General features: G+C 42.0%; 2 protein-coding genes across 2 annotated transcripts; both read left to right on the top strand.

The window, feature by feature from the left end:
- The first annotated feature begins 11,753 nt into the window (after positions 1-11,753).
- On the top strand, positions 11,754-52,064 carry OBI1 (ORC ubiquitin ligase 1). Its single transcript, XM_065902173.1, has 6 exons — positions 11,754-11,881; positions 24,134-24,269; positions 26,360-26,451; positions 28,934-29,182; positions 32,441-32,529; positions 49,315-52,064. The coding sequence occupies exons 1-6, from the start codon at positions 11,810-11,812 to the stop codon at positions 50,828-50,830; spliced, it is 2,154 nt and encodes a 717-aa protein (XP_065758245.1). The 5' UTR covers positions 11,754-11,809; the 3' UTR covers positions 50,831-52,064.
- Positions 52,065-61,545: 9,481 nt separating this feature from the next.
- POU4F1 (POU class 4 homeobox 1) lies at positions 61,546-63,501 on the top strand. The gene is made up of 2 exons (XM_065902288.1): positions 61,546-61,668; positions 62,359-63,501. Exons 1-2 carry the CDS (start codon positions 61,546-61,548, stop codon positions 63,499-63,501), a joined length of 1,266 nt encoding a protein of 421 aa, XP_065758360.1.
- Positions 63,502-72,089: the final 8,588 nt, after the last annotated feature.

The following is a 72,089-nucleotide window of genomic DNA, read 5'->3' as shown; positions in this document are numbered from 1 at the left end:
CTTCCTGCCTTGCTTTCTTCTTCTAGAACACTGCCTCCACATTCCCCTAAAAAGCATGGAATAGTCTAATAAGACATTTTCACCAGCTTAAAAAAAGGCTTTAGGCAATAATTTAAAAATTTTCCACTTAGCACGTGCTTGGACTCCCAAAGACTTGTGCTTTTGTACTTTAAAGAGTACAATGGTATTTCACCTCTTGCACCTCTATCCAAATAATGGTAGAACTGCCAAAATAATGACATATCCCTTGAAACTTGGATAAATTTAAATTTTATTTTTAACAGTATCCTGTTATCATTCAAAAAGACTGGATCTTCTGGTAAAGACTTGTCCACTCTCCACTCTCCACTGAATGCATTGGTCTCCCATATCTATATAAACTTTCTAAAACTGAACTGTCCTAGTTCACTAATCTGTTTTTTAATCCTTTATGTATAGATTTGAAACAAAGAGATAAGAGTCATTCATGGAGAGGTTTGCATATAAAAGTGTCCCAAGTTATACTCTGCTTTTCTAAAATAAATTCCTGCAACAATTTTTTTTAAAAACCTGATTTTCATTACATCAACTTTGCTCACAACTTATTTATTTATGACAACATTAGTGGTAAAGAACTTGCCTGCCAAAGCAGGAGATGTAAGAGATGTAGGTTGGATCCCTGGATTGGGAAGATCTTCTGGAGGAGGAAATAGCAACCTGCTCCAGTATTCTTGCCTGGAGAATCTCATGGACAGAAGAGCTTGGCAGGCTACAGTCCATGGGGTCACTAAGAGTCGGACATGACTGAAGTGACTTACTTAGCCTGCACACAAACCTAGTAGTTTGGAAAGTGTTCATTCTTCCAGGCAGAGAGTACCGAGGACCACAGTGCTGAAAATTGAGTAAATTATAAAATTCAGTCATAGCGCATATTCCACTCCTTACCTTTGTCGTGCAAGCTAGAAATTCTGGTACAATCCTTGTTACTGAAGACAAGTTCCTGAGCCTGATGAACAGTGAAGTCAAACAAACCGAGATGTTGGAGTTTGGAACAGAGAAAAGTTTATCACAGGACCATCTGAAAAGAACGCGGGATTTATGCTCAAAAAACCCCCAAGGGTTTCAGGAAAGCATTTTCAAAGGCCAAATAAGGAGGGGGTGGTGTGGGGTATGTGATCAGCTCCTGGTCAATTCTCTGATTGGTTGATGGTGAGGCCACAGGCTTCCCAGGTGGCTCAGGGGTAAAGAATCAGCCAGCCAATGCAGGAGATACCGGTTGGATCCCTGGGTTGGGAAGATCCCCTGAAGGAGAAAATGGCAACCCATTCCAGTATTCTTGGCTGGGAAATCCCATGCACAGAGAAGCCTGGCAGACTACAGTCCCTGGGGTTGCAAAGAATGGGACACGACTGACCATGCAAGCATGCATGAGGTCACAGGGTACTGTCACAGAGGTCAATAGTAATGGTAACAATGGGAAGTGCCAGAAGGTCTGAGGGCTATGTGCTCCTGATGGTCCTCCACTTGGCAGTTGTTTTTTAGCATCTGAAAAACTCACGAAATATGCATGAGATACTTTTATCTGGGTACTTCAGAGAGGAGCTACAGCAGAGGATGTGGACAGGGAAGGCCCCCTTGGGTTCTGATAGGTTACACCCTGCTGCCCTTTTCCCCACATCCTGTTAACAAGAAGGTTCTCTCTTACCGAGAATTCCTCTGCACTCATAGTTCCCATTGTTCTGAGGGGCCTTGCTGTTCCCTACGACTGCTAGATATTCTAACTGTCCTTTCCTGGGGATGGAGAAACTTCCCTAATCCCTACGCTGAAAAGACTTTCTCCTCAAGGTCCCCACAAGGGTGTGACCTCCCACTGGACTCAGAATAAGTGCGCCATTATTCTGGTTATTACGGCTGTCTTATCAAACTACATTTGATCAAGTTTTAAATGTATCTTTAACCCCAGGGTGATTCAAGCTCCTAGAGGGTAGATCCCATGTCTCATTCAATTTAATATCCTCCAAGTATAAGACATGTTTTCTGGAACACTGGACATCCTTGACGAATGGTCGTTAAATGAACAGCCGCTGAAATATGAGACAAAAACTATTTACAGCATTTAACAGCTGTGTAGTTTTGCTACCTTTCTGAACCTTGATTTTCTAGCTATAAAATAGGAAGAATGGAGGGCTGTCTATCACGGTTGTAAGGAACACATCGGACACTTTCCAGAAATGTTTGTTGGGCTGGACCACCATTCTCATTGGATTACCCTTTGCAGCTCTGTCAGAGTTACATGTCTGTGAAGGAAATGATGGTGAAAGTCAAACCTTTTCCTTTTGCTTCTCCTCAGTTTCTGCAAAGTTAAAGCAATGCAATTGAGATGATTTCTTATTTATTTAGAGATTACTAAATTTGGAGGAGGGGTAAGAGGAGGCGGGGATGGGAACAGGAAAAGAAAGTTTCCATCAAAGCCCCTTTGGGTTGCAAACGACCTTCTTGCTTAGCAGGGCAAGGATGAGAAGATTCATTTATCAGATGACTCAAATTTTGACTTGCAGTGTTATCTCAGAATCTAAAGACTTCATCCTACACACACTGATGATGTTAAAAAGAAACATCCATCATTCAGCCTAAATTTGTATATCAAGACAATAGTTCACTCTCTTAACATTTTTAGTATAAACTACAGTTAGAACTATCTACTTTGCACCACAACCCAGCACAAAATAATACCATTACCACAGGAAAAGCTTTGTGTATTTATATTCTGTTCTCCTCTATTGAAAGTTTCTTGATGTGTTGGCTGCAACTAAGACAGATGGAGTTGAAGGTGACAGAATGGGAAAAGGGAAGAAAATCAGTATAAATTACCAAGGGCTTGCGGTCTAGAAATGGGACAAACACAAATTCCAGGTAAAAAATTTCAGCCAATTCATCCTGGTTTGGGGGGTAAGAAGGTAAAGGAGATTTTTATACCTTGGTTTCCCTGCTTTTCACTTACTGATTGATTTCATGGCCCACTAATGGGGATGCGACCCATGGATTGAAGACAGAAACAAACCAAACTTTTACAAGTTAACACTGCCTTTAACGCCAAGAATTAAGATTACAGGATGAATCTTCTAGTTATTTTGGTCAATGTGAAAGTAATTATACTGTATTTTATTTTGCCATGAAGGATTTAGTATATTTCATTCTTAAGGATGAACAATTGATGCCAGAGGATGAACAAATGATGCTTTCAAACTGTGGTGCTGGAGAAGACTTTTGAGAGCCCTTTGGACTGCAAGGAGATCAAACCAGTCAATCCGAAAGGAAATAAACCCTGAATATTCATTGGAAGGAGTGGTGCTAAAGCTGAAGCTCCAATATTTTGGCTACCTGATATGAAGAGCCGACTCACTGGAAAAGACCCTGATGTTGGGAAAGACTGAGGGCAAGAGGAGAATGGTTGACAGAGGATGTGATGGTTGGATGGCATCACTGACTCAATGGACATGAGTTAGGAGATGGTGAAGGACAGGGAAGCCTGGAATGCTGCAGTCCATGGGGTTGCAAAGAGTTGGCCACAACTTAGCAACTGAAAAACAACAATGCTAAAGGAAGTAATTTGTTAAATGTCAATATTCAAAATACATGACAGCATTTGTGATAACTATTTTGGAGTTTTTTTTTTCCCATTTTTTAATATACTGAGGAATCTTAAATAAAAGACAAAAAGTTCAGTGGTCCAGCCTCTTGACCCCTAAAAGGTACTTCTTACACCTGTGGGTGATAAGTTATCTGTCCCAAAGAGCAGGACACCCTCTGAAAGTTCAATGTGCACCTCTGGCATATCCATTTTCAGAAGGCAGAGGGCCTCAGAGGTGACTAGAAGCAGAGATCCGCTGCAGCTAATCAGTAGAAATGGCACATCAACAGGACAAATAAATCACTAAAGAGGGACAGCAGTGCCAAGACTCCAAGGCACAGAGACTCATCAGCAGTGTCTGTGTATCCTACCTGGTCCAGTAAAGACAGCCTCTGATTCCAAAGATCAGAGAAACTTTTTCAGGAGGAGATATATAAATGTATAATTATGGCTGATTCAAGTTGTTATAGAGCAGAAACCAATACAACATTGTAAAGCAATTCTCCTCCAATTATTTATTTTTTTTTAAGATAGTTTTCTGGTGACTATCTCGCCAGGATTCCATAGCTGGGAACAAGGTCCCTCCAGACTCTTCATCCTCCTGAAGCAACAATCACTACATGAAAGCTACAAGTAATCGGAAAGAGCTTTGTCTCTTTGTAGTTTCATGACTGCATTCTTCTTGTTTCAGTGTCCATGAATTTGATTAAGGTGAGTCTGGTAAGTACTGACTGAACAGATACGTGAAAAATGACAATTTCAAAATTGTTTTGTGAATGTGATAGTTCTAAAGGGATCATAAAATTTCATGCTTTCTTTGAATGGTCATCAAACTAGCTACTAGGAAGGAGCCTACTGTCCCTCTGGAGGCCATGTCAAACTTCTGGAAGTAGAAGACAGCACTCTCTAAGGGAGGGTAACAACCATGGAAGCAGTTGGTGGGGTAAGAGTGAAAGAAAGGCACTTTTATGCCATGATCCCCCGGCTGTTTGTGAGAAAATATCATCTATGACCTATTCTGTGATGTGCATGCGTGCTCAGTCACTTCAATCATGTCCGACTCTTTGTGACACTGTTGACCGAAGCCCTCCAGATTCTTCTGTCCGTGGGATTCTCCAGGCAAGAACACTGAAGTGGGTTGCCATTTCCTCCTCCAGGGGATTGAACTCACAGCTGTTTGCGTCTCCCACATTGTCAGCAATTCTTCACCCACTGAACCACCTGGGAAGCCCATTCTGTGATGTGGCTGCACCTTTTCCTCTAAATTGAATTTACATGTTGGGTAGCAGAAGAGGCCATTTGCACTAGTTTACTGCACAGCTATCCTGCCCAGTGACTTGCCCTTCCAGACAGATCCCGCTGTTTCATTTGTATGACGATTTGAAAACACCCTTCTTGGGTAAGAATACATACATACACAAACACACATACAATTATCCTTTCTAATCCTTAGAACAACAGCTCAAATAAATTAATACACATTTTAAAAATGGTGCTATATAAATATATAGAGAGACACAGAGCATAAAGGGGGATAGACAACCAATCAGTAAACCATTATCTGCTGAGACCCACTGTGTGCTGTGTCACATATGGATAATGCAGGTTTCCTCATGCTCAGGTGTCTCCAGTTTAGTTAGGAAGAGATTTTTCCAAACATGTAGAGTCCCACAGAGGTTTATATGCCTCTGCACATGGCTCAGCTGGGTGCTCTCCCTCTCAACTCCTGTAGGAATTAACTCAGTGTATAATTGACAACTTCCTGCATTAGAAAGTAACTTTCACCAGGATGGGGCTGCTCTTGTCTTTCAGCTTCTTAGCTTTAGCATCTGTCTTGATTCACTGTGCCGTGTGCTTAGTCGCTCAGTCATGTCCAACGCTTTGCAACCCAATGGGCAGTAGCCCAGCAGGCTCTTCTGTTCATGGGGATTCTCCAGGCAAGAATACTGGAGTGGGTTGCCATGCCCCCCTCCAAGTGATCCACTATAGGTGTGAAATAATAGTTGGCAGAATAAATGCATGAGGTACAAAAACTGGTGGATATAGATCATAAGTGATCAAGCATCTGAAAGGCAAGAGGATTATAAGGAGGCTGAAACAGACAGAAGCAGCATCATGAAAGAGGTGAGACTTACGATTTGGTCATAGAGTTGGTCAGCTCCATGAATGGAGTGAGGGGGAAAAGAATAAGAAGTCATAAATCAAAGAGTTGAGGCTGGTGATGTGGGGAAATGAAGCTATATTTTAAATAACATTTGTAATAAATGATTCAACTGCTAAAACAATGACTGGGAATGTTGTGTAAAGAGGGTGTTGATGCTTTACCTAAAAGAGGTAAAGCCACCCGGCAAGACACCAGCCAGCTACTGAGGACTCTATGGCCAAGTGCAGGATGTCTTTGTTAGAGAGGTACTCAGAGATGGAATGCAGTTAATTGTAGGGCTTCAGTGAATAGGATGAACAGCGTCCTAGCTTTGAGTTCCATAGGAATTTTGAGTTCCTATGAGTTCTAAGAATCTCACCTTGGAAAGACTGCTCACATCTAAACTAAGGGCAAGAAGAATAGGATTGTTATCTGTCAGGCATCTTTTTTTTTAACAATTTTTTAAAAAGTATTTTTTTAAATTTCTCTTTAAAAAGTATTTATTTTTCGGCTATGCCATATGGCGTGTGGGATCTTAGTTCCCTGACCAGGGATGGAATCCGTGCCCCTTGCAGTGCAAGTAAAACAGAGCAGGACCCTATAGTCCTTGCCCCACACCCAGCTCCACCCCACCATATCCTTTGCCTGCCTTTTATCTGTGGAAAACTTTATTCAAAGAATAAATTTAATCAGAGGAATGAGAAATGCAGAAACAAAAGAAAACAGTCAAAGGAGACCAAATAATGATAATGTGGTCATTAAGCATAGTCAAGGACCTTTACGTTCCTTCTCAAGGGCTATAGATAATATTCTTAGCCATATACTACGAACTATCTTATAGCTACTGAAATGCCAGGTGGAAGAAGTTAACTACATGATGACCAAACTATACCCATGACATAAGCTGCCACAATTCTGAGAACTGGCCTCAAAGAAATGGAAATAAACTGACCCTGGAACTGAAGATTAACTGTACCTAAAACAATCAAGATGATGCTGGTCAGACCAGTGATGATCAATCTGAAGCTGTCAGAGGGGATTACACTGTTTCTGCATGTAGCCCCCTCCTTCCATCTATAAAAGCTCTTCCCATCTAACTGTCAGTGGGGGGAGTCAGCCTCTGGACAGGCGTTCATCATCCCCCAACACCAGTTGCCAGCATCTGAAATAGAGTAAACTTTCCTTTCCACCAACCTGGACTGTTTATCGGCTTTTGAGTGGCAAGCAGTTGGACTCCACATTCTTTTGGTAACAGAAGCATGGAATCTTAACCATTGGACTGCCAGGGGAGGCCCTGTGGGGCACCCTAAAGACAAACCAGCCAGGGTCTTGGAGCTGGGGTCCCTATTCTGCTACTCTGGCAAGTTCTACAACCTCTCTGTCCTGTGATTCCTGTTATGCTATTCCTGGAGGTAATACTTCTTACATTTATTCTTCAGTATTCAACAAACATTTGTGAAGTACCTCTTAGCCTTAGGTGGAACTAAAATATTCTTTTAAAAATTACCTGGTTTAAAACAACCACCCAATTTGCAACATTTAAAAGCATTAAAAATTATAACTTGCTATATCATAATGCCAGGGGCTAACCAACCATGAGAACACCCAGAAGAGAAATCACTGTTGAAACAGATATTTTTATGTTAGAAGACTTGGACTCGGTACTCCCATTTATAAAGTGACTCATTAATAGTATAGGGGCTGGCATATCACTGATAATCAATAATTTGTTGAATGAATAAATACAGGCAGGGACACTGTCTGATTTACAGCTGTCTACCCAGCTCTTACTTCAGTGCCTGGCACATAAAAAGTATTTAAATGTTGGTGGAATAACAACTAATTACATTTGTTTACTTATTCTGTGATCATTTATCTTGTGATTACATACAAATTTGATGAGCAAATTCAGTATTAAAACCTCAAATGCTACTCAAGAGGCCAGGATTTGGTTCTAAGCCAATGCAGTGTAACTGCAACTTTTCTACTAGAATGTAAGTTCCATAAGATGAACTTTGAGTTAGTCTTCTGTAATGTTTTAAATAAAAATACATTAGATGAATGAATGCTAACTTCCAACATCTATTCTAAAAAGAAAAATGGCAAGAAGACAGCAACAAAAAAACCACTGTGGAAGAAAAACCTAAGTTCCTCTGTCTGCTGTAGTAACAAGCATCTTTCATGACACCATCTTGAGACATTTTAGCTCAGAATTTCCAGTCCATGAGAAGATGGCACCATGCTTGACATCCACACAATTGGACCAGCACCTCTGATTAATTTTTAATCCAACTTTTATGAGTTTTCTCAGTGTTAACCACAATCCAAGTGGGGGTGTATAAATTTAAAACCAAGGGGGAAAAAAAGATCTTCTTCAGGAATGAAAAATAAATGTAATCTGAAATCAATATTTATGAAGTTGTGATTAATTGACTGATGACTAAATGATTACAAAACGTCTGTCTGAAATATCTACTCAAATTTATTAGCTTTGACCAAAAAAATTAAAAAACAATCTGAACTGGGTCAATGAAAGAATAATGCATTCCTAATCAATTTTTAATAGCACTTAAGATTTTATTTTTTTTTAACTTGCTTTTAAATAATTTATCATAAAAATGAATCTGATTTAAACAAGGGGTAAAAGGTGTTCCATGGCTATTTGATGGTTTTCTTAGCAAAGAAATTCTATTATGACTGACTTTTTATTACTGAACTACTTTATTAATAATAATACATCTTGCACTTACACTAAGGCATTTAGCCAACGATCTCAAAGAGTCTAAGTGCAATCTAGGACTTAGTTTTTCTTCCACTGTTACCTGTAATTTATTTTATCTAGGCCTTGATTTCCCCATTTGTAAAAGGCCTGCATTTAAACCCCTAAAGATTCTTCCAAGTTCTAAAAATTTATAATTCTAATGATCTGGGGGGCTTTAGCTCATTCCAGGTATTGTATCTGATCAAACTTCTCAGGTCACAGGATGCTTCATGGGGCCATAAAGAAGTTGAGAAAGAAATTGAGCAGAAAGTTAATGAGCCATGTACTCTTGCCTATTAACATAATAGCAACACTATTTAATGATTTGGGCCATACAATATCTGTTTAGAATATGATTTGTCAAAAAAGAGAAATGCCTTTCATGGGGCAGAGGGAAGAATGAGTTCCTGGCTTTAAAGCATTTGCATTATTTAAAGCAAAGCCTGGGGATTGACCTGGAATCAATCTGGACCTAGAGAAAGTCCTAATCAGCCTATATTGCCAACAGTATTACTCAGATATGTGTGTGTGTGTGTGTGTATGCGTTACTTATCTACAAAGCATTAGTGAGCAGAGCAGGTATGTTATGGTATGATCCTATCTGTGCTTATACACACAGTAATATATGAAAGAAAATGTAAAGATATATTACAGAATGTTAATAGTGATTACCACACAGGATCAAGAGATGAAGCATAAGGCTAGGGGAACTTTTGCTCATTATTTTATATATTTACAAATGGCATCATTTTCAAGATGATTCTTATTATGCTTATAATTAGCACAATGTAAAACAGTTTTCCATTTTGAAGTGAAAAACAGGTAAACACAATACTTAAGGTAGCTGGGTCCCTCATAAAGTTAGTTTGTGGCTAATGAAAATATTATGGTTTGTGGACTAGTCACTCAGTACTAGATATGAGGTAAATTGAATACAATCCCAGACTTCAAGAAACTGTTGTGGAGGCAAGCGCATAAACAACTATAATAAAATGCAATAGTTAGCACGAAAACAGCTACATGGTCAGGGCACTAGAAGAGCATTCAGAAGCTATGATGATGATGGCTAACGTGGGAAGGGCTGCTGGAAATGGGCTAGGTTGAAACATTCTGGGGCTTGCCTGGTGGCTCACGTGGTAAAGAATCTGCCTGCAATGTGGGAGACCCAAGTTCAGTCCCTGGATCAGGAAGATCCCCTGGAGAAGGGAATGGCTACCCACTCCAGTGTTCTTGCCTGGAGAATTCCATGGACAGAGAAGCCTGTTGGGCTACAGTCCACGTGGTTGCAAAGAGTCAGACACGACTGAGTGACGAACATTTTCACTTTAATCATTCTACTTAAAAGGCATTCTACTAAATATATTTTTGTGACAGTATTAACACCAATCGTCAGGATGATTAATAAGAAGTGAACTTTCCCTAGTAGCTTTGGGGAAAAAAAAAATTTTTTTTTTAGATTATCTTCAACGTATCTTCCTACTGCATAGTCTCCAGGGATCAGTGGGAAAGACAGAATAATCTCAGCCCTTTATCCCACTCAAGATTGTGGGAATGATAGGTACTAAAACACCATGATAGGTTTAAGCAAGGTGACAACAGGACACATAACATGGGGAAAAGGCAAACCTTGAATGACAATAGGTAATGACCTGGATCTTTCTCTTTCTTAAGCCTTAACCTACAGCCAGGAATATGAAAGATGCATTAGCAAAACATGTGAAGCCTAGACCCCATTGAATGTGACTTCAAACAGCCAGAAAATAGCCAAACCAGATGACTTTTAGCGCAGGCTTTCTGGAAAAGGGGCCAGTTAAACAGACAAACAATGTGACTATTTTGCCCAGATCGCCAATTCCAAGCACACGGAATGGTCTCCAATTCTTTGAAAATTAAGTTACTGAGCTGTTTGGAAGAATTCTGTCACTTGTAAGTGATTTTGAACTGGAACTGCCTGCTCCAATCTCATTATGGTCTGTTCTTTTTATAGAGGTGATAGTAAACATATTGACCTCATTCATCACACACACACACACACACACACACACACACACACACACACACACACACACACACACACACACACACACACACGCTTTACCAATGAGGAAGCTAAGAAGCAGAGGGGTTAAACACTAGTTAAACAAATAAAATCCCGCAGAGCCAGGAATTTGTTCAGGCTGGGATTTCTACCTTGCAGTCCAGCTGCAGAATCCCTTTCTTTTAACCATGAGATTGCTTCTTGTAATTATATTGCTCTCCCTTGCAAAAAGAGTACTAAAAATAGTTACACTGTTTTGTTTCTAAATCTCCTTGTTCACAGGTTGCATTTGTTTACATAAATTGATCACATTGGCTCTTCCTTACTTATATTGCAGTTAAACTCCAAATCTGTTATTTATACTCAAGATTGACTTAGGAACTTTTAGAGTTTTGTTTTGTCTTTCATTGGTAGGAAGTGCTAACTTGTAGCCTCACATTCTTCTTCAGAGCTTAACAGCCTAGTGGTACATTTCATTCCCAGCCAGGCGCCTGAAATGAAGAATTAAACGCTTGTGGGACTGCTGTAGGGGAGTGTGGATGGTTCACACTATTAGCAGCTTTCTCACATGTGGGTGTAAATCACAGTCCACGGCTCTGATCGTTAAATCTCTTTCAGATAGAAACTACAGGAGAACCAACAGTGAAAGCATGTCTTCACGGAGAGCAGCGATTGATGTACCCAAAACATTTCTGAAACAAATGAGATAATCACCCTGTGTCGTTTTTAAGGTGACATTACATCATTAAAAAATGTAAAGAGAGCTGAGCGCACGAAGTTGTTTGGAAAAATTTAAACGTAGAGACAAAGTCGTTCCTCTTCCGTTTTTGACTGCGCCGCGTTTGCAGACTGTCAGGTTTAATCTTTAGGCGGAAAACTCTTCCCCCAACTCCCCATCTTCCGGGAAAGATTCTGGGATTTCAAATCGCCTTTCCGCATCCTTCCTCTTCTCTCGCTACCATTCAAACTTTCATTTAAACTTTCAAGATCCTCGACGCCCGTAGTAACCAGCTTTCCTTCCCGTTCTCAGGAATCCTTGCAGCTCCCCAACCGAGGAAAGTTTTCGAACTAAAAAAGGAAGGAAAGGAGGAAGGGACCAGACGCCGGCGGCCGCCCGTTGGGAAAGCGCGTTTTCGTTTCCGCGGCCGGCGCGTCGTGGCCCTGCCCGGCCGCCGTAGCCGGCCTCGCGCGGCCTCAGTCGCTGGGAGAAGCCGCGGTCGGCGGGACTTCCGTGTTGGCGGGATTCTGAACGCTGCCATGGCTCAGACCGTGCAGAACGTTACATTGTCGCTCACTCTGCCCATCACATGTCACATCTGCTTGGGGAAGGTAATGGGTAATGCCTGACACGGCTCCTAATCGGGGTTGGGTGTGCAGGGGCCCTCCGGAGCCCAGGGCTGACTGGGTGTGCGGCGGAAACGCGGCGCGAGGCGCCGGGCTGGGTGAGGACGCCGACCCCGCGTTCTCCTCAGGCCAGGGAGGCCGCGTCCCACGCGTCGGGACTCACGGGGTCATCTGTGCGCCTTTCAGAGGAGGATGACAGCGGCCTGGGTTAGGGAAGAAGGATGGCCTCAGCCGGGTGACTCTCGGCGTCGAAGGAGGCCTGGTCAGAAATGAATCCCCGCAATTCACGCCCCCCCGGTGCCACCCCATCGCGGCTGAAATCACGTTTTCTGGGAACCTCGTGACGGTTCCTTCGTCCCTTGCACGAACTAGAGTGTTTTGTTCCTGGTCCTTCGCTGCTAGCTGGGAAGGCTTTTCCTTTTTCAAGATAATTTTCTTTACTTCACTCGGCCTTGAGAGTGGCCTTTGCTCTGGGTTCAAAATTTGTAAAAGTAAATAGTAAGTACCCCCGAATGACGTTTAGAATGGGAGATGTGGTCTTTAATTCCAAGAACGAATCAGCCACGAGGTAGAATATCCTCTCTCTTGTGATGTAAGAGGTGTCTACCGTGTTTGTGAAACCAGGTGGAGAAAGTTATGAGTTCTGAATTAGAAACGGAGTTTTGAAGGTTCTCATTCGTTTGTCTCCTTTCATTTCCATTTGTGCCTCCCGTTCGGTTTTTAAAAGAATATGTTGTTTTACTATGTAGGTCCACAAGAAACTTACCCCACCCCCCACCCCCGCGCCACGGTGAATTGTTTATACATTTGTGGGATATGTGTGAATGTGATGTGTTTACGCCCCACACTGAAACTGCAACCACAGGCATAGCGTTAAGAAATGCAGCTTTAATGGAGCAAGCATTTGAGTGCCAGTCAGTATGATCATCTAATCGTCTGCTTTAAGTCTATGTGAATTTTCTGAGTTCAGGAAGTAGTAGGAAGTCAGGCTTGGGAGAAGCTGATAGCTCTTGATAGCCATCAGAATGAAATGCCAAGGAAATAGCAAAGATGCTGTGAGAGGATATAGAGATCCTTTGATCAGTTCTGACTGGAGAGCTTAAGAATGGCCTTTGGAGGGTTATTTGAGCTGGCACTTTCCACGACTGCCTACCTTGGTAGCTGGGAGGAGAAAATGTTTCTGTTTGTTGCAGTCTACATTTGGCTCCTGACCTGAAGTTCCACAAGTTAACTTCTGAGTGAATTTACTCGCAACAGTAGCCTGTTAAAAGGCTGATAAAATATCCTTGGGAAATAATTTTCACTTGGTTGTAGTTGTGTACTTTATATCTAGTTTCCATTAATTAATAGGTAGTGTTGAAGATGTCTTCTGCCTGGTTGATTTTCCACTCCTATGCTTTCTGTGTTTTAACAAAAATGATAACTAATAGAATGTAGTGATTTTTGCAGATTACAGAATGCTTTTGTATGCGTTTTATTGTTCCATTTACCACTGTCACCAGTGCTATGAGAAAGGTAGGGCTGGTTTCCCCATTTTTCAGGTAAGGAAACTTAAGGCATAGCGTCTCCAGCATTTGAACTTCTGTTAGCATTTGTGTCTTCAGAAGTTACATCCAAAAACTCAGTTGAACTCATGCATAACAGCAGACACTTTTGGTGAATTTTTCCCTGCTATACTGGTTAGCTGTATTCTAGAATTAAATCTAATAACAAAAGGTTAATGATTTGTAAATAGACATTTTCTTACGTCTACTATGGAGACAAAAAGGTGCAGTTGGTTGATGCCCTGAGTACTGTATTCAGACTAAGTTCTAATCCAGGTCTTCCACTTAACTGATTCTATACAAGTTACTTAACTTATATAAGTTACTTAACGTCCCGAAGGGCAGTTTCCTTATCTGTACAGTGAGAATAATAATAGTATTAGGGCTTCCCTGGTGGCTCAGACAGTAAAGAATCCACCTGCAATGCGGAAGACCTGGGTTCAGTCCCTGGGTTGAAAAGATCTGCTGGAGGAGGGCATAACAACCAGTACTCTTGCCTGTAGAATCTCCATGGACAGAGGAGCCTGGCAGGCTGCAGTCCATGGGGTCGCAAAGAGTCGGACATGGCTGAGTGACTAAACACATACATTACATAGTGTGAATCTTGACACTTATCATTTAAGAAATGTTAACCTTTGTTATGGGCACTGAGGCATACAGACCCTCAAAAATGAGGAAACCAACCTTTTCAGTCCCTGCTCTTCCCAGTTGCTTCCTGAGGCCAGTACATTCACTTGATGAAGATTTACATTTCCAGAAGAGTAGGACCTGTTTGGTCTGGAAATTGCCACAGTACATCCATTAATTTTTGTTGTCCATATTCCTGTTGCCTTTTGTGTAGTTAAAGCAAATCTGATCTGCTTGTGCTACTCAGCCTCCCCCGCTCCACACCTGTATTTATGGGGTGCTGGAGACAGCCTTCCGTCTCCCTGATACCGACATTTCTGGCTACCTCTGGAGTCTGCCTTCAAGTCCTTCCTGGCTAGGCCTCATCTTTGGCTGCTCTCGCCATTTGTCCCTTACAGAGTTAACAAGTCTTCATTTTTTATTTTTCAACAGAATTAGGGACCATTATCCCTGAAGAGTTAGTTTAAAAAAAAAAAAAAAGATGCATATTACTTAAGGAAAACGGGTGGGAGAGACTTTGAATTTGAAGAGATAAGATAGTTGCTGCTTGGAATGAGGGTGAAGGTGAGGAAGAATGGCAGGGAGCAGTAGTCGAGATAGCCCAAATATGTATGTGGTTAATGCTTTGCCTTTTCAATACACATGTACTTAAAATTGAAAAGTTTGAATATTTTGCATTTGCCACCCCCAGCTCTACCTTAGTCTTAAAGCTGGAATATCTCTGTTCAGTGTTTAGCAACCTTGCCAATATTGTAAGTAAGAGCTCTGTGTGACTTGGAATGGTGAAGTACACCATGTGGGACAATTCACATCTAACACTTTCTGGCCTATTCCGCTTTAATTTTTTCCCGTACCTTGGGCTAGTAGGCCAGCAAGCTGAAATGATCCAGCCCAGGATATGTTAAGTGACATTTTGGTACTGCTGCCAGAATTCTACAGACCAGTTTATCTCTAGATAATTCCAGGCTTTTACCTCTTCAATTAGGATTCAAGCTGTGAAAAGAAATTGTTGCACGTGATAGTTTTATTGACCGACTCTGCGTTTTGCCATGAGTGACAGCCAGATGTGGACCGCAGTTGGTTTTAATCAAAGAACAAAGGAGTTTCTCGAGAGAAGTGGCAAGCGACTAGGCTTCTGATACCCTTTAACAGTGACATAGCATATCCAGTTATTTCTCACTTGAGTATGAATCCAGATTTGGGCACCACCCTTTAAGATAAATATACATAAACTGAAGTATTTGAAATCAGCTGGAAAGGATTTGAAATTGAGGTCGGAATATAGATGGAACAAAATAGTGTTGGAGTGAACAGACATGAGAGCAAATCATTAAATAATTAAAAATATTTTTGCTTGGAAGGAAATCAAACTTTTTGTAGCTCTACTATATTGAGATTTATACTTAAAAAAATGGAAACTTTCTGGCTGAAATAATCAGAAATGAAATTAGCTTTCTTACGATGTGTCCAGTAGTAGGCTAGATTGTTTTCCACTGGAAATACTATGGGAAAGAACCCTTCTTTCAGGGAGGACTTCTTGCTTTCCTTTCTACGCATATCGTTGATTTAAAAGGTTGCCAGCATAGGGCTCGGGGTAACATCTTAGCAACCTAGCGTTCTAACTCTTGGTGGCTAAATTCATTAGTCAGTGCTCATCAGGGGCGCTTGATTGGCCAGTGAGCCATCCTCCTTAGTACATTGAGTCCATGGTTGAGTCCTGATTGTCCCTCAGTTCCCAAGAGTGGATTTAAGAACCAGCCTTGTACATAATCACCCCAAGTAGTTTGCATTGAAAAAAAGCCATGTGGAGTATAAGTTCTGCTTTTTCTTCCTTATCTAGATTAAAATAAGCTTCAAGAATGCAGACACTTCAGAAAAGTATAGCAATATTGTGTTTTCACATAGTGTATAATAAAAATTAATTCAAAAAAGTGTTGATATATTCTAGTAATCTTCAAGTTTGGCATATAATAGCTGGCATATAATTTACTTCACAAATATGATTCCAGTTTATCCTTAAAGCCTTCTGGGTAGGGATAAAGGTGGGAGAGGGGAGGTGTATTATCTTTCTTTCTAACCCAGACCGAAGTGGAGACCCAGACCAATAGGCATTAAGTAGCTTAGTTCTCAGGATCACACAGTTTTAAAGTTCTAGTCCTAAATTCAGGCCCAGAGCCAAAGATTTCTTGCAACATAGCAAGAGCAATCCAGGAATTTTGTTTTTTAAAATTGCCAAATGTGTAAGGTTGAGAAGGTAAGCTCTTCCTACAGTCATTTATCCCTCAGCTTTGTTCGTCAGTCTTTCTGTAATAGGTCTCCTCTAGTGAAACCCATCGGAGAAGGCAATGGCACCCCACTTCAGCACTCTTGCCTGGAAAGTCCCATGGACGGAGGAGCCTGGTAGGCTGCAGTCCATGGGGTCGCTACGGAGTCGGACAGGACTGAATGACTTCACTTTCACTTTTCACTTTCATGCACTGGAGAAGGACATGGCAACCCACCCCAGTATTCTTGCCTGGAGAATCCCAGGGACAGGAGCCTGGTGGGCTGCTGTCTATGGGGCTGCACAGAGTCGAACACGACTGACGTGACTTAGCAGCAGCAGTAAAACCCATGAAGTTTTGATATTGGTGCAAGAGAAGAGAAAAGAAAGGTTAGCTCTAGTCTCTGGTAAAGGTGACTGAAGAGCAGAGAAATTGATTTGAAATGTATTTGCCAGACCAGTTGGTAAAGTTTATTTACAGCCTTTTCCCTTGCATCACCTCCATCAATACGGTATCTCTTTTCTGCAATCCCTGCTGATCCCGGTGTCTCGATTCTTTCAGGTGTGTTTTGTCTATTTCTTACTCCCTGATTATTATTTACTAAACTTGCTCTCAGGAAGAAAGAACTATTTCTTAATTCAAAGAGCACTCAATTTGCATGTTTAATGGTAGTTGAATGCTGGCTCTGCCACTTAAAACACGTATCGTTATTTCCTTGAGTCTCAGTTTCCACTGGCTGCAAATTAATTTGATACTATCAACCCCATTAGATTGTTAGGGAAATTCATGTACATTTCCCAGACCAGCAGTTCTCAATAGGATGGGAGTACATTTCATTCCACAGAGACATTTAGCATTGTCCAGAGACATTTCTCATTGTCTTCAGAGCTGTGCTAGTCACATCTAGTAGACAGAGCCTCAGGGTGCTGCTAGCTAAACATTCTATAATATATAGGACAGCCTTCTACAACACAAAACTTTTTGTTCCAAAATGTCAGTAGTGCCAAAATTGACAAACCCTGCCCTAGACCAACGTGTAACTCCTGTTAGGAAAGTCTAGGATAGATTTTGGCTTCCCCGGTGGCTCAGACAGTGAAGAATCTGCCTGCCATGCAGAAGACCTGGGTTCAGTCTCTGGGTTGGGAATATCACCTGGAGGAGGGAGTGGCAACCCACTCCAGTATTCTTACCTGGAGAATTACAGGGACAGGGAGCCTTGTGGACCACAGACCATGGAGTCACAGAGCCAGACACAGCTGAGTGACTAAGCACAGGATGGATGTTAATGGGCAGCACCTTTAGGCATGACTCCTTCCATTTGTTTGCTTTTTAAGAAGGGATTTTGGCGGTAAAGTCTCTCAAAACTGAAACGTCTTCAGGTAAAAGACACTGCATCGTAGAATTATGTATTATGGATTATGTTTCTTGTACCTAGGACTGCCTCCTCAGGTCCGTTCCCGTGAGAGAAGAGCCTTCTTTTCACACCTGCCTTCATCGTCTCTTTCTCCTTTTCCTCCTCCTCACCAGCTGCACTGGGCATCACCCTGGGATATCACTTCAGCATGCTTACTCCAGCTGAGTTTGGAATTGTACATGCCACTTATCTTTGCCATTGTTGTCTAACATGTTTTTTTCATAAGAGTGCTTACTATGTTAATGCTACAGATCTCATTTGAGAGTAAATAAGATAAAAAGTCTAATAACATAGGCAAATTATGACTATTTCGTATCTTGAGAAGATCTTATTAAAGAAAATTATTTGTGTGTTTTGCTATTATATATAGCAGGATCTGAGTAGAGGAGCTGGGTGGACAGAAGTTGAGGGAGGGCTACATTCTTTGTATTTTGTTTTTATAGTTTATGGTCAAATAAATAACAAGTAATTTGTTCTAGTAGTTCTTTCTCATTTATTGGTTCCTGTTCTCCTAATTTAAACCATTGTCTAGAAATCTTCATCTGATAAGTACATAATCCAAAGAAATGAATTAGTCAACTGTTTCAAAATCCAACACAATGGTGGCGATAATACCAGGTATTGACAGTGGAAACAATTCTCCTTTGGGTGACATTGCCAGCGGCTTTCAGCTGACAGAGCCAAGCAGTCTGCCTGCGGTTGTTCTTCTGTATCATTTTGGCAAATTAAATGGAAAGGTTAAACTTTCACTTTTTCAAAACTTGGCAGTGGCTGTTGATCTTTTGCTTTTTGAGATGCTTTTAGGAGTATTATCTCAGCCTTTCATTTTGATACATCGAAATTCACTTAAATTAATATTAGAGTGTACATTGTATAAGTTGTTGGTGGTGGACACAAAGATGAGCAGGACAGTGCCCCTGCCCCCAGAGAACCTAAAATCCTATTTCCTAAAATATGGAAAAGCCATATTTCCTAAAATATGGAAAGCAGGATATAAACAATTTTTCAAGTCCAGTGAACATTAAATCAGTGCATAAGAAATGCCCTTATGAGAATTCGATAAGGATCCAATTAATTCTAAAAAAAGATTAGTGAAAGCCTCACAGAGGAGGTAAACTTTGATTTTCATCTCAAAAGACGGGAAGGATTTTATTTTGATTGGCTAAGTTGCAGGCCAGCAGAACATATCAAGCTAAAAAATGAGAGCCCAGTAAATAATAAGTCTCTGTTCTTCATATTCTTTTTGATGAATATCAGGTCTATATCTATGTGGTTGAAGTATTGGTTTTGTCCAGTAATGAAATGGATCAAAAGAAATGGCCATTTAAGAAGCAGATTGCATTATTCTGTGGATGCTGTACTCAAAACTGTGAGTAGGGGGAAAAAGTTGTTTTGCAGGAGAGCAGTGCTCTGTATTGTAGCTGGGTGGGCTCTGGCATCAGTATGAAAGGTGGACAGGAGTGAACATGTGGCAGCAAGGATGCTTGGAGGAGGTCATTGCAGTAGTTGGGGTAAGAGAAGGGAAACCTGAACTCATTGAGTTGAAGATGGAAAAAGAAGGGATAGATGGTAAGTAAAAGAACATTTAGTGGTAGGTTTGCCACATCTTGACTATTTGGGGATATACTGTATTTCCCCACATTATACCTTCTCTGGAGTCTGGTTGTATTTTATAAGCCGTGGCATCTTACAGGGCTTCCTTTGTGGCTCAGCTGGTAAAGAATCCGTCTGCGATGCGGGAGACCTGGGTTTAATCCCTGTGTTGGGAAGATCTCCTGGAGAAGGGACAGGCTACCCACTCCAGTATCTTATATTTTTCATCCTTTTTTCCTGGTGATGCATAAGATATGGATATATCTTAAAATCCCTGGCTTTTTAGACTGATACATGATACCAGAATTTGGTGCCAGATTGGATGGTGAAGGTGAGTAAAAAGGGTGAGTCAGAGACAGCTCTGAATATTCTAGACCAAGGGGTGAGGTGGAGATGCCATTAACTTAGACAAGAGGGAGTATAGGAGCGGGGTGAATGTGTGGAGGCTGGGCTTGTCTTTGTGCATATACTATGGTCGGGGCAGCTTTAAGATCCCTACATGGAGTTGGCTTCTGGGCCTGTGACTATAGTCCTCGTCTCCCTCCCCCCACCCTTCTTTCTTTTCTTTTCCTTTTCTTTCTTTTCTCTTGAGGAATTGCTAAGTGGAAGTCTCTGTGCTTACATCTTTATATTATTAAATCTTAAACAACAGCTGAATGAAAAGTGTACTAGGTTAAACCATATATTTCAGAACGGGAAACTGATGCCATTGTTTAACTAACGGGCTAATCCAAAGTCAAACAGCTCAATAAGTAGTAGAGCTGGAGTCGGCCCCAGGTTTCTTTTGAAGCCTAAGCTCTGCCACTTACTGAGATCCAGTTACAGAGGCTTCTCAGGAACTATTACTGTGGAAAAGATGGTAACACTGTGTAATACATGAGATTGAGAGCAGATAGAACTTTGTCAGGTAAGATGTCCCAGGACAAGACTTTAGGGAAAGCAGCTGGACCACCTCCTGTGATTTGATTGTGAGTGTCTCACTTTCCGCTCCTCTACTCATCACGCCGACTCCTCCAGTGTTACTTCAGCCTTTTCATGTCCTCGCTGACACCCACAGACTCAGTAGCGTTTGACCATCCTGCTCCCACAGACTCAGCAGCATTTGACCATCCTGCTCCATGCGTGACCCTAGTAAAGGTGCTTTCTTACCTTTCAAAATAATTGCTTTAATCCATTTTCTCCAGTCGATATTCCTCCCTGCTTCCCACTTGCAGCTGGTAACCTCACCTCCTATTTGATGACAAAGTGTAAGTAGTTGAGTTCTCTCATCTTTCCATCAACAGATCTTCCATCCTTTTGTGTTTGTTCTTATAACCTTGGTCTTTCTTCCCGTTTGTTAAATTGAAAGATAGCTCCTCACTCCATACGAGCCACAATCTCGCTGCTTGTGCTTTGGATCTCATTTCCCTCTTGACTGCTTAGCAACATTGCTATCTGTGGCTCTAATCCCTCCCTGTCTTCCTGCATCATTAACTCATACCTACTTTTTTACTGTACCATCCGCATTATCATTCCTTTCCTCGGCCACTTTTCGTCCTCTCTCCTTTACAGCAAACATGAAAGATGACCTGCCTGTAGTCTCTGTCTTCATTTCTTCACTTTTCCTTGTCTTGCACTCTCGAATCAAGTTTCCATCCCCACTATTCACTGGAAACAGTGCTTGTCAATTACAGACCACAGTGACTTCCATGCAGTTAAATCCTGTAGTCACTTGTCTGTCCTCATCAAATTCAGTCTCTCTTCAACATTTGACATGTGTGACCGCTCTTGACAAACTTCCTTGTGTGACACCATGTTCTCCTGTCCTCCAACACAGGACCCTCCTCCTCATTTCCCCTTTCCAGTTGCTTCTCCTCTTCCTCTGTGTGCTGGAATGTATACCATTCTGCCCATGCAGGGGATCTTCTCCAGTGCTATGCCTTTAAATGCCATCTTTTATGCCAGTGATCCTCAGACCTTGCCTTGTCCATTTAAAAGCCAGGTTGGTATCACAAACTTAACAGACCAAAGCAGAATTCTTGATTTCCACCATGTGTGAGGCCTTTTTTGCAGTGAAAGTTGCTCAGTTGTGTCTTGACTCTTTGCGACCCATAGTGTGTAGCTCCTCTGTCCATGGAATTCTCCAGGCCAGAATACTGGGTAGTTGTTCTCTTCTCCAGGGGTTCTTCCCAATCCAGGGATTGAACCCAAGTCTCCCACACTGCAGGCAGATTCCTTATCAGCTGAGCCATCAGGGAAGCCCAAGAATACTGGAGTGGGTAGCCTGTCCCTTCTCTGACAGATCTTCCCGACCCAGGAACAAACCAGGGTCTCCTGCATTACAGATGGATTCTTTACCAGCTGAACTACCAGGGAAGTTTTTAGTTTGGGGAGATATTTAATCTTTGTTATGAGAGCATTTACTTAGAAAATACCAATTAGAAAATGTCATCTAATATGGAGTGGAAGAGTTTTGAATCCCCTTAATATGCACAGTTTTATGTTTTCACCTTTGACTTTCATCCATTTTCAGATGAGTTAATGACTAAAAACAGAAATAAAGTCACTGCCCTAAAAGTCCAAGGAGATAACTGTTAACTAGCCATCTTAATTTGGGGGTACATATCCAGCCAGGAACCTTATAGGAATGTGGAGTCTGTGTGTGTGTCTGTGTGCCTGTGTTTGGGGAAACTACCGGATAGGCATAGTAGTATCTTCCTGGTACTTCCTTTGAGAATTTTTTGTTCTGAAACATTTCCTGACTTAGGGATAAGATTAAAACACCCTTGAATGTGCTATGGTCTGGACTTCAGAAACAGATGAATTTGTAGAAAAAACTAACCTTCAGAGAGAGTTCAGGTTTGTCTGCCTTTTGAGACTCTGACCAGGAGTACCTCCCAGATGAGGACTCACTCCTTGTTGTTGGTAGGAGCGCTTTGGAAGGAGTGCTGTGCTTCATGGTCTTACTTTGTTTGAAAGTCTGTCTGTCTATGTTTTAATCAGCCCTATCAAATCAGTTGAACTCAATGAATTAGAATTGGTATTTCTCCGAGAGGAAGTCTAAATCTGTGCAGAGTTATCTGCTCTGTTTAGTTTTCTTCTGTTAGTGTTCAGAATCATGGGAGCATCTGAATGTTTGGAAAGCCAAACTAAACCCAGAGAACTCTTTGCAGGGAGACTTAAAATGACTACCTGCCTGGCATGGATCGTTGCGCATTTGTGATTTCTTTGAGGGTTGGGACCCCTCTCAAATTAGTGGGCAAGATACTCAGTATCCTTCTGAGGCAAATAGAGCAGCATCAGTGTTTGTGAAAAGTGCTTTGTGGTGGTTCTGCCTTTCATTCTCCTTCTCCGCATTCCACTTTCCCTTGATCTTCTAGTCCCTAATGCAGATGGACTCTACAGTGGTAGTGTTTTTATTATTAGAACAAAATATTGAAAATGGCTATAAAGTATTTTGAGTTCCACGGTAAAAATACCACATAAATGGGAGGTGGGAGGGGGGATCGGGATGGGGAATACATGTAACTATATGGCTGATTCATGTCAATGTATGACAAAACCCACTGAAATGTTGTAAAGTGATTGGCCTCCAACTAATAAAATAATATTTAAAAAAAAAAAAAAATACCACATAAATAAAGTGAAACCCTAAGCGTTTCTGTGTCCTTTTCTATTTTTGTTTTATCTTGTTACATTTGTGCTGTTTGAAGAATATTCAGTCATTATTCCCTCTGGCAAGTTCCCCAATATGTGGAATTTTAAATACAGTCTTAATAGCAATTACTTTATTCAACAAACCTTTAGAGTACCTACTGTGTACTAGGCTGTCCCTAGGTACTAGAGATTCAGAAGTGAATGAGATGAAGGAAGTTATTGCTCTTCTGGAGTTTCCATTCTAAAAGGGGAGATAAGTACAGATTTATAAGAAATATGTAAACAAATGTATAAAGTCAGGTAGAAAACTAAATCAGCTCCTTTCTTCTATTTTCTCTCTGATACAACAGCTACACACAGCCAAAACGAAACACTTACATCGTTAACCCTGAGCAAGCCGCCTGATCTCTTCACCTTGGTTTCCTTATTTGTAAAGTATATTTACTGTTTATCTTTCAGGATTAGAGAGAGAGTATATGCATGGAAAACTCATTGTGAAATATGAGACACTATAAATGTAAAGTATTTGTACTTGATTACATTGAGTCAAAGATTTATTTATTTGATGTCCGTCAGTATTTCTGTCAGCATTGTTTGCTATTTAGATTGCAAACCACTTGAGTGTATGTCATGTCTTTTAGGGTTGTTTTAACTTTTGTGCCTCTGGTTTTGAGGGCATTCTTGGAAGACGTCAGTGCTAAATTGTTGATTGCTGTTGTTCTGTAATATAGTGGAATGAATTGAGGGAAGGATTTCAAGCATCATATGGATGACTGGACTAAATAATCTTCAAAGAACCTTCTAGATCTGACATTTTATAATCCTTGACTAGAATAGTTGAAGAAAAATTATTGCCCCAGCCTTAATGGAACAAAATGCATTTTTTCTTTGGCAGTAAGTGTGATTTGGAACAAAATAAAACCATTTCTTAATGTATCAAAAGTTTCCATCTCTATGACCAGATATCTAAGCTAGTAACTGTTATATGTGTGTAAGAAACTGTGGTAGCAGAAGCAGTGTTTTTATGAATACTAGATATGTCCTCTTAAAGCACCTACCGCTGTACTCTAGAGAAGCGATGTTTGCCCTAAGCTAAACCTGTTGAGATTCTGATTATGACTATTGCCCTATACTAAAAGTAGTGTTTCTTTTTTCAAAGGTACGCCAACCTGTCATATGCATCAACAACCATGTATTTTGTTCAGTTTGTATCGACTTGTGGTTGAAGAATAATAGCCAATGTCCAGCCTGCAGAGTCCCCATCACTCCTGAAAATCCTTGCAAAGAAATTATCGGTAAGGGTCTATTGTAAAAACACATAGAAACTGATTTAAAACAGTGTTTAAATAGTGTCTGTTTGGAGGAAGACTGAAATAGACAACTTTTGGTGGTGTTATTTTGCCAGTATCATACTGGGTGGATTGATCATTTGGCATAATCTGTATAAGTGGAGCAACTGAGGAGCATGAAGCACTGTGAGACATCGCAAAGCCTTCTGGAACTTTGATTCTGGTAGAGGCTGTCCATGTGGATGAAGATTAAAAAAAAAAAATTATTTATTTATTTGGGTGCACCAGTTCATAACTTCAGCCAACAGCTTAAAAAGCAGACAAACAAAAAGGCCCACAGAGTTCAAACAAGCTAGTTCAGCTGGGAACATGGAGAAGGGATTCATGAATCAGTGGCCACTAAGATTTAAGGATAGATAAATTTTCAGTTGGTGGAGGTGAGAGAGGCCATTTCTTGTAGAGGGAGCAGCATTCACTGCAGTTGGGAAACAGGAAAGTCTAGTTGGGTATGACTGTTGAAATAGACTGAAAAGGTAAATTAAGACTTTAGCACAGAGCATCTTGAGTGACAGACTAAATCAGGGAGTTGCTGTATGGGTGAGAAGGGTAAGGTGGGCATAATCCAAAGTGTGTACTAGGAATATTACTCAGGTGATGATACATAGTTTGGGCTCCAGGGGAGAAACAGGACATGAGTAGGTCAGACTCTTGCCCAGGTGAGGGAGAATGTGAATCTGGATTAAGGGTATGAAAAAGAGCATTCAGTGCTACAGTCACATAGGTAAAGTGGGATGGGGGGAAGGTGGCAGGGATAAAACTTGAGCTGGAAGATTCTTGGAAAATGAACCATTTAAAGAGATTTAATAGTGTTATTTCTTTTAGATTGTTAAAATGATTTTTGTTTCTGTTTTAGGAAAAATTGAAAGTGAATTGATGATAGCATGAATCATAGGGGAAAAACCTTTCATCTTTGTAATAGTCCCAAATTAGGGAAAATGGACTTATATAAAATTTTTACAATAGAAAGGAAGATATATATGCTAGAACGAAAGAACCACCATTGGAACTTTGAAACTAAACGATCTGAAAGTGAATCAGAGGTGGCTCCAAGGTTTCTCTCTTGGGTACCTGGCTGAAGTCTTATAAAGGAATATTTCTCTGCTGTGCTACAAACTGGAGTGTTAATCTCTCAGCCTCTAATTTTTTATCTGCACTGATCTTTACCAGGAGTCAGGTCTTTCCTTGCGGACTATGAGCTTTGTTGATTAAAATAATTTAAATGTTTTTTCCCAGCTTCTTTTCAATCCCTTCTTTCTTCATTCATTTGTATCTAAGTGATATTTCATAATTTCTCTGAAGTAAAATGGTTCATCCTTCCTTGGATTTGGATGGAGTCCCGTGAAAAAGAACATTTGTAAATGCCTTTGTTATCATGATGCTAAGAAGTACAAAGAAGGTAACCACAGGATAAGTGAAGAGCTCTCAGGAAGAATACATTTTGAGTGTGTATATGTGAGTTATTGTGGGCATACAATTAATGCTGTGATTTATAATCCATCATAACTGGGTTGTTAGTCAGTGAAAAGACACATTCATCTTTTCAGTTGTGTTACTAGTAACTTTGTATATTTGAATACATTAGTTACAATAATATATATTATAATATATAAGGATAATATATTTGATAATTATATATAGATAATATTGATTTATACAACAAATAATATTTTAATTATACAGCTTATTGGTTAGATGTAATCATTGATTTTATCATTAACAGTTGTCTGGTATTCAAAATTTGCAATAGTCCAAATGAGTTAATAAAATATAGCCTTTGCCTTCATTGAGTTTAGTAAGATACACAGGTAAGTAAACATAACATGATATTTTACTGAAGGTATTTCTGATGGTGTTACTTATTTTTTCTCAGAATTGAAGTATAGAAAAGGATGGCAGCACAAGTGGATGTAAGAAAAAGGATAGGAATTAGGCTAGAGAACTACATAGAACAATAAGGAAAGGGTTCATTTTAATTTTCATTCTACCCAAATCAGAATGAAAGGTTAGATTTTTTTTTTTTTTTTGGGTCCCTATAGGAGGAACAAGTGAAAGTGAGCCTATGCTAAGCCATACAGTCAGGAAGCATCTTCGGAAAACTAGACTTGAATTACTCCACAAAGAATATGAGGTAAATACTAAGTAAAATGTTAAATGATGACAGCATTGAATTCTAGGTAAAACAGAGCTATCAATCTGGACTTCTTAGAGTAAGTATCCAATGAAATCTTAAATGCCAGTTTAAAAATATCTTATTTGATGAATTCTTTTTTTCTTTCCTGTTTCAAATATGGAAACTTTTTCTTGCGTTTAATTTTAAATTTGTCCTCAACAGAAACATCATTTTTTTTTCTTTTCTGTATATTTTATTTTATTTTATTTTTCTATTTATTTTTACTAGTTGGAAGCTAATTACTTTACAATATTGTAGTGGTTTTTGTCATGCATTGACATGAATCAGCCATGGATTTACATGTATTCCCCATCCCGATCCCCCCTCCCACCTCCCTCTCCACCCGATCCCTCTGGGTCTTCCCAGTGCACCAGGCCCGAGCACTTGTCTCATGCATCCAACCTGGGCTGGTGATCTGTTTCACCCTAGATAATATACATGTTTTGATGCTGTTCTCTCGAAACATCCCACCCTCGCCTTCTCCCACAGAGTCCAAAAGTCTGTTCTGTACATCTGTGTCTCTTTTTCTGTTTTGCATATAGGGTTATCATTACCATCTTTCTAAATTCCATATATATGTGGGAAACATCATTTTTTAAGTTGCTCCATCAAGAAGTTGGGAGATAAAGGAAACTCTCATGTAGAAGTCAGTCTTCCAACCCCATGAGGTGTTATGAATGCAAACAAGTACTATAACCTTCATTCTGTATTTGTTTCTACTTGTAAATTCACTGCTAATTATATGTCTGATAAGTTCTGGTAAAGAAAATATACTTATGTCAGCTTCTGACAAAGAGATTTTGGTTTGAGATATGCTATTGCTTAATTGTTTTTTTTTGGCATGTTTTAAAAAACATTTTTTAAAAGTTTGTTGAATTTTTAAAACATGTTTTTAAAAAATTAAGGTGTATATTTAAGGTGTACAACATGTTTTGATATACATATACATGGTGAAGTGATGACTTCAGTCAAACTAATTAGCATAGCCATCTCACATAGTTACTGTGTGTGTTGGGGGGCGGTCAGTGAGGGCACCTGAAATCTACTCAGCAGTGTCCAGTAGACGTACAATATTATTACCTATAGTCATCATTGCTATATAGTAGGTCTCGAGACTATCTCTAGCTGCAACTCTGTACCCCTTGAACCATCTCCCCATTTCACCCACCTTCCATGCTTGGTAACCACTGTTTAACTCTGCTTTTATGTGTTTGACTCTTTTAGATTCCACATGTATGTGAGATCATGCAGTTGTTTTATGTATGTGATTTGACATGCAGGTGATTTGACATGGTGATAGAATTTTTTCTAAATTAGCTTCATGCTAATGGATATACATACTTTTGAATAAACATTAACTCCAGTTGTCATTTTATATTGACTAAATGGGGGATAATATTGCTCTCTTCCTTTGACACAAAATATCCTTAAATTACACTACATAATTGGAAACTAGTTCAGCTGCTTCAGAAATTTTTTGAAATAAAACAGGTCATAGATAAATGACTGAATAAATGTTCATTCATGTGTTTTCTTGTTTATACTTATTTATTCATTAATTTATTCAAACAAGTAAAGCCCTTTTCTCATTTTATGATGCCATTTAACTCAAAACATATTGTAATTTAAAATAGTAAATAATTCTGTGTTAACTCTAAAATGTATTCTTATTTATGTAATGAATATTTATCACACTAGTTACTAATCAAATTAATGTTTTAGGAGATTGCTGGAATGTTGAAGTTTATTTTCTGAGAACAGAATTCCTAACAATTTTAGTTTAAGGTGAAATATCCATTATAGATGAATAAATGGTATCACAGAAGAGAGTTATAGCCCCAAATGTTTCATTGCTGGATTCAAGGTGGTTCTACATGAGAAAACTAATATTTGAAATAGTCACAGTAGTAGTTAAAGAGCTAGAATGTAGAAGAGTTCAAAATTACAGGTATTATTCTGACATGGAAAGTGAAAGGACATGTATATAGTTTTACTTCTATATGAAGCAAAAGAGAGACATCAGCCAAAACTGCAGATTTCCTTGATCAAAATAGTATTTTTAAATACCCCTTAGTAAAGGAATTAAACATGCCTCAGAATTTTTTTTCTGAGGAATCTACTTCTTTGTTGAATTCATGTGACTTTTCATATTTTCTGAATATTTAAAATGGAATTAAAGATTTGATATTTTCATTTTTTTTAATCATGAACGATCATTGAATTAAAAGCAATAGAGATGCCAATTTTTATCAGTCAAAATACCTTTTGAGAATTTCAGCTATATGTGACTTTATCTGTCTACAGAGTTATTCTGATACATAAAGAATCTATGTATCTACAGGATTTTGGATGTACATTTTACAGACACGTTGACTTCAGTCTAGCATGGGTATGTGTTCAGTGTCTGTGTCTACCTGATGGCTATGCAATGCTTTTTCAGGATGAAATAGACTGTCTGCAGAAAGAGGTAGATGAGCTTAAGAGTAAAAATCTCAGCTTGGAATCACAGATCAAGACTATCCTGGATCCTTTAACCTTGATGCAGGGCAACCAAAATGAAGATAAACTTCCAGTTGCAGATAATCCAAGTAAAATTGACCCAGAAACTGTAGCAGAGTGGAAGAAAAAGCTTAGAACAGCTAATGAAATCTATGAAAAAGTAAAAGATGATGTCGATAAGCTAAAAGAGGTAAGTTGTGGTTGTGTTTAAAATGCTGTAGTATTTTAAGTACCTTCAAAAGAATAAATAGCCATACTATTTTGAGTCATCCTTTAGATGATTTGGGGAGAAAGGACAAATGCCTGGATGAGCATTTATAAACAATAAGAAAACTTTTTTTCCTTAAATCTTAATAGCTGCCAAGAAGTATCAGGTGGTCCCATTTGTAATTGGAGACTGTAATTGGAGCCTTCTAGTGCCTCTGTATGAATTTACATCTTCTTGTGGAATAATGAAATCAGTTTAAAGGTTATGTTTTTGTTTCCCCTCTTTGTGATTTGGCTTCCTTTTTTTTTAAAAGCTTATGTTAGTAACTGCCATGTATGCATAAAGACAGAACTGTCCGTTTTCCTACCTATAAAATGAAAGGTTTGGACCATCTTTTTTCTAGCACTCCCTTTCTCTGATGTTTTAATATTGTAAATAGTTAAAGACTTACTAATTCCAAGAGAACTATGAGTGATGGCTTTAGACTACTCCATGCAAAAGAATATTGTGGCTGAGAGGCAGTTTAATTTTTTCAGTTATTCTTCATCCAGGCAAGAAGATAGAGAAAGCATAGAGGAAAAGGGCAAACTTCTAGGATTTTCCAGTCTAGGAAAGGAGATGAATTCCATGGCATCAGCGTTAGAGGTAATGAAGTGATGAAGAGCTGTGTTGGCTAGAGGGACTAGCCTTTTTGTCTTGGCTTCAGGTTTATCCACAGTGGAGGCCTGTTGTGCTGAACAGAGATGGGTTTGTGGTATCCAGGTTCACAGCCCCCTATTCAACCTATCTGCTTTCTCTTAAAATACTGTTACTGTGCTGAACAACTGAATTGCACCTCCTGAAATCATTAATGCTCGACATGATATTTTAGAGATATGCTGCCACATACCGGCTCTCTGATACTCAGTGAGATTAAGTAGCAGAGAATTATCTACAACTTAGTGTGAATACTAAGTCAAATTGCATACCCACGTATAAAATAAATGCCATTTGGGCTCAGAGAAGGCCAAGATGAGAGAAAGTTGGGAACATAGTGCTTTCAGAGAAAAATGAAACCATGGATGTAATTGCAGTGAGTTTGCTACAAGTCTAGGGGAAGCGTATTGTTCTCTGGTTTATAGTGGCCTCCATTTCCGTGTGTGTTTGAGAAGGGAAGAGGACATGAAAAGGAAAGCTAGCTGAGAAGTCACAGTGTTATCAATCAGCCGTGTCCTCATCAACTTTCCTTCTTGATCTATCAGTAATTTCTGTATGGTCTCTTTTATATTATTGAATTTCACTAAAATATTTGGCAATAAATGCTTCTTAGAGCATGAAGATATGTATGAAAACTCTACTCTGAGCTTATAAAAGTGGTATAAGGAAAAAAAAGAGTGGTATAAGGGATGTATGTAAAAGAAAAGTACATAAAATACAGTTTTTCTTTGTTCTTTTAAAGATCATGTGTTAAATTCGATACCCAAAGCTATCTTGAGACTTCACAATTATTTGGGATACTTGAAAAGCCCATTTTGGATACCTAGTGAAGGAATTAGGTAGAACTAGGCAATAAACTGGAACACAAACTAAAAAAACATGGACTACAGAGGCAAAACTTTACAAAATAACAGCATACTATAAAACAAATATAGGAATATAGGAATTCTGAAGATTCAGAATAAAGGACTACCTAGATTGAGTGAAATGGACTTTTTTCCTCATGTTTCCAAGACAGTGAGTTTTGAACCATTATGAAGCCAGTGTTGAGATTGTGAAGTGTAATAGTTAGCTGAAGTCTTTATTACTCTTTTAGGTGCAACAAATAGGCAGAACTCTCCCCTTTGTAACTTTACCATCCAGTTCTCCTGAACTTGAAAATACCTCTAATAATTGAGGGTTAGCCAGCCTGTAAAGAGCATCTTAGAAAGCCTCAGGACTGGTGAGAGACCTTGTCACGGGGGATAGGGAAAAGAAATCAAATGAGGTTCTAATTTAAGCGTGTCGTTCATCATCAAAAAGCATTCACTAAGTGCCGTCTCTTCCAGTGCCATGCTTGAGGTCTTAATTCAGTGCGTGTGTGTGTGTGTGTGTGTGTATGAGGAAGCATGTTACCTTTCCTGTGTCTTCCGACGGGCAGTAATGGTATTTATCAGTCACTTAAAGAATTAACTCTCCACAGTCCTGGTTGGTTTGCATCCATGAAGATAAGCAGGTGCTCAGAATCCAAATGGAACCTGTTTACATCTGAGAGAGTTAAGCTTGGTGTTCAAAAGAGTGTCCTCTGTCCTGCTTCTCTTGTCACCCTCTTGGGGCATTTGTGTGTGGATGGGCAAGTAATACAGTCAAAGATTCTAGAAATTATTGGTCAGATTTTTAAAATCTGTTTTCAGATTTTCTTAGTTTAAACCTTTTTGTTGACAGTTGTTCTGACACATTGAATGTTAATAGTGAGACAATTAATTTCTCTTGCTAGATTAGTGAGATTGGTTCCTAGCCTATGGAGTCTTATTTTTTGTTGGAATTCAGAAACACAATGACTAGCGGATTTAAAAGAAGTCACTTTTAAGAAGATTCTACAACAGACACTCTACTTTTGGGGCTGCCCAGGATCAATATTGAGCCTCTAGATTTTCTAGCAATAAATATTTTGTCAGGCAGTTTTTAGGTATCACGCAACTCAAAAAAGGAAATTATACTTGGGATTAAAAAAAAAATCAAAAGAGAATCCATACAATTTATTAGAAAATAGTGATCCAAGAAGTTGTGAGCCAGAACATTTGGGAAAGCCATTTTGAAGAAAGTAGGCAAGTAGTTTAACAATATTAGATATGTTATCACTAAAAACTTTTTAAATAGCAACGAAAAATCAATCTCATAGTGCAAGATACTTAACCATTAGTTTTGTGAATAATTGCATGTGCTATATTGTTAACATCCTTAGAGTATTCAGTTATGTGAAAAAGGGGAAAAAAAAAATGTCGTTAGTTTAGTCCCTTAATGACTCTAAGCTAACTAACATAGCTCTGTTTGTTTCCCTGGATAGAAGATTTGCAAAGTGCTTGGGGAATTTGGATTAAAAATGCGTGATCGTGTTCAGTTTCCCAAGTCATTCCCAATGGTGATTTTAAGTTTCTGGAGACATGCTCTAGTATTCAGTTTTCTCATACTGTTGCTCTAAAAAATACAGATGGCTCATGTTATAATTTTTACACATTTGTTTTTAACTTGTGCTTAATTATTTTCAACACTTTTTTTTTTAAGGCAAATAAAAAATTGAAATTGGAAAATAGTGGCCTGGTGAGGGAGAATTTACGACTGAAAGCTGAAGTTGATAACAGATCACCTCAGAAGTATGTATTTTGCTCATAGATCAATGTTTCAGGTTATATCAATGTTTTAGAATAAGCTGCTGTTACATTATGTTTTTCACTGGATTCTTTGTTGAAATATGTAAGTTTAAATAGAATGTCTTATCAGTAAATGTCAAGTGTATATTTAGGTTATTGGTAAAATCTTAGTCTCAGTTAACGGTAGTGTCGGAAGAAAGGATTTCCTTCTTATCCTTTTTCTTTACCTAATTATCAAGAGGTTTGTTTTATGTGACCAAAGACTGGTGAGCCTCCACTTGGTTTTACATATAACTGTTTAATGATCCTAACAATGAGTAGGGAGACTAACATGATGCCTTTTGGATATTTTTTGGAATAATCTTAATGATAGTTAAAATTCATCCATTGCTTTGTCTTTACCAGGTACAACAATCTGTGATATAGAACTATTCTCCATTTACAGATGATTAAATGGAGGTTTAGAGATCAAATTAATTTTCCTAAATCTTCACAGCTAGTTAGTGGTGGAAATAGGATTCAAACCCAGGTAGTCTAGCCCCAGAGCTGTGATCTGTTACATTACACTGAAAGCTGTTACACTACCCATTACCCTAAAAAACCTATCTGAAATAGAATTTAAGGCTTCATTTGTTGAATTTTGTACTGATTTGAACTGTACAATTAAATTAATTCTTTTATAATGGGGATATTTTCACTCCATTCCAAAAGATACGAGATTGCAACATTTTGAACAGTTAGTTTAAAATGCTAAGAAACAGTTGAGAATTAAGACTTGAAGATCAAGAAAACATGAGAGAGAGCACTTGAGGTTGTTACTCTTCTAGGGGGAAAAAAAAAGACAAGTGAAAAGAAAATGTGGCCCCCATCCCTCTGAGGAGTGGCATATCAGAACTCCACACTTTCTTCCTGTCCAGCCATTTTCTCCTAGTGGAAAAAGACAAGAAAGGCATAAACAAACAATGGAAATTTATCCTACCAGAGGTAGTTCTCTGCTTGTCATTTGAAAAGGAGAAAATATTGCCCTCAGTAAAACCAACTGTGGTATCAGGAAATGGTAGAAGTAAACCATAATTACTCAAAGCAGAGATAACTAACCAATAGAGAAAGAAGCATAGCTTTTACTTTTAAATAGTTCCTTCCCCTGTGCTCTCCAGCCTCATTTTTCTTTTCACTTCAGATAATGTCCTACTTTGATGAATTAGTGAAATAAGTTTAGGAAGTGTTGCCATTAATATATGGTGGTTTGAATCTCTGCTCTTCTTATTTATTGGCAGCTTGCCTTGCCAGTCATAATAATGTTTGTCCATTAGCCATTTCCCACAGCAGGCTGAATGGAACTAAAGCCATTTTGTTCGTAGCTTTTATTTCTTGAAAAGTTGCCCACCAGATTTCAGATTTAGCACTAGCCACCAGGATGTTTTGTTTTTAAATATCCTTGATTCCTACCTGATAAACAACTGAAGAATCTCACCTAAAGAAACCTCACCTCTGTCTGTTCTCACAAGTCACACTTCTGAATCTCATATAACTTTGGGATTTGCTGTCTTTAGCTTCCATTGCTTCCCTTCAGGGGAAGGGAACAGGTTTAAAAAATGATTTGAACTGACCCCTGTTCCAGATCAATTTGCAATGCATTGAGGTATTAGAAGCATGGCATTTGATTTATAGCCTTGTTTGCCTCTGCATCACCAAACCCTAGTGGGAGTCAGAGAGAAGCTGACCACAGCTGAAAATATCCAGGTCTGGTTCACTTGAGGAACACTCTTATTTGTATTGAAAACAATATGAAATTTCGAGAGTTTAAAAGTAAATGCAAGCAAACAGAAGCCATCCATTCCATTTCATTTCCTTGATTAGGAAGTGCCTTGACCAATTACTTTTCTCCTCTACTTGGTTAGTTGTCAAGGTGTACTTTTTACATACGTGGCCTGAGTGTCTAATGTATATTTCAGGTTGTTCAGACATACCCTACGAATCAGGCAGAAGAGAGAGCTTTAAAATTTAGATACTAGAGAGGGAAAAAAGTTAGGAAGGTGCATTTGTTAGCTGGGCTGCCATAACAAATACTATAGACAGGGTGGCTTAAACATTGGATATTTATTTGCATATAGTTCTGGAAGCTAGAAATCCCAGGTCAAGGTTCAGCAGTTTGGGTTTCTGACAAGGGCTCTCTTTTTGACTTGCAGTCAGCCACCTTCTCAGTATGTCTTTGCATGTCAGAGAGAGAGTGTGTACTCTGGTCTCTCTTCTTATGAGGACACCAGTCCTGTTGGATTAAGGCCTCCTCTTTATGGTCTCATTTAACTTTAATTACCTCCTAAAGACCCTGTCTCTAAATATAGTCATACTGAGGGTTAGGGCTTCACCAAATGAATTTGGTGGGGGAGTGGGGGAAGAATGGGAACACAGTTCAGTCCATAGCAGAAGGTATTTCTTTTAAGGACTTGCTTTGCGTGTGTGCTCTGTTGCTTGGTTGCGTCCAATTCTCTGCAACCCCATGAACTGAAGCCCACCAGGCTCCTCTGTCTATGGGGATTCTCAGGCAAGAATACTGGAGCAGGTTGCCATTTCCTCCTACAGGGGATCTTCCTGACCCAGGGATCGAACCTGCATCTCCCTGTCTCCTGCATTGGCAGGCAGGTTCTTTATCACTATGCTACCTGAGAAGCCCCCCTTTTAGCACAGTCGAGCAAATATCATGCTGTTGCCCCAAAACTAGACTACAGCCCAGTGTGAACAAAGGGAACTTAGACATTTACATTGATTTCAAGTAAATAGTATTGTTTAAAAGTAATGTATTTTATAATTTTTAAAAACAGTGGTATAATCTTTAAAATGAAATCTGGATTATCATTTATCTCCGCTGCTATTGTTTTTCTAGTCTAAATTTTACCCTCCATTATATTCAATCGCAATGTGTACCTGGATATTTTTCCTTTTTCAACTTTAGCTTGGAAACCCTTTTGTGCAGTGTGGCAGCTATCCCACTAAGCATACTCTTCTGGATTTCAATAATATTCATTCTGTTCTTTGTCAAAACTTCATTGTCCTGATGGCTAAACTGGTGGTCCAGAAAAATGCAGTTTTTTTCCTTGACTTGATGTAGCCACTGCCTGAGTTAGTCTCTCTCTTCTAATTTGTTTTACCTGAAGGAAACCGTCTGCCTGCCCTTTCGGTTTTCTCTAACATGGACTTCTAAGACTTATTTGATATTCGGAACTCAAGAGGTGGTGATGGTGTCCTTTAGTTTGCAAGACTGGTATATGAAGAAAAGCCTTTCTTCCAGCCAGCCCAGAAATACTGAACATGTATTTACTTGACAGTATCCTAGATGCTTTGAACTGTACAAAATACTGTTTCTGACCCCTAAAGTTGGTTAGGTTCCCCTTACTATCTTGTACTTGCCCTTTTTAACACATAATCACAATTACTAATAATTAGTGTTTCGTGTATTTATTTCAATGAATATTAAAGTTTTGTGTAATTATTCCAGTGAATTCAACCCTGAATATTCATTTGAAGGACTGAAGCTGAAGCTCTAATACTTTGGCCATCTGATATGAAGAGCCGACTCATTAGAAAAGACCCTGATGCTGGGAAAGATCTGAGGGCAGGAGGAGAAGGGGGTGACAGAGGATGAGATGGTTAGATAGCATCACCAACTCAATGGACAGGAATCTGAGCAAACTCAAGGAGATAGTAAGGATGGGGAAGCCTGGAATGCTGCAGTCCATGGGGTCGCAAAGAGTCAGACATGACTTAGTGACTGAACAACAACTATTACTTATTTCATATTTTTCTGAGTGAGGACTATAGTTTTATTCACTATTATAGCCATGCATTTTATAGAGTTCTGCTCCTAGTATATATATCTGTTGAGTAAATGAAGAAAAACATAGCTCCTGAGAGAATTCCCCTTCCATTTTGCCAAAGATTTAATGAAGAAATTGAGTAATTTTTCCTGTTCCTCTTCTCCATCTCCCATTTATTGGGGGATCCCAAGAGTGTCACACCTCCACATAGAAAGAAACAAAAATAAGAAGCTGAAGGAAGGTAGAACTGCATTTCTCCTATTCCTAAACTGTGCCTGGAAGTGTGGATATATTTGTCCTTGGTAGAGTTAGGAGTTACTTAGTGATTTTTTAGCTTCAAATATTATGAAGCTGATTAATGACTTGTAAAGCATTTGAAAGTATGATGCCCTCTCTCCAAGGCCACTCTGTTCACTTGGGCCATTCTTTTTGCTCTAGTCTCACTGGGCAGAGTTTGTGCCATGTTGCCACCTATTTTGAGGCTTAAACAGAGCAGCTGGCCTATGCCCTTAGCTTCTAACTTATGTTAATAGTGTAGGGTATGAAATATATATGTACATATACTAAATTTTGTATAAATAGAATTCCATAGGTCATTTAAATCAAACTTGGTTATAATTGGATTAATAATGGCTTTCCTTTCTATAAGCATGTATTCGGTAATGTTATTGTATCTTAAGTGAGATCTGTGGGTTTGATAGTGTTTCCCTGCAAGCGTCATTTTTACTGCCCAGCAGTAAAGACTTATCATTATGGATCCGTTTTTACCCATGCCTCAGCAACTTCTGGACGAAGATGAATGCTCCAGATACTCCTGGGTGGTGATCAGTATTCTATTAGGACATGAAAAGAAGTGTTCTGAGTAGGACAGAATAGACTTCATAAATCATAAGCTGTATGTTCTTCCCCTCTTGCTGTGTTTGTGTTCCTTGAGCCATTTCATCAGCTCCCATGGCTTTAATAATCATTTTCTTAATATGTCAGCGATTACAAAATAAAATCTAAATCATTGGCCTTGCCTTTTCTCCTAAACTGTAGATTCATGTTTCCATCTGTCTATTTTATACTTTCACTCAAGATCCCATACCTTAAATTCACTGCACAGCACAAGAGTTAAATAAATGCCTAATTCTGGAGACAGACTACCTGGTTTCAAGTTTCCCTTCTTCCACTCTCTCCTTCCCCTACCCAATTCAATTTTCACTATACTCAAAATGGTTTTTTATGACGTGTAAATCACACTATTAAATCTCTTATCTGAAACTGTCCAGTGTTTTCCTAAAACACAATCCGGACTCTTTACCATCTAGTCATGATGCTTGCCTTTTCCATCTCATTCCTATAGCTTATCCTGCTCTAGCCATACTGACTGCCTTCTGTTTCTAAAACATGCTAGAATATTTCCCTCTCCTAGAATGTCCACATCTTTATATGGCTGTCTCCTATTATCAGATTCAGAGAGGCTTTTCCTGATCATTCCATCTAAAGCAGTCCTCTGAAGTTGTCCCTATGACCTTTCTCTTGTGGAGTTTAGAATGGAGAAGACAGAACAAGAGGTCAAGCGACTAAACAAACACGGTAATTTCAGACAGTAATAAGGGCTAAGAAGACAGGTAATACTGTAACATTGGTTGTGCATTAACTATGGGCTCTGTTATAAGTACATCTCAAGTTTTAACTCATTTAACCTCACCCACCTATTAGATAGGTACTACTACTAGCTCCATTTCACAAGATAAACACTGAAGTACAGAAAGTTTAAATATCTTCCCCCAAATCACAGTGCTAGAAGGTAGACAAAGCCAGAGTTCAGCTCTAGAGAGTCTGACTCCAGAGTCTGTGCTAATAATCATATGCTGTATTACTTCACCATGCCATGATTTTATCACTGCAGTTAAGCCTGAGTCTGGAAGTGGAAGGTGCAGAAGCAGAGGGCCGCTTCCTTCCTAGCTTCCCTCCCTCCTTCTCTCCCTTCCTTCCTTCCCTTTCTTTAACATTTAACAGTGGCTTTATGAGGTGAATGCTTGAAAATATTCAACATGAAATTTAATTTACTCCACACTAATGTTTGCAAATACATTGTTAGCAATTCTTAAATATTTTCAAATCAACTAACTTGAAGTACAGAAGGCTTGTTCTCAAATAACTCTTCTGAGGTGACATGAAATCTGAATGAAGCCTATATGACTTGATTCTAGCCTTGCTGCCCATCTCCTTCACTTGCAAAACCCCAGCACCTGAAAGGCACCTGATACATACTTTTTGAGTAATTAAATAAATAGATAAATAACATTCAATAAATTTCTTGACCTGTTGGGGCCATTACTTTCTTTATGTAAAATTCGTATAATATAGTACCACTTTGAAGATGAAGTAATTGTATGTCCTTGGCACACCAGGTAGCACAGAGAACTGGTAGAGGTTTGTGTCTAATTAACTGGATCTGTTATCCATCCCACACTAGAGATTGTTTATCCTCTGGCTTTGTTTCTGTCCTCGTTAATGGCTCTACTACTTATCTGGTTGCCCGAGATAAAAACCTCAGTCTTCCTTTCCTGTGTTTTCCACCACTTCTTCTCATCCCATTCCTTATTGTCCAGTATATTCTATCCTATCCATTAAATTCCTATGTAATGACTCTTCTTCTTGTTCCCACTAGTTTCAATCCACATGATTTCGTGCTTAACCAATTTTAATAACCCTCTGACTCATTGCTATTGTCCTGTCACAGCTCTGGAGCATGTGCTGAATGTTGCCTGAATTCTAGAATATAAATTTGCTCATCTCACTCTTGTTAATAACCTTGGGCGATTTCCCATTGTTCATAAATTGAAGGCCGGATTTCTTAGGATAGTACATGAGCCTCTTTACTAATAGGACTTTAGCTTAGCCTTCTTAGCCTCTCTTCAGCCTTCTTCTTCATGTACGCTGCTGTGGCCATGATGAATTTCTCACTGGACCTGGATTTGCATGTGGTGACATGTACCTTTGCTCATGTCTTTTCCTTTGCCCCTGGTCCTCTCCATTAGCCTTTCATTTTTTATTCAGCTTGATTAATCCCTACCCATCCTTTGAGACTGAGCCCAGTTGTCATTTTGTCTATAAGGCTCTCTTAAGATTTCCTATTGTTCTTTGATTGTATTGTTTTAAGGATTATGCTGTATACTGATCAGTTCCTTGACTGTCATGCTCAGTTAATCTTCCAACTCCTTGGAATTAAGCCTTTTTTTTTTTGGCCGTGTCACATGGCTTGCAGGAAGTTAGTTCCCTGGCCAGGGATGGAATCCATGCCCCTGTGATGGAAGTGCAGAGTTCTAACCACTGGACTGCCAGGGAATTCCCAAGACTTTTTTTGTGTGTGTGATGAACTGAGTGTGTATCTATATAAAGTGTGTGTGTGTATTTTTCCTCTGGGACATAGCAAAAGGACATAGCATTCTCACACTCTAATGCTTTACACTGCTGCTTGGAGGGAACGGCCCAGGGAATTAAGACTTGAGCTTTCTTGAAGCTTAAGGTATATAGGGTTTAAGAAGGCAGAGAGGGATTCCTGGCATTCTCCAAATGAGGAGAGCAGAGGGATTTCCTGAAGTCTTCCAAAATTGTCCTAGAGACTGAGAGTTTGAAAGAGGAAGAGAGGAGACAGTGTCAGGGCTTGTGTTTTGAGTCTGAGTCTCCTCAGTTGGACAGGTTTTCCTGCCCTTACCTGTCTCCATGCTGACTGTGAGCTGTGCCCCTTCCTAGTTCACAGGTCTAAACTCTTCCTCAGCTGTGTCTCGAGACATACCACCAGTACCGTGCCTGGCTTCAGCTTCCTCAGCAACATCTCTGCTCTTGCTGGCCTCGGCTGTTCTCTCTTCCTGACCTTTTCTGGCCTTTTTTGTTTCTCATGATTCTGCTCTGACAAACACAATGATTCCTGGTATTTGACCCCAGCCTGATCCCCTGACTGATTCTGCTATGCCCTTTGGTTTTCCCGGAAGGGGAACTTGTAGACTGTCAGGGGAGCCTGATGATACCCTGGGGCCAGGCTGTGACAGCTGGGTGTGCTCAGGCCCCTCAGCCGCCCGAGGGGCCCTTCTCTGGATATTCAGCTAATTGGGGGTGGACAGTTACTGCAGTTTTCTGTCACCTTGTCTTTATTGTATTGATAAGATATTTTAGGAGCCTGCAGTGCATGCTAATGACTAAGCGGTAAGGTTGTCAGAAAGATTAGGAGCTGCTTGAGAACAAGGATAATGTCCTTTTGTTTTCTTCCTCATCGCCCCTCAGCATATATTAGTCTTCAGTAACTGTCATCTGAGTAATAATTAGAGAGTGACTGAATCACAGTTTTTGTTTTGTTTCATATTGTTCCTCATGCTGAGAGAGAGATTGATTTAGCTGTAGTGACAAATGTATAGGTCGTATTAGTCCAGAGATTTTTAAGTATGCTTTATTCCCCCAACCACAGTTGTATTCTTTTATACTATTGAGATTTTATTGTTGTTAACGTTAGTATACTTTGGGGAAAGGTATGAAATCCTTTATTCCTCTGAGGACTGTAAAAAGATATGAAATAGCATGTCTCAAGGTTCTCTCCTTCCATGAAAGATTAGGATTGCCATTTATGTCATGTCAACTTCAAGGCTGCTCTTAGAGAATAGAAAATTAGGGTATTCCTGTGTGGAACTGAAATATATTTATCAAATAGAATGGAATTTATTTCACAGTAACTTATTCCTTTTCAATTTACATATAGTGCCCAACACTTGAGTGTCCTCTATTAAGAATTTCTAGGTAGAATTGAAATGGCAGATGCATGATTAGTTTAATAAAATAAACATACACAAAAAAGCCTTCTTTAAAGTCGTCTTAGTAATATGAGCTATTATTTTTAAATTTGGTTCTGTGTTTGAAAACTTGCAAATCCAGACACTGCCTTTATTTCTTGAGAGGTGGAGGAAAAAGGAATGACTGCAACGGCTGACCTTGTCTTTAGGGAGAAACTGTGGCTTTTTTTGTTGTTGTTGTTGTTAATTGCAAATATTGGAGCACATTCTGTTTTGGGATAAAACTAAGAGGCAGTATAGCATAGCTTATGTTTTTTATTATGTTAGACCTCTATGTAAATAAGTATTGTGTGATGTTTAGGTCCTAAAATTTTTGCATTTAAAATTTTCCTCATTTCGCTGGTAGCTTTGTTTCTTTGTAGTTGAAAATGCCTGCTGATTTGCATGAGGTGAACAAGATCATGTATGTTTTTTATACACAGAACAATTAAAGATGGAACTTCCAGTTTATGATTCTAGTTCAGATTTAGTTTACATATGTCTGGTTAAAATAGTCACCCTTTTTGGGTTGGCATTTGCCAGGTTGATCTGTGCTACAGTTTCCAGGAAGGCCATTTTAATAAATGATCGTTGGCAGCTTGAAAATTTCTCTTGAACTTATGTCTAGAACATGACAGATGTTTGATAAATGTTTATTGGCTTTGTGCAGACATATCTGAATGTCTTCCTACATCTTATTATTTCCTCTCCATATTTCTATTAGCAAATGTATGTGTTAATAAATATTACAACAGTGCTAGATTTGGCACTCAGTAGACATGCTAGCATTTTTACTACATCATAGTGTAAATAGGTGCTGATATTACTTAAGCAGGGATCTCACGTTCAGGCACCTCATGGTTTCATACATGGTATTTGGACTTGGACAGGCTTGGCTTCCTACTGCTTCCTTTCTGTATAACCTGGGACAAGAGACAAGTGCTTTAAGTGTCTCGTTCTTTTCATCCTTAGAATAAGAAACATAGATCATGCTTCATAAAGGTGACATGACAATCTATATCAAGTATATAGCAATGTACTTGACACAAGTAAATTTAGTAAATTGTGACTGCTGCTGTTACTGTCACCATCATTGTCATTAGTTGTCACTTACACTACTGTAGATTTACCTGTTGTACTTTTAGTAATTTCCATCCCCAGAGTTCACTTTTATTTATTTATTAGGATATTGGGCCAGGGAATAGAAACATTGTTTTGGGTCCTCAGGAGGGAAGGTTTTTCCCAGTTCTCTCTCAGTAGTCTTCATATGGCTTAATAAATTTTTGTGGACTCAACTATTGTGACAGGACTGGCCATAGTTAGTAACTTTTATGATTACCACAGTCTCAAGGAATGTAGCATTTTCATAACTGAGTGTTCCATTTTAAACTGAGAAAACTCTCTTGAAGAAACCCTGGCAAGTCATTGGGTTCAGCAGTGGCTGAAAATGTCTAGGGCACTTCCCAAAGCTTCTCTTGTAGTTAAAGACAGAACGCTTTCCCCAGTCCTGCTGGTACACACAGAGAGGTGAGAACAGATACGGGTCACACACAGGCAGGTCACTGGGAGCAGTAAGAGAAAGGCCCCCACCAGCAGATACAGTCCTGAGCTGCCTCAGTGCTGGTCCTCCCTGTATGCTCTCCCTGGAATACGCCCCTCCCCTTCCTCTGCACACATGCGCAGTGCAAAGCACACACGGGGACCTCTCCTCTCCTTCCCACTCATACCCTAACCCAGGTCCCAAGGAGCTTGTATTACACACTACTCACTTAAGTTACGTCTAATCAAAGAGAAACTCCAACACTTTGGCCACCTGATGTGAAGAACGGACTCATTGTAAAAGACCCCAGTGCTGGGAACGATTGAAGGCAGGAGGAGAAGGGGACGACAGAGGATCAGATGGTTGGATGCCATCACCAACTCTATGGACATAAGTCTAAGTAAGCTCCAGGAGTTGGTGATAGACAGGGAGGCCTGGCGTGCTGCAGTTCTTGGGGTCACAAAGAGTCAGACACAGTTGAGCGACTGGACTGAACTGAACTGAATCAAAGAGAGGCATTTGCAGACTTAAGGAATCTCCAGGTCACATATCATGCATGCTTTATGAGGAAATACTGAGGGAAGGGAACAATAGAAAGTGTTTTCCCCTGAAGCTCTACCTTTCCTCCATGTTTAAAGTGAAGAAGATACTTGCTTGCTATCTCTGCAAGTCAGGGAATGCGAAGGTATGTAACTGCAGCTATGTAGCCAGGCAGCGCTTCAATAAAATTTGCTCTATAACTGGGTCATTTTTTCTTATGTGTAATAGTTCTTTAAAAAACAATTATTAAGACTCACTTAAGTTTACTTGGTTTTCCCACATACCAAGCTTTACTTTAGTACAGGTAATCCTCACTTTCCATGTTGTTCAGAACCATAAAAATGACCATTCAACCTAAAATCATGCAAAGCAATCTTAATAATCAGTGAGAAAAATCAGATTGATCTATAAACTTTAATAATTTTATCAAAATATTGAATCTCTATAAATGTATATAAAGATGAAAAATAGTAAAATTGATTATCTATTTAGTACTTAATATTTATATAGTACAATGAATTATATATAGTACATTAGAAGCACTGAGAATTGGAATGTCATTTCTTTATTGAAAACTTATGGATAATAATTTGAATTGTGCTTGCCTTCTTATCACGTAGCTTATGATAATAAAGGCAGCAGTTTTTCTTACACTTCAACAAATTGTCGTATTCCTAAGTTTGCATAAATTCGCCTTTTCCAGTTCCTCTGGCTTCCCTACGTTTTCTTAAATAGCAACAGTTTCAGCATTCCTACAGTCAGCTATTCTTCTCTATATTTCCGTTTGATTTTAACTTTACTACTAGCATCACCAACTCAATGGACATGAGTTCGAGCAAGTTCCAGGAGTTGGTGATGGACAGGGAAGCCTGGTGTGCTGCAGTCCATGGGGTCGCAAAGAGTCGGACACAACTGAGCAACTCAACTGACTGACTAGTAACATTAATCACTTTATGATTTCTTTGCTACATCTCATCTTTGTTGGCCAGTTTTGAGTTTCCATTTCTGTAAAAATGTCATGTCACAGCACAACTCTGTGTTTTATTGTCTGTGTGTGAAGTGGGTAATGCGTGCACAGTCACTTTCAAACTTGGAGAGAAATGACCCGATTGGTCACAGGTAGGCTGGATCACAAACGCTGGCCCAGATCCAAAGATTACTGCTACTTTGTTTCACTCTTAGCTCAGGTGCCAAGTTAGGAAAAGATATAAAATCAAAGGTACATGAAGCAGAGGGGCTCACTTCCCCAGAGCCCCTCTTGTTCCTCAAGAAGATGTCTCTGAAATTTGGTGGTCTTGGCAACGTACTGGGCTTGCTGCATTAATTCGTTTTGTTTGGGCTGCCATTGAGAACTAGAGAGGCAAAGTCAGTCACTCAAGTTTCATAGCTCATTAATGGCTGCAGAGCTCTAGAGGTTCATTCTTTTCACACCTGGTTCTGACATTTATTCTTTTACCACATTTACCTCTTCTCACCCCTTCAAACACATTCTTTTCCTCTTGTGTGATAAGCTATGAGAAAATGTGGTCTTGGGACTTTTTCATTATTAGAGATGCCCTTATTCTAGTTATAATACCTCAGAGGTCAAACCAGTAGGACTTTTCATTTCTCTTACTTCCAGTAGGGACAGGAACACTCTTGTACCTATGTTGTTTTTTGAACAGGAGAGCCCTCAGCCAGAATGTGTACATCAGTTAACACTGCAAGAGAAAAAATCCCTTAAACTTCTTAGATTCTAGCAAAACATACTTCTGATATCAGATGCAGCTATCAAACTCCTTTCTGTTTTCTCTGACATAATGAAGCCTTTGGCCATCACTGCTGCTTTGAAAATCAAAGCCTTTGGTCTCTAATGGAATGTTTATAAAAATACTCCATTTTGAAATTTGCTCAGGAAAAGGAAGTATGATATATGATTTTAGAAACCCCTCTAGCTTGCCTTGGTATTGATTCATTTAATGCTGTGTACTCTGGAAATATCTGGAATTAGAGAATAAGGAAGTATTAAAACCCAAGGTAAATAAGCTCTTATCCTCATTGTTTTCTTCCATGGAAGTATAGCATCAGTTATGCATCTCTAATTGCTATTTCTGTGTGAGCAAGTAAAGTGTCTTTTGCCAAATTTAATATCAGTATCTAGGGTAAGCCAAAAATATGTCAGAAGTCTCATGCATTTTCATTCTCTTCCTAAGGTGAAAGTGGAAAGTTACTTTCAGTGGGGTGTAGAGCAGCACGCCTGTATAAGAAGAGGAGCTCCACTGTGTGTCTCATTCTCTGTTGCTTTCCTTGGTGTCAGTGACAAAAAGGAAATAAACAGTCAGACATATGGAACGTTTAGTTTACTAATATAGTGACTCACAATACATGTAAAAGAGGCCCAAGGACCTTTGGATTATCCTATGGTGTTGGCTCTGTCTTAATGTAAAGCATTGATGTATCTTAAAGTAAGGAAATAACATTTACTCAAGAAATATTTAATGAGAAACTACTGTGTACCAAGGATTGTTGTAGGGAGCTAACCATGATTCCTGCTTTCCTGGAGCTTATATTCTAATGAGAAAGAGACAGAAAACAGATAAACTACATGGATCAGTTAATTGTTGATCAGTTCATTGACTTTCACTATATATATCTTTTGGTTTGCCCACCAGCCCAGGGTTCTTATTAGCATGGTAAAAAGGTACTATTCAAAGTCTTATGAAGTACTGAAGTAGAACTTTGGAGAATTGAGGGCAATGACCTTTTATAAAACAGCAGCTCCATCAGTGACTCCTCCTTGCTTGTCCCTCTCAGATGTGCTTTGTTGTTGGCCTCTGTTGTTAGTTCTCATGCCACTTTGGCTTTCTCTCCAAAGTAATACAAAAATTACACTTAGGCTATCATTTTGACTTCAACTCAGAACATTTGTTAACTAACTTTAAAAAAAAAAAAAACATAATAATAAAAAATGAGGGCATCATCAAATATAGCATCATAAAATGACATTATATCTGAATTTCAGGCTAAAACCTAGAATAAGAAGCTGCTAATATTTTGGGAAACATTCCTTGTTTGTCACTACTGAGTCCCCAGGGACATCCTATGGGAATAGCTGACTTAATATCTAGTAACATTATTTGATTTTAAATCAAGTAATGATTTAAAATCAAATAATTTTGATTTGATTTGATTCTTTTTCCTCATCTGAGGATCAGTTCAGTTCAGTTGCTCAGATGTGTCCAGTGTGACCCCATGGCCCACAGCATGTCAGGCTTCCCTGTCCATCACCAACTCCTGGAGCTTCCTCAAACTCATGTCCATTGAATCAGTGATGCCATCCAACCATCTCATCCTCTGTCGTCCCCTTCTTCTCCCACCTTCAATTTTTCCCAGCATCAAAGTCTTTTCAAATGAGTCAGTTCTTTGCATCAGGTGGCCAAAGTATTGGAGTTTCAGCTTCAGTCCTTCCAATGAATATTCAGGACTAATTTCCTTTAGGATGGACTGGTTGGATCTCCTTGCTGTCCAAGGGACTTTGAAGAGTCTTCTCCATCACCACAGATCAAAAGCATCAATTCTTCGGCACTCAGCTTTCTTTATAGTCCAACTCTCACATCCATACATGACTACTGGAAAAACCATAGCTTTGACTAGATGGACCTTTGTTAGCAAAATTATGTCTCTGCTTTTTAATATGCTGTCTAGGTTGGGCATAACTTTGCTTCCAAGGAGTAAGCGTCTTTTAATTTCATGGCTGCAGTGATTTGGGAGCCCCCAAAAAAAAAGTCTGTCACTGGTTCCATTGTTTCCCCGTCTATTTGCCATGAAGTGATGGGACTGGATGCCATGATCTTAGTTTTCTGAATGTTGAGTTTTAAGCCAACTTTTTTACTCTCCTATTTCACTTTCATCAAGAGGCTCTTTAGTTCTTCACTTTCTGCTGTAAGTGTGGTGTCTTCTGCATATCTGAGGTTATTGATATTTCATCTGAGGATAGTTTTATTATAAAAATTGCAGAAATAAAAAGAAGTTTTATCTTGGTAAGCAAATTTAAAAGCTGTCACTTTTGCAGTTTGCATTAACTAAACATGCTACACATTTTATCTGTTAAAAAATATGTGGGTTTGATTATGCCAGAGTAGTTACAGTCAGGAACTCACAGTTTTGTTTTGTTTTTAACTCTTTGATTTGACTAAGCTGTGCAGGGTCTTTGGACCCTGACCAGGGATTGAACCCACACCTCCTGCAATGAAAGTACAGTCTTAATCACTGGACAACCAGGGAAGTCCCCAAACCCCACATATATTTTTGCTGAATGAACTTAAAGATCTTCATCTACCTTTTAAAATTCTCTTGCAGAAACTGCTGCTCTGTCAAATACCACCTTTACAAACCAAAATTATTTTTCTTTGGCGAAAAAGGAAAACCAGCTCTCATTGATTTAACCAAATACTCGTAATTGTAAACTTTATCTTTAAAACAAGGAGGCTAGTTATTGTAGTTGCTTTTATTTTTGTTATACTCATGGTGCTTGCTTGATTTTTAGAACTTGAAGGGAATATGCTCTTTTTTGGAGTTCAGTTAATTGCAGGGAATAGATGAATATTCAGCAACCTGTCTTTTAAGGTCCTTTCTAATCCTGAGATTTTATGAGTCTATATTTACCTTTGCCCTTATTCTTATCCCTTAGTGACAAGAGCAGGAATCATGTTAGGGGAGAGTTGGGGAGTGATTGGGCTTTAGTTTAGGAGGAGGTGATGGGTGTTGAGTGGGGGTCATAGAACTTACAGTGGTTGACTCAAAGAGGTACAGTTACTGTTGACTCCCTCTCCTTTTTTTTTTTTAATACTTAGTACATTTTATTAATTTTAATTATTTTTGTAATTAGGGAAAAAAAGAGAAATATAAACCCATAGATTAAAACAATTTTTAAAAATCACCTTTTCTTAAGTACCTTGCTCCAAACAGACAATCCCTGAATTCTTCAAGATGGATTTCTATTTAAGTCATTGAAAAGATGATTAATAAAAAGCCTTTTAAAATACTTTTGTGGAGAGAAATTATTTTTCATGGGATAGAATATAAAACCCATGCTTATTGACTCCTATGAAGCAGTTTCCTGAAAGATGGAATTTTCCTTGATGGTCAGATCAGATAGAATTTAAGGTAGATATTTTACATCCCTTTGAGCTGGACAGTCCTACCAATCATTTTATCATCAGCTCCAAATATACCAGCAGCCATACTAGGTGCGCAAAAACTGCTTTCTGAGCCAAACCCAGTACCCATTCTTAAGGGAATAGTGAACACAAGATAATCCCAAGTAAGGGGAGTGAATTATTGTTGTGTTCTTTTTCTTTTCAGAAAATCTGAAAATGTTTTTATGTGTATTACATTGGAACCTCAAGCACTGGCTTTGTATCTCAAAGTTGGAAAAAATGAGATTGATGTCCCACACAGTTGTAAAATGCCAAAAATAAGTAGACCTGAAATGAGTTAAAGCCCAGTATTCAGAAAGGCCAAGTAGAAACTTCAGATCAAGGGTAGCTGTAATTGAAAGGGTCCAAATAAGTATTTAAAACCACTCCCTGCTGGAACTGCTAAGATTTCTGAATTTCAAATTGGCATTTTATGTTTGACAAGGTGACATTGTATAAGAAATGTATTGTAAAACACTGCTGTACAATAGGAAAATGATTGAATGTAAATATTTCAAGATGTGGACCACTGTTCAAATGTTATCATAAATCTTTGCCATTGTTTTAGGGTATAACTCTTCATGCATATATGAGCTGAATTGATAGCACCAGCTCTCGGGGAGGGAAATCATCAGCAAGTTTCTGCCTCGCTGTCAGCACTCGCGTGATTTGACCACAGAAGCATCCTGTTAGGTGTTTCCTGTTATTATCATATGCTTGTAATTACATACATGGGGAAACCCTCTTGTGAAGATACATCTGTCCTTGCTCTTATCCTGTTCATTGAGCGGTCTGAAATGTCACTGTTACATGAAATTAGGATGGGTGGACACAGTTTGCACTCTTAAACTTTAGAAAGAAGAAAGCTTAAACTGTAAGGTTAACTATCCTCCCATTCCTTGCAGGTTTGGAAGGTTTACAGTGGCTGCTCTGCAGTCCAAAGTAGAGCAGTATGAACGTGAAACCAATCGTCTCAAGAAAGCACTGGAACGAAGTGATAAATATATAGAGGAACTGGAGTCTCAAATTACACAGCTGAAGAATTCAAGTGAGGAGAAGGAAGCGATGAATGCCATTTGCCAGAGAGCACTTTCTACAGACGGCAAGGGGAACAAAGGCACCGAGGAGGACGTGGCATCCAAGAACCAGGGTGACGGTGCCAGGAAGCAGCTCGGCTCGGCCCCCTCCAGCTCTCATCTGGCACAACCTTCCAGCAGTTCTGCCAGGCAGGAGGGCGGCAGCAAAACAGAAGCAAACTGTTCTAAGAACCAAGACCTGTATCAGAAGCGAGTGGAAACGATGCTCACTGTGACAGACACAAGTATGGATACCTATCTGGAAAGAGAATGGGGAAATAAGCCAAGTGATTGTGTGCCCTACAAAGATGAAGAACTCTATGATCTTCCAGCCTCCTGTACTCCTTTGTCCCTTAGTTGTCTTCAGCTCAATACGCCAGATAATAGAGAGAGCTCTGTGGTCAAGGCAGGAGGGTCTAAAAAGCAGTCAAACCATCTCAGAAAATTGATGTTTGATGATTTCTGTGATTCTCCAAATGTGTGTAGTAAAGATTCTTCAGAAGATGATAGAAGTGAGAGTGAAAAGAAATCAGAGTGTTTCACTTCCCCAAAGACAGGGTTTTGGGATTGTTGTTCCACAAGCTATGCCCCCAGCTTGGACTTTGAAAGCTCAGAGGAGAACACAATAGCAAATTGTGTTGGAGAAATTTCTTCAAAATTGAGTGAGAAACCAGGTTCATGTTTATCCAAGAGGTTGAATTCTCTCCGCTCTTTTGAAATGAATCGGACAAGAACATCCAGTGAAGCATCAATGGATGCAGCCTACCTTGACAAAATCTCGGAGCTGGATTCAATGATGTCAGAGTCAGACAATAGCAAGAGCCCCTGTAATAACGGTTTTAAGTCGCTGGACTTGGATGGGTTATCAAAGTCATCTCAGTGCAGTGAATTCCTTGAGGAAACAGATAAGTTGGAAGAAAGAACTGAACCAAACCTTTCTAAAGGTTCTCTAACTACTGATCAGTTAGAAAATGGAAATGAATGGAAACCCAATTCTTTTTTTCTCCTCTCTCCATCTGACCAAGAAATGAATGAAGATTTTTCACTCCATTCCAGTTCAAACCCAGGAACCAATGAAATCAAACCACCAAGTTGTTTGTTTCAGACTGAGTTTTCCCAGGGTGTTTTGCTAAGCAGTACAAACCGGCTATTTGAGGATCAAAGGTTTGGGTCATCTTTGTTTAAGATGTCCTCAGAGATGCCTGGTCTTCATAACCACCTTCAGTCTCCTTGGTCTACTTCTTTTGTGCCTGAAAAGAGGAATAAAAATGTGAATCAATCAGCAAAAAGAAAAATCCAGAGCAGCCTTTCCAATGCCAGCCCATCAAAAGCAACTAAAAGTTGACAAATTAGAAAGATGTCATTTATGTTTTTGTCCTGAGAGAAATATAAGGTTTTAAAGTTACTTTTTTTTCCCCTAATGAAAGCTCTGTACAATTTTGAATTGATAATCTTTAGTCAGGTGTCAAGTCAGAATGGTGGATTAGCCTGTACCCTGGATACTTTTGTTCATTTTGAAGAGTTTAGTCTTTTCATTTTCATTTAGGGATCTTTTTTGACCAGAGAAGTTAGGGAGAGGGTTCCTTTTGTGTCTGGTGTGGGTATATTTTGTTTTCTTGAATCTTGATTTATCTATTCGGATACAATGACCTATTAGTAAGCCTCAGTTATCTTCAGAATTTGGATTTCTTAAATAAAAGCTTTGGTGCGGTCTATATACTGTTCATAAGACACTTTTCTTTAAAGCTTCCTAGGGTGGAAATTACTTTTCCTGCCCCTTTTTATTTATGTTTAGTGATAGTCTAACTTTTATTCAAGGCCACGATGGAGAAACAGCACTCAAACCTTAATCCAATATTCATTGGCTCTTTTTTTAGGTTTTACATATATGTTTGCATTTTTAACAGTATGTTTTGTCCAGTTTTTGTGAAGATGTGTTGCTAGTAAGAGAGAATACATTTTCTGTATGAAAATATTTGTTTTTTGTCTGGTAGCTTTCATTCTTTTATCTTTTTGTGTGTGTTGAAAGTCAGAAATTTGCCTACTTTAGCAAGAAGGCAGGGAACAGTTGGTTTGGAGAGGATTAAACATGGTAGCTTTTCGTTATTTCAGATAGACAGGTGCAAAAGCATTCATTGCCAAGTTCTTGACCCACTTATGTCCCAGGGGAGCTTTCTTTGGAGTGGTAAAGTCCTTGTTTGCATGTTACTGTTCTTTATGGAAACTCGGTATGCATGGTAGTGGTCTTGCTTGCACTGTTTTACTTACTTAAGAAAAAGAAGTTTCAGTTGGCTAAAAGATTATCTTTTATGTAGGACAAAAAAAAGATTGTTTTCCATGAAGAGTGTTGAGAGGAGGGTGAAAATAGGTGAGCCAAGCACAATTTTTAATTTAGGTTCTTAAAAAGTATATTCTAAACATGTTTGGTATGCCCGTATAGGCCTTTAAAAATGGTTTGTATGTTAATGACTTGTTTATCTAATGTGCACTGAACATTTTACATTAATACTGTACTGTTTTACATTAATACTGCATGCTTTTCTATGTGAACTGAATAAAGGATGTCATAAACACTGTAATCCTTGATGTTGTCCCATGTTGAATTAGCCTACAAAGACCAGTACAACTTAGCATTTTTTATTGTATTGCTCTTATTATACAGGGCTTGGCAAACTGTGGCCAGTGGTTCCAATTCTGGCCTGTTTTTGTGAAAGGCCTGTAAACCAAAAATGTTTTATACATTTTTAATGGTTTTTAAAAATCCAAAGAATATTTCATAACACAGGAAAATGATATGAGGTTTAAATCTCAATATTTCTAGACAAAGTCTTGTTAGAACACAGCTACACGTTTTACATTTTATCTGCTAGGACTGCTTTAGCACCGGTAGAGCAGAGCTGAATAGTTGCAGCAGAGACCATATGGCCCACAAAGCCTAAAATATTTACTATTTGGCCTTTTACAGAGAAATTTGCTGACCTTTCTTATAATTGACTCAAGATTCAATGAAACCATAGAAGTATAAAAAATCACTTTTATGAGTTGAAAAATCATGACCTCTGCTTTTAGAAGTAATAAGAATCTCCCCCACCCCCCGCCACCCCGAAAAAAGGCTTAATGTAAAGTGTAGTTTTTGTTCTATCATATTTTTTCCAATAAGTATTTGTGCATGACTTTGTCTTTCTGATAATCTTTAAGTTAGTGGATAAACTTTCATAGATTCTGCCATTTAAATATCTTTGACAATTGGATATGCATTTGAAGTTCTATTAAATGTAGAAATCTAAAATCTTTCTGAATAGAGTAAACTTGGGGGTAAACCTCACTCTAATTCTGTCTGTAATTTTTTTTTTTTCACCATGAGTGTGTTAGTTTTTAATACAAACTGACACTGTGTCATGGAAATGTAGAGTGTGTAGCCTGATTGACTAATGCCTAATGGGGGTGAGGGTGTCTCTCTTGGGCTGGAGTATTTCCCAGCTGCTTCAGAAACACTACTTCATCCTCTCCAAAACACTATCTCATGTATCATATTAAAATAACCTGACATTACTCAATTAAAGGAAATAATCTGTGCAGGATTTGATTTTAATGACCCTTCACATTTGTACTCCTAACCTCTTTACCATAATCTCAAATGTCATGACGGATATGGTAGTCTCATTTTGTTGTTGTTTAGTCGCTCAGTCATGTCCGACTCTTTTATGACCCCATGGACTGTAGCCCACCAGGCTCCTCTATCCATGGGATTTTTCAGGCAAGAGTATGGGAGTGGGTTGCCATTTCTTCTCCAGGGGAACTTCCTGACCCAGAGATTGAACCGGAGTCTCACACATTGACAAGCAGATTCTGTACCACTGAGGCACAAGGGAGGCCCAGTCCCATTTAAAGTGTATCTATTGTATATACACACTCAAAACAAAAGCTACCTTTTATTGATACCAGGCACTCTGCTAGCCTCTGTCTTGTGTAATCTTTTCAAACTCTGTGAGCCAAGAATTTTCTCCAGTTTACCAATCAGTGAATTGAGAATTAGTGATCACACAGCTAGAATGGGCTTAGAACCCTGTCCTGGAGCTGGGCCTCAGACTCCAGAGATTGTAGCATTCATCCCTCAAGCATCAGATGCATGGGAGCTCACATTTGCAGGCCAAAGGATGAATGGATTTGAAATTTCCAAGGATCTTTTTTTTTTAGGTAGTATTTTGGAAGTATTAGCATGTTTCTTTTCAAGTAGCCATGCCCTGGATCTAAGGCTGCTCCTAAATGGAAGCTCAGGGATGGGAATTGTGTGTGTGCCACTTTTAAGTTTATAAAGATTCACATTAACTCTGACATTTAGATGAATTTCAAAATAGCACTAAGGCTATATTTGAAAAAGATGTGCAAGTGATAAAGGGAAAAGACATCACTTCATGTCTTTATAAAAAACAGTACCTTTTGACTGCTCATCTCTTTAAAATGCTATAGCTAAGCGAATGTGGCAAGATGCTAATTATTTTTTTGACATGACCTTTAGTGTTTATCTTTTAATGTTTAAAATCTCCATCCCATTCAAAATTACATGTCTTTTTCCTGTTTTAATGGATCAACTGAGACTTAAAACGGCAGACATTAAGATATATAGTCCCTTAATATCAAATCTGCTGTGTTTTCTTATAAACTCATATTTACACTGGTTTGAAACCTCTAAAGGTACCACTGAACAAGGGAAGAACTTTGGTCTTGATTCTTATGATGTTTCAGGAACTTGTTTCTATATACTTGAATGGAATTCAGTTATTCAAAGTGTAATTCATGCATTAGAATTTCCCTTCCTCATTTTTGTACCTGTGGATGATATTTGTAGAGAACAGTTTCATTTCATGAAATTTGGCCTATTTGATTAGAAGGGTTTCCTGAAGCCTCATAAGAAGGTCTCTGTTCCTATTCTAGGGAGTCCTACCACAGTCTTTGCCTATCATGATGTAACCCGATCCTTTTAATAATACTTGGCAGAGAGAAAACCTTTTAAGCAATGATCTCAGAGTGCATAGTGAACATTTATTGCCTAATTCTCGGAACCCCACTCAGAGAGGAAGCATCTATTAAGTTGCAGTTTTCTTTTAAGAACCCATCTGAAGCTTAGGCTTGGTTGATCTTCAGTCTGCTGTGACAGAGGCAGTCTAGAATACCTTTGATTGAAGCTCCACTTCTTGAAACTAGGTACATTCTGATTTGTCTTAACAGGGAGTAGATCCTCTCTAATGTTAGTTGGATTAACCAAGTGTGTAGAAGTGTGCGCCTAGTGTGACACATAATTTGAGGATGTAAAGATCCCATACTCTAGGGCAAGGATTTTACATAGACATATACCAAGGAGGACCTAGGTCTGGCCCACTTTAATTCTTCTATAAAATTGGTGAGTACAAAAGTGTCTGCACCGGGGATAGCCTGGAGCAGAGAGGAAAGCTGATGGCTTCCGAAGTGCTATTTGTATTGGGTCTTTAAGGATGAATAAAAGCTTGATGCAGAAGAGAACTTCTACTTCTGCGTGTGTATCCGCTATCCTGCAAGTGGGCGCCTATTTCTCAGACGTCTCAGAAGAGGTGCTGAAGAAACCCTAATAGGGCTCCTGATGGACAAAGGCTTCCCGATTGCTTCAGCCTGCGCTGTCAAGTTTGGCTTTGGTCCGCCTCCTCTCTCTGAGCGTCCCCTGAGACTCCAGGCTCGCCCTCGCCGCCAGAACCGGCGGCCTGCCGGCGAGACTGTGACTCCCTGGGCGCTGGCAGGCTCAGGAGGTGGCAGGGCTGGGCCATCATCTGTCCATTAAGCCGAGGCTTGGCGCTCCGAGGGCCGGAAGGCGCGACCTCGCTTCACTCACCGGGTCATCTTTGTGCTGGGGGCGGGGAGGTGAGGTCTGGCCCGTCTATCTGGGCTGCGATCTCGCTTGCTTTCCTCTGGTTCCGGCGAACCCCTCCTTCCCGGATTCTCGAAGCCAGTGACGCTCCCCCACCTCCCCAACGCTCCCGGGACAACAGACCTGCCCGCACCCCTCCAGCTCGAGTTTCCCGCGCTCTTGAGGGCGCTCTCAGAGGCTCCCGTTCAGGCTCCACCCAAAGAAGGGACCCGGGCTGAGGATTCCTTTCATTTTATTACTACTCGCGAAACCTGGCGATTAAGACGCGAAACCAACAAAGAGTTTTCTTTCCACCTTAACCTTGCACACAATCCTTTAACAAATTAATTAATCCTAATGAATTAACACTTCATTTATTTAAACGCGCTACAGTCCATGAATTAAATTTTCATGCAGTGATTAAAGGCTGTTAAAATATGCATGATTTCGTTTAAAATTTTATAATAAATCAGGGCAATGTGTTACATGACAAGGCAACTATTTCCCAGTCCCTCGCAAGGGGCTTTGATTTGTGCAGGCGGCGGGGAGGAGGGGCGGCTGACGACGGCGCGGGCGAGCGTTGGAGCCGGGCGGCAGGACCCAGCTCCGCACCTCGGCGTGCGCACCCGGCTTAGCGCTCTGCTCCGCGGCGTTGGGACCCTCCTGGGGATCCCGCTCCCGGCAGAGCCTAGCCTGCGGAGTGCGATGGGTACTCGTCTCTCCGTCCCCGGAACTGCACTCGCGGGGGGCTGGGGGTCCTCCGGTTTCCTTTAGCTCGCGCGAGCGCGCGTTCGGGTAGGAGCGCTGCGCCGGCGGCTCTCCGGGGACAGGAAGGCGACACAACTTCCATCTCGTCGCGTGGGGTCAGGGAAGCGGGTGTCTGCTGTAGAGTTGATGGGTTCGTTGCTGTTCTTAATTAACCAGGAGACTTCGAAGCCCCTTCTCTGACCAGCGCGATCTCCCTTTTCGGAAGGGGCCGGGGCGGGGGAGCTCTGCTTCCTTTGGGACCTAAACCCCAGGGGCCCCGTGACCAAGCTTAGCGGTCCCACCCTTGTCACTCGGACAGCGAAACTGGTTCTGGCAACTAGCGGGCGGGGGAGGCCGGCCCCTGTCAGGACGGAGACGTGGTCAGGCATCATCCTTAGGGCTTTCACAAGGTAGGTGGGTTTAAGTTCACCGCGGGGTTAGGGTGGAGGTATATATCTACAAATGTAGATATCTACAAATGTAACGGCCAAGAGTAATAATGACCGGCTGTGAACTTTACTGCCTCATCACCGAGGTCGCAAGTGTATCAGGGAGTGGGGTGGTCGCAATGTTCCCAACGGACGTTGCCTTTGAATTAAACGGCCAGAGGAATGAAAGCAGTGGGTTATCCATCGGCTTCCTCGAGAACCTCCGCCGCGGGTCCTAGCCCGGAGCTTTACATGAGCTGATCACCACCCGCCTCAATAACTCACCCACGGCCTTTTGGGACCGAGCGGGACAAGCGGCCGGGGTGCGGGTGGGAGAGGAGGTGGAAAAGGAAGGAAGAGGCCTTCGGGAAATGTATGAGAGCCTGGCTGTGGACTCGCGCCTTGAGCTGGGCTGGGCCTCGGGGATGGCACAGGACTGGGCACCCGCCCAGGACGGCCTGGCGGGCCGAGCGGGCCAGAAGCCCAGTCCCTACCCCGCGGGAGGGCTGGGCCGGGATGCGCGAGGGGTGGAGAGGCCCAAGGTCAGAGCAGCCCAGCCTTGGCGCTCGCACCGCTGCCCGGAGGGGAAGCGAAAGTCCGGCAGGAGTCCCTCCTCCGTCCCACCCTTCGGACAGACGGTGTCGGAGGGGAAGGAGGTCTGACGCCCAAGTGCATTCCCTCCTCCAAGGACCGATCCCCACCCCCCAATTCTAGGCCTGCTACTTCCCTACGGACCAGTTCAGCCTCATCGCTGAAGACAACCCAGGAGGCCTCGGAAGCCGGCCAACTCCAGGCTCTGGCGACTTTTCCCCCGCGCAGGGCGCCGGTTGCGCAGTGAATGGGCCGAGTTTCTGGGCAGGAGCCCAGAGGAAACGGGGCGCCCCGGATCTGCGAGGAGCAGAGCTCCCTCTGGGGCCGCCCGGGCTTGCAGGTTGGCCCAGCTCCCCGGGTTTGGGCAAGAACGTGGGGTCCGACCTCCTCCACTTGTACACACACAATCTCCACTCACTTCAGTGGACATCCCTCAGGACCGCCCCCACCCCCATCCCCGTCCCTGAATGTGGAATAATAAATCGGGTTCAACCCCAGCGGGGAGGGGCGGGGGTGGGGTGGGGAGGGGCAGACTGTCCCCGCGCTCCTCCGGAGAGAGAAAGGCTGCCTCGCGAGTGGCAGCTGTGGAGCGGGCGGGGTGGTCAAAGGTGGGGGGCATTCACCCCCGGCTGGTTCCTCCCTTACGCCGCTTCTCTCCCGCCGGTGTTCACTCCCACCGACCAACGTCTGCTCCCTGAGTTGGAGAAAGAGGCGCTGCCAAAGGAAACGTGAAGTGGGGCCTGCCAAAGAAGGAGGAGAAAATTAATTAATGAGGGAAAGAAATGTGTCTCTGATCCAGATGATAGACTCCCTGTCCCTGGGGGCAGAAATTCCTTGGAAATCAATAGCTGTGCATTCATTACCTCCCTCTTGATAAAATGCAAAGCTATGAGATGGGGAAGGAGGAAATCTGTGCTGGTCATTAAACAGGGGAAAACAAACAAACAAACAAACAAACCTGCCCAGAATTCTATGCCAGGGCTCTGATCCCATGAGGGTATCACTAGTTCAGGCATGGGCCATCCAGTTACTGCACTCACCAAACCTGGAAAACAAAGCAGTGACATGGGTGGACTCAGCCCCAGTTGGCCACCCTTTCTTTTTACTGCACTGGGGAATGTAGGGAAAAGGCTTGATAAGATCCAAGGAACTGCCTGCAGACCCACCACCATCTCCCACTCTCTAGCCTGGAACTGAGGCCAGCAGGGAGCTGGCAGGTTAATTCTCCCAAGCATCATCCCCCACCAGCTCCCTCTCCCTGCACCTTGGTCTTGCCCTGGACCACAAAAAAAAAAAAAAAAAACACCCCTTCACCTGTAGCTACCGCACTATCATAGACTGCCCAGATGGCAGATACCTGACTTTTATACTTTTATAATCTCCAGTGTCTTGCCCTGGCCAAGATGAGTGCTCAGCAAGTATTTGAGGAAGGAAGGTAGGGTAGAAAGTAAATGAGGGAGGGACGAAATAAATGATTTCGGAGAAAGAGCTGTCTGGAATCAAGATACGCTGCTCTACCTGGGGACAGCAGGCCCTTCTGTTTGAATCTGCATCCCTTTTTAGGTAGAGAGGAGACCCCTTCAGTGATCTTCCCTCTGGCCCCCCTCCTCACCGCCCCCCACCCCAATGACCCTGGCTTGCTGAACTTCCTTTTGCTCCTGCCCCTCCCCATCTGCCTCCTCTTCCTTCTTACACACATGTATTGTTCTATGGGGCGTTTTCCTAAGTGCCAGGGTACACACAGATGTGCTCTAAATGGGCTTCCAATCCATTACTGGGAGAGGTGGGTCGGGACTTGGTAATTGTACCCAACCCTGGAGAAAAGTGAGATACTCTGGGCAAAGATCTGCCCCCCATCTCCAACTGGGCCAGTTCACTCAAGTGAACTAGGAGGAGTCTCAACAAGATGGTGAACTCTTGCCCTCAGGCCAGGGACTTACCAGTGGGTTAGTTGGTACCCTCTCAGAATTGGAAGGTAAACTGAGATGGGCTTCTGGGACTCAGGTGCCCCCCCCCCCAAACACAGGGTCCATGGAGCCCCAAACCGTATAGTCCATGTGACTATTTAAATTTCTGCTTCCCCCCTGCATTCTTTGGGGTGCCTAAAAGCCACTGTTTCCCTGGGGGGGCGGGGGGAGAGACAGGATCTAGGCGCTCCTCCTCCGCGGAGCCTTTCCTCCACCCCACCCTCCACCACCCACCCTTTCCCTCGCCGGATAGCTCAAGGAACCGCCGCCAGAGGTGTCAGGAAGGATTAAGTTAAGCCTGGACACCCGGTGCGACGACTACCATAGACTCACTCGCTCCCTCCAGCGATGTCCTGCTCGCCGTCCTTTCCCCGTAGAGATAAAGTTGCATTTAGCAGTCCCAGGGGACAGCGTAATGGATGAAAACAAGGTTCCTTCTCACACTAGCAAGTGAGCATCCTTCTTACTCCCCTCTCGAGCTGCAAGGGGGTGGGGGAGAGAGAAAGGTAGCGAGAAAAGAAAAGAAAGAGAGGGAAAAAGCCCTGCTGATGCCTGTGGGCTGTTTTTGGAATGTGAGTACTGAATGGGTTCGATAAACACGCTCGCGTTTATCCAGAGATCCACGCGAACGCAAATTAGGCTTATAGAAATGAATCTAATCTTTGGTGGAAATACAGATCTCCTTGGTGTGAGGCAGACCAGAAAGATTATCTATCTGATCTCTGCCTCCCACAAGCAGCCCCTTGCCACTCTCCAGCTCTCTCGCCACAGATGCGATAACATCTGGGCTGTTATTATCACCCTGGGCAGCGCTGAGCCCCTGGGGACTCGGGCACCAGAACTGGGTTCCCCCGGGAGCCCCTTGATCTGTCTGCCACATAAGAGCCATATAGCAGGTTGGCTAATTGATTTATTCCTCTTATGTTTTGATTGCATAATAATAAAAAAAAATAAAAATAAAGGCTGGAACAGAGCTTGAGTCCGGTTCTTTTAAATTGATTTGAATTAATTTTTTAATCATGTTTTTCTATAAACTGGCTTGATTCTGTCTCCTATTGAAGGAAAAAAGTGTGTGTGTATACGTCTATCTATAGATAGATAGATAGATAAAGAGGCAAACAGTCCAACACGATGTAAGGGAAAATAAAGTTCTCTTCAATATCTTATTCCCTTTTCTCTGAAGCGATTTCCTTTTCCTGGAGTTTCCAACATGAAGTGTGTGAGTGTGTGTGTGTGTGTGTGTGTGTGTGTGTGTGTGTACGCTGAAGCGAGGTAAGGATCCCAACTACACCCTGTAAACTATTTTTCCTTTTGATTACAAGAAGCCTCAGATCACCCGGAGCTCGTTTGAAATGTGGGTTTGTACACGGTTAAAGCAGACAAACAATAAGAGAAATTCACAATTTCATTTCAACAGCCGTTCCCTGGTAGAAAGCACACGCTCCTTGTGGCTCCTAAGTGGCTGTCACTGATACAGTTATAGTCGCAACAACAACGACGAAGTGTGCGGAGGAAATTAAATTATATGGAAATCAATACCAGCTGACTGCTTCAAACAAATGTCTGTCACCGCGATTATTCTCCAGGAACCTATTTATAAACCATGAAAAGAAACAGGTTCTTGCAGCAAAAGACAGCACCTTCTGCATTTCTGTGTTATTTATACTGTATACAGAGGAATGCGCGGGCATAATTTAACATACAAATGCTCAGTTGTATACATTATATAACAGCTTGTTAGACGTCCCCGAGAGGAGGTGTGCCCGAGTGATGCGCATATATTCAGGGCTAGCAATCTGGGTCCGCGCTCGGAGGAGGGAAGGAAACCATCTAGGGGCCAGCGAGCATCTTGTCTTTCTCCCCCCTAAAAGGTGCCTACCCTTAGACAATAGCTGGCCCTTTTGATCTTCTCCAGACCCGCGATGGGAAAGGTGAGGCGTGCAGTGCGCATGTCCGGGTAGCTACAGGTGCATCACCTGCGCTGTCCTAGCTGGTGGTCACTATAAGAGCGGCTCCCACGCGCCGGTCGCGGCCCGGCGAGCGCGCGCGCGCGCAGACGCACGGCGCCGCCGAGAGGGAGAGCGCGCATCAGACAGACGGAGACAGCTGATGCCTGTCAGCACGGCTGGCCCGCGAGCTCTCGCGAGAGCTCCCCGGACCGGCCGCGAGAATTGGGGCTCAGGTGTAAGAGGAGTGCATCCCGTCGGCGCACGGGGCTAGAGCTCGCGGAGAAGTGGGATCGCGAGGCCGGTGCGCGGCGATCTGCGCGGTCAAAGGGAGCGCGAGGCGAGAGCGGCGGCGGCAGAAGCAGCAGCGGCCCCCGGCGCTTGCGCCGCCTCCGCGCCGCCAGCCGCCGCGGCTGCAGCCTCCGAAGCGAGGCCGGGGGAGCCGGCGTGCGCACTTTCCCGCGGACTTTCGGAGTTGTGGATTTACATGCTAAACCATCAAGATGATGTCCATGAACAGCAAGCAGCCTCACTTTGCCATGCACCCCACGCTCCCTGAGCACAAGTACCCGTCGCTGCACTCCAGCTCCGAGGCCATCCGGCGGGCCTGCCTGCCCACGCCGCCGGTAAGCGCCCCAAGCCCGCAGACCCGGCCCGCGCGCCCGCCCCCTCCCCGTCTCCGAGACGCTGCATGTCGGGTACTGATATGTGCACAGATCCCGGTGCGGGGATTCGCGGGCGGGGATTTTTAGAAGAATCCCGCTGCGAGGCAGGCTTTGTACCGTGGCGCTTAATGTCGGGTTCCCGTCGCCTCCGCCTCCGTGTCGGGCGCCGGCGATCGGAGTGGGGAGCGCTGGGGCCAGGTCTCTCGACTTCCCTCCACTTTCTCTGTTGATTTCATGCCTTGGAAAGGCGGTCTCTGTGCGTGTTCGGGTGCGTGACACGGTCCCCGGCTGCGAGTTACATCTTCATTTCTTCTTCTTTCCCCCTCCTTTTTCGTCTTTCACGCCCGTCCCCGGAATGTGTCCCCATGCCCCTCTCTCCTCTGCATCTGCCCCCCTCTCCGCACACGCCCGTCCCTTCTCGTCTGACCCCCTATCTCGTCCCCAATGTGTCCCTATTCTGTCGTTCCCGGTCTCCACTATCCCCACTCCCGTTGTTATTATTTTGGTTGCTTTGTGTGTTGCCTTTGGCTCGCTGTGCTTTCCGGCTTGTGTGGTTTCGTTCCGTGTTTTTGCTTTTTTTTTTTTTTTTTGGTTTTGTGTTGTTGTTGTTGTTTTTGTTTTGTTTTTTGGTTTGGTTTGTGTCGCCTGCAGCTGCAGAGCAACCTCTTCGCCAGCCTAGACGAAACGCTGCTGGCGCGGGCCGAGGCGCTGGCGGCCGTGGACATCGCCGTGTCCCAGGGCAAGAGCCACCCGTTCAAGCCGGACGCCACGTACCACACGATGAACAGCGTGCCCTGCACGTCCACGTCCACCGTGCCGCTCGCGCACCACCATCACCACCACCACCACCACCAGGCGCTCGAGCCCGGCGACCTGCTGGATCACATCTCGTCGCCCTCGCTCGCGCTCATGGCCGGCGCGGGCGGCGCAAGCGCGGCGGGCGGCGGCGCCCACGACGGCCCGGGGGGCGGCGGCCCGGGGGGCGGCGGCGGCGGCGGCCCCGGAGGCGGCGGCGGCGGCCCCGGGGGCGGCGGCGGCGGCGGCCCGGGGGGCGGCGGCGGGGGCCCGGGCGGCGGGCTGCTGGGCGGCTCGGCGCACCCGCACCCGCACATGCACGGCCTGGGCCACCTGTCGCACCCGGCGGCGGCGGCCGCCATGAACATGCCGTCGGGGCTGCCGCACCCGGGGCTGGTGGCGGCGGCGGCCCACCACGGCGCGGCGGCGGCGGCGGCGGCGGCAGCGGCCGGGCAGGTGGCGGCGGCGTCGGCGGCGGCGGCCGTGGTGGGCGCGGCGGGCCTGGCGTCCATCTGCGACTCGGACACGGACCCGCGCGAGCTCGAGGCGTTCGCCGAGCGCTTCAAGCAGCGGCGCATCAAGCTGGGCGTGACGCAGGCCGACGTGGGCTCGGCGCTGGCCAACCTCAAGATCCCGGGCGTGGGCTCACTCAGCCAGAGCACCATCTGCAGGTTCGAGTCGCTCACGCTCTCGCACAACAACATGATAGCGCTCAAGCCCATCTTGCAGGCGTGGCTGGAGGAGGCCGAGGGCGCGCAGCGCGAGAAAATGAACAAGCCCGAGCTCTTCAACGGCGGCGAGAAGAAGCGCAAGCGGACTTCCATCGCCGCGCCCGAGAAGCGCTCCCTCGAGGCCTACTTCGCCGTGCAGCCCCGGCCCTCATCCGAGAAGATCGCCGCCATCGCCGAGAAACTGGACCTCAAAAAGAACGTGGTGCGGGTGTGGTTTTGCAACCAGAGACAGAAGCAGAAGCGGATGAAATTCTCTGCCACTTACTGATGGGGCGAGATGGGAGGGACCGGGCGGGGCAGAGCTGGGAGCCGAAGGGGCATTTCGCCGGGAGGGGGGGCCTTCCCCGAGCCTGCTTACCACCATCACCCCCACTCCCCCGGATTTAGAGCGGCCGTTATCCTGCTTGCATTAGAGGAGTCCCTCCTCGAGCGCTTCTCCTCCACCTCCCCTCTGCTCTCCCCGTCCTTACCCTCCCCAGCCTAAAAGACTGGGTGCCCGGTGTGTACGCGGGAGAGTAGGGTGGAGGTGAAGGGGGAGCACTTGGGGGAGGGGGAGTGGGGGGAAGGAAAGAGGAGACTGGAGAAGGGGGCTTGAGGAGCAGGATGGTTCTGGGGGTGAGGGTGGGGGGAGACGGGAAGGGTAGGGAAATGGACTGTTTTTGACCAGAGACACTTATCAGAATCTCCTGGGGACCAAGGAACAATGTACAAAAAACCTACCAACCACCAAAAACTAGACAAATAAAGACAAAACAAAACAGAACAAAAGCAAAGAAAAAAAAATACTTTAGAAATGTAACTCCAGAGAGCCGTATTCTGCAGCTTCATTCCACCCCCTCCCCCCACAACTCTTAAGGAAGAGAAAAAAAGAGCACCACGCATGATTATTACCACCGCCCCAACCTTACGCACGTGAACTGAGTCAAAGACCGAAAAAACCAGACGAACCCGAAGGTGAAATTCTGGGTAGCAAAGCTAGTTGTTCTGTCACTGTGTTTAATTTTCTCTCTAAGTCTTACACCCCATTCAAACCCTCTTTGATTTATTTTTTATTTTTCAATAAGACTCCTCCGATGACTGCTCTCCACTGCCAGAAAGGCAGTGGGAGCCCAGCTGAAAGGAAGGAGGCGGGAGTGGCTGCTTGTTTAGGTGAAGTCCCAAGTTTTCCAGTGACCCAGCCTATATACTCCTGTGGTTTGATTGGTCGGTGAGGGTCTTTAGGGAGAGAGCTGACTACAAAGCAGAATTTTAGAGGCTCTGAAATAAATATTTATTTAGGAAAATAAAACAATTTAAGCCAGGTTTTTCTCTTTCTATATGCGCTCTTATTGCTAAGATCTAGAAAACAGACCATTTCAAAATAAGCTTTTCCCTCCACTCATAGAACTTGCTTGCCCTTTCATTTATTTTCCTAAGTGGCTTATTTTAAACTACTGTTTGTTTGTTTTTTTCCTCTCTATTGATTCAAATAGATTGATGGGGTGGCAGACAGTAGGAGAGATACTCTGACCCGTTTTCTCCACAGATCAAGACCCATCTTACTCTTCTAGGTCCCCTTTCCTTCTCTTTTGGAGAACACGAAATCACTGAAATACTGAGAAGTTTCTGCTTTCACTTGGAGCAGGACTTGGCTGTGAGAAAATCAGCTAAAATCCTAGATGAGAGAAAGACAGGTTTAAAGCCCTCCATTTATTTCAAAAGGGTCTGCATGTTGGGAGGGGGGGAAGCAGAACAACTGTTTCATTATTATTACTATCCAAAAGTAATTTATTGCTGGGGATATATGTTGGGTAACAAGAACTTTAATTTGCACTATCAGTCTCCCAAATAGAAAATCATGTATAGTATTTCATAGTAATAATCAAGGTACTTTATGAACTGCTTATGGATTAAAAAGAGAGAAAACAATTGAAGGTGGTTAGGTTAAATGCCTGCTTGGTGCACAAGACACCCTTGATCTTGATTGGGTGGAGATGGTTTACTACCATCCTTTAGTAAGAACTAAAAAACTGAGAACAGATAAGAAAAGAAACAAGACTGAAACCATGCATGATCTGAAAGGTGCAGGAAGAAACACAACTAGATCTCACTCTGGTTAGGCATTATTTATTTAATTATGTTGTATATCATTGTTTGCAGCGCAAACATTCTATGCATTTGAAACTGAGCACTAAACCGGGCTAGCTTTCTGATAGACCGTTTTGTGGATAGTGTGATTTCACAGTCGACTGCCTGTTTTCACCGAAAACACAACATTCTTGTCATATTCTTGTATTTAGAGGAAAAGGGAAAAAGGAAGATTACTGTAAATATTTCCTTGAATGCGCACACTCACACAGTGGTTACAAACCGCCAGTGTTAATCCTGAAATGCCTCACGGATTGATCTACCTGTCCATCAATGTCTGCTGGGCTTTTTCCTTGGTTATGTTTTTGCTCTATTATCTTTCCCTCCTCCCTTATCAGAACCACGTTTGTGCACCAAAATACAACAGAGAGATATGTCCCAGTACACTTACAAATAAAACATAACTGAAAGAAGAACAGTTTTATGATTTGGGTGCATTTTTGTGTTTCTACTGGGCCAAGTCCCAGTAGAGCCAGTCAACAAATGAGACTCAATTCAACCAAAAATACAGGGAAGGGGAGGATGTTTAAGTTGGGGGGGGTGGGGTGGGAGCGAAAAGAGGGGAAAGGATGAGAATGATGTATTTTTCTGCTGAATCAGAATTCACTTTCAGATAACTCATGTGAAAGCGGTGCTCTTGAATAAAATGAATTCTATATTAGTTGTCTGTGTTTATCAAAGTTTTTTTTTTTTCTCTTCTAACTGCAGAATCTCTTCAAGCACAGCCCTCACTTCAGAGTGGTGGAAGGTAATAGCCAGGCACCTTCAAAATATTTGAATCAGGATTAAGGGGCAGAGGCATTTGGAGATTTACATGTATTGTTCTAGCCTAAAAAAAAAAAACGTTTCTAAGAAGATGTTGTAACTAAATAGCTTTTCTCTGGAGGTTAACATAAATAAAAACCATCCACTGATCTGTCCAGCCATGGTGTCAAATGCCTCTGTTCATTTGGAACTGCAGTGTGCCACCTACTGCTCTGGAGGGATTAGAGATTCCCTATTGGTGACCTGGGACTAGATCAGATGCCAAATGTATCAAGTTTCTTAATAGCTAGGTTTATATCTTCTGAAGTCATCCCACTTTAGCCAAATCTTTTTAATTTCACCGGCAAATCTGTGAAACAAAAAGCTTGATGTTCAAAAAAAGAAGAGTACATTTTAAAAGCTGTGATTTTAAAGTTAATTTTTTTAAAAAAAGCATTAGAGGTATTTTTAAAAATAGATCTCTTCCATCAAAATTGATTTGTGTTATTAACTTGAAATGTCATCAAAGTTTTAAATAAAATGCATTTTTCAAAAATGTTATTTTATAGAAAAATGTGACCAGATCTCATTGTTGGAAAACCAGGAATGAACAAATAAACAGATTTACAAAGGCTGTTTTTTTTTTAAAGTCTGCCCCAAACGGAAATGTTGCAAATATATTTGTATTATATAATGATGATCAATGTATGTAATAAGAACTTAAGCATTTGTTCTGTATTACGTAAAATCTTTACCAAATAAAGAGAAGACAATATTATGTTAATAAAACAGATCATGAAAATACAGGCTTTGCAGAGTTTCCTATTTTATGTAGTAGGAAACTGCAAAACAAGAAATGTCTTGCTATCTGGTAAGTGAATCTGTGTACTGTCCCAAGGAATAATAAGACTATTCTAAGATACCTTTAACTGTCAAATAACTGTAAGGATACCTTTAACATGAAGAAACAAACAAGCAAACAAATGTTCTCCTGGAGAGGGTGCTAAGGCTTGCTACTCAGTGGTAGTTAACCTTTCAAAGTTTTCTGGTTCTGAAGAGCAGAACTTCAGGCGAATTCCTGCACCAGTCGTTGAGTGGAATCTTTTAAATAATGTCAAAATAAGTTGGAGAGAGTGGGGAAATTGTGCTGTGTTTGCATTTCAGCCTCTCAGGAAATCCAGGCGGAGGTGGAGTAGGAAAGGTAAAAGAAAAGCAAACATAAAATGCATCTGCTACGTTTAAGTCATCCATTCGTTTAAATTTCCTCTTTTACCCAGTCCTAGTTCTGGGGCCCGCTCCTTCTGTCGGCCTAGGTAATGATGTCCTTAAGACGTTTCAACTAACTTTTGAATAGATTTTTGTTTAATGCGTGTTCTGAAATTGCTCTCAACTTCCATTACACTCTCATAAATAAACCGTAGGCACTCACTGCCGTGACTGTATCGATGTTTAATTTCTTGTGATACTAAGAGGACTTCGGTCCCGTTCCTACACAAGGCTGCGCCAAAGGAGGACAGGGTGCCCTGGGTCCAGGACTCACCTGGCCAGCTAGCGCCCTCAACTCCCTGCCCCGTCGTCCTGGTCTTTCCTGCCAATCTTGTTCGCAGCATCCCACCCCGTCTTTCACTTGGATTGGCTTTCATTCTCTAATCCATGAAGTTGGAATTGTGACTTTTGACCTGGCTAAAAGCAGCGTTCCCCACCCCATTCGAATGGTCTTGGCGGCCGGCGAGGTGACAAAGGTGACGATCACAATTACTCTCTGGTGTGGGTGAGCTGATGGGTGTTCCTGCCGCTGCAGTCTCAGCCCCAGTCCTCTCGAGTTGGGTTTCAAAGGAGAATGCAAGCTTAATTGATTTTTTAAAAATAGCAGCCGAATTCTAAATCTCACGGGGGACCTCTTTCCCACCTGCGAGATAAGTCTTGTCGTAATAATTACGTTATTTAATATTTGATCAAACCTCTGTGCCACCGCGGTTGGCGGGGCCGAGCCGCCTCCCGCCCTCGCGGGGCAGCGGGCAAGCGGCGAGGCCCGAGCCGGGCTGGGAACGTGCGGCTGGGGCGCTCAGCAGTCCCGCTCGGGTCGGCTTGTCCTTTGAATAATTCATGGCCTGAGAGTTCTGGAAATTAATAAAATGAATGATAACAAGAAGCTAATTAAAAACTTTCGTAATTGTCTAGTCAGCTTGGTGGGAGACTGGCAGCGCTCCCTCCCCCAACTCTTCGAAATCCCGTGGCTCCGCAGGGCCGGGGGCGCGGGCCCGGATGGGCCTCGAAACGCGAGCGGACAAACGCTCCTCCCGCTCCGGGAGTGATTTCAGAGGCGGCCCGGTGATGCTGCTCCCTCCCCTCCAGCTCCCTAAGGCTTCTCGCGCCTCCCCGCTGAACTTTGGAGCGGGTGGAGTGGCGGGGACCTTTTCAAACCTCAGGCAGAGCTGAGTGTGTCAGAATTTGCAGCCCGGAGGGGACCCACTCTCCCCGGAACCAGGCAAGGTCCCCGTTCTCCCTAGAAACACCCATTCCACCCGGACATTCCGCGCGGGGCATCCCAGCGCCCGAGGCGTGCGAGCCGCGGCCGAGCGTCCTGGGTACGCTGGGTCTGCGCCCCTCCGCCGCCGGCCGCCACTCGGGTTCCGAGGCTTCCAGATGCCCGAGGCCGCAGCTCCTCTCGGACGGCGGGAGAGCCACCGCCCACTGGCCCCGGCCGGGACTCAGCCAGGCCGTGGGGATGACCCGAGCAGGTCAAACGAACGAGTCCCCGGCGTCCGGCGCGCGTGCGCAGGCGTGACCGGCAGGGTGCGGACCGCTGGGAGCGCCGGGCGGACCCGGCGCGCTCCGGACGTACAGCGGGCGCGCCGAACTCGCGCATGCGCAGTGCGTGGGCAGAATCACCTCCGAGAATAGTGCCGGAGTTCAGCAGCTGGTAATTAAGCGCTCCAGGAATATTCTTTCCCACCCTGTAAGTGCTTCTGAGGGCGTCCTGCGAGAATAGGGCAGTGGACTAGTCTCTCACAGAGATTAAAAAGGACTTCCCCTCCCCACCGTTTGCTTAAAGTCAACAGACGTCTTAAACACCGCAAAACTTTCAAAACTGGTCATTTTTGTAAAAGAACGGGGAGCAATAAGGTCTCGGTCTCTGTTTTGCTGTTAGGATGCACCCAGCAAAGTCCTGCTACTAATTTGACCTTATTAGGGAAGAACTTATACCGGGCGCGGAAGGAAGGCTGGCCGCTGGGCATTCGTCCCGGAGGATTCTGTGGAGTTCTGGATTGAAACACGGAGGATGAAAATTTCGGGCCGGAGAGGTGCTAGCAAAGCTCAAGTAGAGGGACCAGTATTCAGTTCCTGAGCCCCAGGGTTGGGGCGAGGAGGCCTGCTTCCCATCCCCTGCCCCCAAACGAGTGCCCAGGAGGTCGCTTCTCTCCGATTTAGAAAAATAAAAGGATAGGAAAAAGAGAAGGGAAAGTAAGGAAGCCTGGAGAGAAGTGGCGAAGGAGGGATGCAGGAGAAAGAGAAGCAGATTCCTTGCATTGATTAGGTAAATCGAATTGCAAACCAAAGTTTGGTAGCTCTGATACCTGGCTTCAGGGCAGCATAACGCATGCAAACTTTTGTAGGCATGATCAGAATGAAACAAAGTGTTGACAGTTTCCCACCTTGGAAATTCTCTTGTAGGAGTCTTTCCCGCGCCCCCCACTCCCCGCCCCCGCCAAGTGTTGACAATAAACATTTAATGAAGGCAGGGATCTGGCTGTCTCCAGTCAGTGTCTGAATCCTTTAAGCAGACCATTAGCACGGCTTCTACTTCAAACACCGCGCGCTACACTGTAACATTACATATATGTAAAAATACAAAGTGTGAGACAAATAATGTGTTTATACGGATATCTTAAGTGATCTGCAGTAGTTCTGATACCCCCTGTACTTATTAACGGAAACTAACTCATTGTAGAGGGCTCGCGCTTAAAAAAAAATGTTAAATACAGTTAATGCAATATTAATCGCCCTTTGGTGATATAAAATGCAATATTTTCAGGCAGCTATCGAGCTTTTCTAGAAGAAGAGCTGATGAAAAGAGTCACAGCTGAATAGTGGAGAGAAAAAGCCCGGTATTTATTGCTTTTGTTTGGCTTTTGGCTACAGAGACAGGAACCTTCTAATGGGGTAAGGACATTTATTTTATCTGCAATCTATTGCTGTGAGAGCAGGGGCGGCAGATGGGGCTGGTGCGATAGTCACAGTGTAATTTAGAGCAAATCCTAATAACTAATAATGATTTATGTTAATTTTGATCACTTACACGACTTTACCAAGGCGTTGTGCTGAAAGAACGGGAAAGAAAGAGAAGCAGAATGTGACAAGGAGCTCTGAGGCTGAGACTGGAGCTCAGCTACCCTGCTTAAAATGTATTTTATGAGTTAGCAATGGAAAAAACAGGCATTTTAAAAAGCAGGTAGGATCCGTTTGACTCTGGGCAGAGGTATCTCCCGGGGGCTTTCATTTCTTCTGAGAAGATATCTAAATAAGAGGAACCATGACGCCTTTGAGGGGGTGTCTCTTTCATCCCAGTTTTAAAGAAAACCGATATGGTTTCAATTGTTTCATTTGCTTATATTCAACTAAGAGGTTGTGTGTGTGTGTGTGTGTGTGTGTGTGTGTGTGTATGTTCGCGCGCGTGCCTGGGTTTTTAGGGGAATCAAATGTGTGAAAGGCATTAGTGCGCGCCGGGGTCTTCCTTCCAAAGTGTAATCAGAGTCCGAGGTTTGAAAGCAGATTTAGCGCCTAAGAACACACTCTTGTGCTCCGTCGCCACGCCTTATGCAAAAGTTTGATTACTGAGTGATTAAACAGGTTGCCTTTTCTTAATCTTCACTTCCCGTCTGATATTTTTTTGTCTAGAATCAACTTTGGGGAAGCTTTGCCTTTTCTGCCTCCTGTCTTCATCCTCCCTCAAGGGATCCCAGGGCTTTTAAACTTAAAAGTGCTTCCCCCTCTCCTCATCCTCCGGGTTGCGTGGCTCGGGTTCAGAACCCCGGGGGCTGCCAACAGGACGCAGTTCTGCACGGGAACAGGCGATTTTCGGCTGCGATGCAGAGGGTCGGAGCGATTTTGAAAGGGAGGGTGCGTCTTGCTCGTGGCAATTTACTTTTTCGGTTACCTTTTGCGCGTTTCAACGCCTCGAGGCTATAGTTTGAAAGTAAAACAGCATCAAAGCACCTCCTTATTAGCTCCGTATTTGAGAAATCCGAAGATGAAACTACCTAAAAGGTTTAATAGGGCGGAACAGCATTTATTTGCCAAGCAAACATCCAGAGTACAGTTCAAAAGGGGTACAGCGGTTTATCGGCAGGAGGCTGGAAGGAGAAGAACGTTGAGTAAAGGGAATTCCAAGCTTCAGTTACGATGTTAAAGTGAATTAAATAAGCTTCAAGTGGGATGCCTGCTTTGATTTTAAGTATCATCTCCCTCGCCAAAATTGTATATATACACACGTGTATACATTATGTGTGTATATATATGTATATATATATATATGTTTTCACATATATGTACATCCTAGAGGCTTCCTCCACCTTTCAGAGTTATTGTCAATACTTTGTAACTTTAGGTTTTGTAGAGCAATAATAGTAAGCTTTCCAGGAATTTGATCTGCAAATGTATTTAAAATATAATCACACCTTTTAAAACCCAAGGTTTCATCACTATCTTCCCCTTTCTTATTTCAAGGCTACAGATGTAAAAATGCACTTAATTTCATCTACTAGGGGAAAACACCAAGCTACATGATTAAGAGTTGTTCCTTTCCTTAACATTATGCTGTATTTTGTTTTCACTTTTGAATCATTTCTATCAGTAACTGTACTGTTATTGTATTGTTAGTATTCCCAGTATAAAGAGGACTTTAAACAAAATAAATCTTTAAACAAAATAAATCCAAGCAGCTGATGTTGCCTGTTTACTGATAATACTCAGGAGCTGGTGCGT

The sequence above is a fragment of the Muntiacus reevesi genome, chromosome 11 (genome assembly GCF_963930625.1).
Source record: "Muntiacus reevesi chromosome 11, mMunRee1.1, whole genome shotgun sequence".
NCBI lineage: Eukaryota > Metazoa > Chordata > Mammalia > Artiodactyla > Cervidae > Muntiacus > Muntiacus reevesi.
The sequence above is the reverse complement of the archived record's forward strand: the minus strand, read 5'-3'. Positions and strand labels throughout refer to the sequence as shown.

Excerpts from the sequence above, each read along its gene's own strand:
- OBI1 (XM_065902173.1), top strand. The coding sequence starts at position 11,810 with ATGGCTCAGACCGTGCAGAACGTTACATTGTCGCTCACTCTGCCCATC. Across the intron at positions 24,270-26,359 it reads TCCTTGCAAAGAAATTATCG|GAGGAACAAGTGAAAGTGAG; the intron begins GTAAGGGTCTAT and ends GGGTCCCTATAG. Across the intron at positions 32,530-49,314 it reads GATAACAGATCACCTCAGAA|GTTTGGAAGGTTTACAGTGG; the intron begins GTATGTATTTTG and ends CATTCCTTGCAG.
- POU4F1 (XM_065902288.1), top strand. The coding sequence starts at position 61,546 with ATGATGTCCATGAACAGCAAGCAGCCTCACTTTGCCATGCACCCCACG. Across the intron at positions 61,669-62,358 it reads CCTGCCTGCCCACGCCGCCG|CTGCAGAGCAACCTCTTCGC; the intron begins GTAAGCGCCCCA and ends TGTCGCCTGCAG.